Genomic DNA, 54,248 nt, shown 5'->3' on the forward strand with positions numbered 1-54,248 from the left:
TCATGGCAACGCGGCACCATGTGACGCCGCACAGCCATTTTGAGAAGACATGCAGGGAAAAGATGCTGGTGGATGCCGCGTGAACCGGTTATTAAAACATTTCAATCCCACCAATGTACACAGCCCTACAATACCTACAATATGTGAACTACATGGTAATAAATATAGTAATATAGCAACTATTACAAATTAAATAACACAAGCATAAGTGCTACAGGTCATTTCTAGCGTGAAAAAGAAATAAACTTTCTCCTTTCTCAAGGTAGAGATCAGGTTCAGTCTTCCTTTTGTAAATGTTAATTTGTATGTACCCCTATCCCCCCCCCCCCACCCAAGGGAGATTTGCAGGTACATAGGTGTTATTGGTGGGGTGGTGGGGTGGTACTCCGCAGATGTAGTAGGGAGTTTGGGGTACAGGACAGGTTTTAAGGATGGTGCAGCATCTGCACCTACAAAGGGCACCGACAGAGACAGAGGTTCAACCCTTCCAGGAACTTATAGATCAGTTACAGAATGCAGAGTACAGGAACTTATAGATCAGTTACAGAATGCAGAGTACAGGAACTTATAGATCAGTTACAGAATGCAGAGTACAGGAACTTATAGATCAGTTACAGAATGCAGAGTACAGGAACTTATAGATCAGTTACAGAATGCAGAGTACAGGAACTTATAGATCAGTTACAGAATGCAGAGTACAGGAACTTATAGATCAGTTACAGAATGCAGAGTACAGGAACTTATAGATCAGTTACAGAAGGCAGAGTACAGGAACTTATAGATCAGTTACAGAAGGCAGAGTACAGGAACTTATAGATCAGTTACAGAAGGCAGAGTACAGGAACTTATAGATCAGTTACAGAAGGCAGAGTACAGGAACTTATAGATCAGTTACAGAAGGCAGAGTACAGGAACTTATAGATCAGTTACAGAAGGCAGAGTACAGGAACTTATAGATCAGTTACAGAAGGCAGAGTACAGGAACTTATAGATCAGTTACAGAAGGCAGAGTACAGGAACTTATAGATCAGTTACAGAAGGCAGAGTACAGGAACTTATAGATCAGTTACAGAAGGCAGATTACAGGAACTTATAGATCAGTTACAGAAGGCAGAGTACAGGAACTTATAGATCAGTTACAGAAGGCAGATTACAGGAACTTATAGATCAGTTACAGAAGGCAGAGTACAGGAACTTATAGATCAGTTACAGAAGGCAGATTACAGGAACTTATAGATCAGTTACAGAATGCAGAGTACAGGAACTTATAGATCAGTTACAGAATGCAGAGTACAGGAACTTATAGATCAGTTACAGAATGCAGAGTACAGGAACTTATAGATCAGTTACAGAATGCAGAGTACAGGAACTTATAGATCAGTTACTGAATGCAGAGTACAGGAACTTATAGATCAGTTACAGAATGCAGAGTACAGGAACTTATAGATCAGTTACAGAATGCAGAGTACAGGAACTTATAGATCAGTTACAGAATGCAGAGTACAGGAACTTATAGATCAGTTACAGAAGGCAGAGAACAGGAACTTATAGATCAGTTACAGAAGGCAGAGTACAGGAACTTATAGATCAGTTACAGAATGCAGAGTACAGGAACTTATAGATCAGTTACAGAATGCAGAGTACAGGAACTTATAGATCAGTTACAGAATGCAGAGTACAGGAACTTATAGATCAGTTACAGAATGCAGAGTACAGGAACTTATAGATCAGTTACAGAATGCACAGAGTACAGGAACTTATAGATCAGTTACAGAATGCAGAGTACAGGAACTTATAGATCAGTTACAGAATGCAGAGTACAGGAACTTATAGATCAGTTACAGAATGCAGAGTACAGGAACTTTGCAACTGGGGTTTGTTGGGGCATTTGTAGAATCAACACACCAGCGTAGGACATACAGAAGGTGTCCCTTAGGCGGAGTTCAGGGTGGATACTCCGCGCCATGCGCGCACGATCGCCACAATGCAATGATTTTAAACAAACCATGTCACTTTGCAGCTTCTTGTGGCGCAAAGTACAGCGTTGACGCTGCTACATTTTGCTGCTACATTTTGCCGCTACAACCGAAATTGATTTTTCGGGTTCCAGTCGCGTCACGTGAGTTGGTTCAGCGAACCACCTCCGTGACATGTTCGCCACGCACCCAAACGCCGCAACCCAACTCCTGCAGGTAAGGCACAGAACACGCTGGTCTGCAGGAGCGCGCGGCGGAGGCGCGCATGGAAGGTCGCCGCCATAGTATCCACCCTTAACTGGGCCTTAGTCTCACCTCACCCACCCACTCGCGCAGATGCACAGTTCCTCAGAGCCAGGCCTGGGGTAATCAATCCTCACCCTCTTCCTAGGGCAAAGGGCATTGACAGGCACCAAATGCCCGAGGTGACTATTCACCACCCTCCTCTGAGTAGCAGCTGGATTAGGACCCACACTCAATCTGACATATCCCAGCCCATGTGCTTTATCCCTTCCTTGGGCAGGGCAGGACTCACCAGGAATCAGGGCACCTCAGGCCCTCTCCAAGGCTTCTCAGGAACTCCTAGCACCAATTGATAAAGGGGAGGGTCCCCAACATATATACCCAGGGGGTGTGAACCTTTCCACCCCCTGTCTCTGGGCAAAACTGGATGTTGCTAACCAGTCACCCCACTGCTCACATGTCTAACTAGAACTTTCCTAACTGTGACTCATGCCTCACCAAACTAACATGTGCCTGAATTTGCAACATTGTAATGGTTGCATGAGCCTACTCACATGCATGGCCTTGTGCAAAGGGTTTAACCCTAACACTGCCAGCATCTACCATAGCTGTACATGCAGAATAGGGGTTTAAACTTCTAGGACTTATGTGCCAGGCTATGGAAAATAGCAGGGAGCTACATATATAAATGGTCTGTGCTGCTTCTTAGGTTTATGGATCTCCTGCCTAGTGTTAGAAATCTATATCATAAAGATAAGAAAAGCGTATGTAACAGGTGTCCCCCCACCCTCTGGGATTTCACTGTTACCTGGTGTTGCTGTGCTTCTCACCTGCTAGGCTTACAGGATACTGAGTGTCCGCCGGTGTTAAATGGGGACTAAGGACAGGCTTTAGGGTTCTTCTCAGTTCTTTACTTGGTGCAGCGCCTCCATCTCCAGCAGGCCCCAACAGAGCTGGGTGCAGTTCCTGCAGAACAACTCCCCGGTGCTTCCCCTGATAAACTGCAGTCTCAGGCAGGAGTATAAGGCCGAGTTCAGGGTGGAGGCGACGCGATGTGTGCACACGTCCGTCGCAATTTCGGGTTGTTCGGTGGGAGTTTTCAAACTGAAAACTCCACCGGCGGCAAAGTACAGCGTTGACGCTGCTACTTTTTGCCGCTACAACCCAAAATGATTGACGTTCGCCACGCTCCCAAACGCCGCGACCCAACTCCTGCAGCCAAGGCACAGATCGCTGAGCTGCCGGAGCACACGGCGGAGGCGCGCACGGACGCTCACGGCCGCAGCATCCACCCTGAACTCGGCCTTAAACAAAGGATGGTTCTTTATTCCTTTTCAACAGGATACAGCACACAACAGGTACACTTCTTTAATAGGGTCCCTGGACTCAACCCAAGGAGCTTGAGGCCCCAAAGGTCTATCCTTAGCTCCCTTACCCCCTGGTGGAATAAGGGGTAGTTTCCCACTCCCCTGCGGGAGGGGAAGGAAGGTGGCCAGAGCCCTGGCTCCACACTTCCAGCACACAGAGAACCACTACATTTAGGGTCTGCAGCTCCTTTTGAACCCAGGGGAGGGTCCTAGGTCTGAGCCCCTGATAGGGCAGTACATAGGCCTTAGGTCCACCCCCGTCACTCAAGGGAGTTGTTTACTGCTGCAGCACCAAGGCATTGATTTAACCCTAACACTGCCTGCGCTGGTACCAGGGCTTATGTGTTAGGTAGGGCAGATTAGTAGGCAAGAGGATGCATGGCTACACGTAAAAGGCCATGGTGTGATAACTTTAAAAAAAAATTGCAGGTGTTAATATCCACAGGTAAGTAATGCCCTTACAGAAGAACTGGTGAAAAACAGCTCAACAAATGAAAATAGAGAGTTCACTCAGTTCATCTATCAGGTAAAGACCTAGACAGAGCGTCTCTGTGGCATCCCTGTGCCTCACGGCTGCAGCCAGCTCAATGATGTCACTTCTGTTCACTCGCTCCAGCGACCCCCCGACATCGCCAATTTCCAAACCCCTCTCCAACAGCAACAGTACAATTATGTCCTATGCGTTTCGTGGTGGTAACCACTTCGCCATGGGATGCATATATAAAAATATAGCCAATGTTACTGCAACCTGTGGCGTGCTCCAGCGGGTGAAATAGCACAATTGTCCCGTCCCCTTCTCGCACACGACTCATTCAAACCAATAGCCGCTTCTCCCGCTGGTGCATTTTATATAGTATGTTCAGCTGCAGTATGCTACGGGTTGCAATAGCGTTGGCTATCGCTGTAGAATTTTTCGCATTTTGCAAATTCTACCAATATGTATCCATATGCATTCCTGTTGGTGCAACCATACTTACAGTACCAACTGATGCTTCCTCTTTCTGCTGGCCAGCAATATTTGCATTGAAATCTCCCATAATGGTTTTAAGATGGCAATTTCCTTTATGTTAAGATGGTCGATATCATGGTAGAAGTCTTCAATTTCATTGTTTGTGTTTTGATGTTGGTGAATACACTTGTATAATTTGAAGCATGTATTTAATGATTCTGGCTGCACTTTCTGATGAGTTTTGATACTCCACTGTTATTTTTCTATTTAATGATGCAGCTTACTCCACTGATTCTTCCATTTTATCTACCCCTGTAATAAATTAGGTGCCCACTTTTGAGCTCAATGAGACCTTCATCTTTTCTTCTTCAAGGTCAACAATATGCCATTTAATATTTTCACGCAGGTCTTCCAGTTCTTGCATTGCTGCTTCACTGGAGAGAGTCTGACAGTTGTGGGCAGCAAGATTGAGGTTTGAATGACAGCTGCTGTTTGACCTCTGGGGATTCTTAGGCCGCGATTATAGTCAGTGCGACATGAACAACTGACAGCACCGCTATGAGGCCGCCCATAGTGTGCGAGACCGTGCGAGCGATGAAGAGCGATTTGCGGCAGAATTTTGAACCGTCAAATAATTTCGTTTTTACGCGTCACGGCCACATCACGTGGGCGGATCAGCCTCGTGATGTCATGGGCACACCTCCGCCAAGCCTCCCCATCGCCTCCATCTAGAGTACACAACTCGCTCAAGCAACAGGCGCGCGCCTCCACTATAATCAATGCTTTAGCCTCCTCTGCCTTCATGCCTTCTTTCTGTACACTGTCAAGTCTAGGGACAATCTGGCCTCTGGAGAATGAGTGACATTGCTTTTCCATAATCTTCCTATTTGCGGGCTGAGGCCTTAGGGCTGTAATATACAGCGTGCGGCAGCGCGTTCCTATGCGAACGCGCGTGCACGTGCCGCGTGCTTTTCGTGTATATAGTGCCGGGAGCTGCAGGTAAGGTATATGTGTGTGTATGTATGTGTATGTATGTGTGAGTATATGTGTGTGTATGTATGTGTATGTATGTGTGAGTATATGTGTGTGCATGGGTTGTGTGAGTGAAAGTAAGTCCTAGATAAGATTTTTTTAATGAAAAAAAACTTTAATAAATATTTTTTTTTTACTTCTGCAGTTATTTACGCACGCACACACACACACACACACACACACACACACACACACACACACACACACACACACACACACACACACACACACACACACACACACACACACACACACACACACACACACACACACACACACATCCATACAAACACACATCCACGAATACATGCATACATACATACACACACATACATACATTTGAGCGCAGGCACGAAAAGATGATTTTCCTCATCTTCGCCGCTGTCTGTCGGCTCCCCTCTCCAGCCAACTAAAAATCCGCGCGCACGGCGTAGCACACGCCCGGCACTATAGAACGTGCCTTACTTGCCATGCCTGCCTCAATGTTGGCTAGTACCTTTCCAACATTACCCAGGTATATTGTTTAAAAGTTCGTAGCACAGTTGAACCTACCAGCACAAGTGCCAGTTCTACAAGTGCCAGCTTCTAGAACACCCACGGTTACCTTCTCGACACTTTGAAGCAGTGAAATAAGGATTGGGTGGAAGGACACACATACATACATACATACAACAATGGCCGCATTCACTGGACAGGTGTAAGGATCTGGCTTAGGCCCCGCCTCCGTGACGTGTCTCGTGACGCCCCCAGTGACACACCTCGTGCTGACAGGATCATGTGCAGGCAAAGGACTCAACCACGAGTTGATACTGACAGCAGTATAACTACTTCATCTAATTCAACTGCGTTACTAACTCCGTCCCTTGACAATCAAGTGGTCTGATGGCAATCAGCATTTACAGCCGTGCAACTCACAGTGATTGGCTCTTCAGTCAGTGTGTGTGTGTGCGTCACTATGTGCGCGCGCGTCAGTGTGAGTGTGTGCAGGTCAGTCAGTGTGTGTTTTAGCTATTTGCACTTCTATATTTAAAGTAAGTGTGAATCCCTCGTGTGTGTGTGTGTGCGTCACTGTGTGTCTGCGCGTGCACACGCGTCAGTCAGTGTGTGTGTGTGCGCGCATCAGTCAGTGTGTGTGTGTGTGTGTATGCGCGCATCAGTCAGTGTGTGTGTGTGTGCGCCAGTCAGTATGTGTGTGTGTGTGCGCGCGCCAGTCAGTGTGTGTGCGCGCGTCAGTCAGTGTGTGTGCGCGCACGCGCCAGTCTGTGTGTGTGTGTGCCAATCAGTGTATGCGTGCGCAACAGTCAGTGTGTGTGTGCGCGCCAGTCAGCGTGTGTGCGCACGCGCCAGTCAGTGTGTGTGCGCGCGCGCCAGTAAGTGTGTGTGTGTGTGCGCGCCAGTCAGTGTGTGTGCATGTGTGTGCCAATCAGTGTGTGTGTGCGCATGCTTCAGCCACTGTTTGTGTGCGTGCGTCAGTCAGTGTGTACGTCTGTGTGTGTCACTGTGTGTATGTGTCAGTCAGTCAGTGTGTGTATCACTGTGTGTGTCAGTGTGGCGCTGGGGTGGAGAGTGCGCTCAGCATGTCCTGCAGTCTCTCCAAGCGCTCCCCTGCTCCCCCCCGCCCCCCGAGCTCTGTCAGACCTACGGAGTGCTCAGCGCTCTCCCCCCTCCCTACCTTAGAGCTATGGGGACTCGGAGTACTCGGCGTTCTCCCCCCTCCCTACGATCTACATGGACACGTGACATGGCGCACTCAGCACTGTACCCCCTCCCTCCATCCAAGCAACGGCATGCTCAGCGCTCTCCCCCCCCCCCTCCCTCTGGCGGTGCTGCGGGGACATGTTGCTGTGGGGGAGGCGCTCAACCCCCCCTCCTCCCTGTTACCGGACCAGAGCAGCCCGCTCCCTCTCTCCACCCCCCTGGCGGAGCTGCGGGGAAACAGCGCCCGGATCTCGGGGAGAGAGGTGTGTGTGTGCGTGTCTGCGTGTGTGTGTCCCCGTCCGTCTCCGTCCAGCGATGACTCCTCCTGGTGGAAGCTGACAACACTGATGGCCTCTTCTGCCAGGAGTGATGTCACTTCCGTCACCACTGACTTCCGTCTCCAATCAACTACATTCACGCCGCTAAAGAAGTTTCACTTCAAAAATGAGGTAATACTGGACATGTATGTGTTTGGTATTACTTCTCTGGACATGTGTGTGTCTGGTATTACCTCTCTGGACATGTATGTGTCTGGTATTACCTCTCTGGACATGTATGTGTCTGGTATTACCTCTCTGGACATAGTGACCTGACCGGCTTGGGGGGGCCGCGGGATTTCCCAGAGCAGGGAGAGAGCAGGGCTCTTGCTAGGGGGCTGGGCAGCTTTTTCCATCCTGATTGGCTGCTGCTGGGTAATGCAGCCAATCAGGAGAGGGTGTCAGGAGCCTGAGGGTGGGGCCTCCGAGTTATGTTCGTCTCTCTCTCGATGGTGTGCGTGTCTCGATTGTGTCAGTCTTGAGCGCGTCGCACCTTTCACCATTGTGTCCAGTATTTTTGGAGAAGCCACCTGGCAACCCTACTGTGTACTGTGAAGAAGACAGAACACATCAAAAAGGGTCATGTGAGGTTTCAAAAGCTCTATAAAGAACCACAACATTTCTTATTTTGCAAGCCTATTACTTTGTTCAAACTTGTTGCAGTGCGCTATATGCCCCAAATAGTTAATATTTCTTAAAATAAAAATACCACTTGTGAGCACATACACATGTCTCAGAAGGGTCTGCAACCCTTTGCCTTTCCCCATTATCTCCTGCATACAGTGCTTCCACTGTATATCTCCACTTGTAATATTTCTTAAAAAGTAGACAACTTTTTTTTCTAAAGCGCTTCCGTTACTTATTACAATCATGCTACCAATCTGGATTACATTCAAAGAAAGAACTACACAAAGACAGGTACTCAGCCTGCTGTGTTATTAATGAAATTTGCAGGCCTTGAGCACCCCTCGTGTTCGTCATGGAAACCACATTGGTCAACAGGCCCCTGTGAGATATACAAGAACAGCAATTGCAGGCCACACATTCCTCCCAGCCCCCAGACATCATACAGATTGATAAGGCTGTCAGACATTAGTGCTTAGATAAGACTTACATACACAGGGCGGTCAAGTGCATGAACTTTCCCGCTGCCTGACACGAAAAACAGTGTGAGTATTATCTGCTTTTTATTTTCAGCAAGATATTAGGGGAAAAGTTGCAATTGTCACCCGTTCTCGTTCTTTGCTGCTCTTCTATTTTCTTTGTTGGGGTTTTTTTTTTGTTTTCTCGTCAGAGGTCATATAACCGTGTAGGTTTCTAAATGACTGCCAGCCTTGTCCATGTCGGTGTAACTTCCGACTGGTTGCAAGCGGGTCTTGCAATGCATTGCGTGGCGAGCCCGTGTGGCGGTGATGGGGTTAACGCACTAAAAGGCTAACGCAGCTATGAAAGGGGAATGGGATAATGTGGGGAAACGTGTTGTTGTTTTTGAGCGTCGGTTCCGTCACGTGCAATATTTCTGCCAGATGAAAGTAAGAACTTAAAAGAAACAGTTTGTTATTGAAACGTGACTAGAATGTTACATTTAGAAGAAGATCCGAATGTGTTTCTGGCCAATTAGATTTAGATTATTGCGTTTCTTTGAGAAAAAGTGTGTCAACACTTCGATTGTAAGCTCTTTGGTGTAGGGTCTCCTTTAGTGTTATGTTTCCATTTACCTGTGGCACTTATTCACATTGTTTGTGTTGTTTGTACCTCCCATTGTAATGTTGTAAACCACTGTGGACATGATTTGATGGTAGACGTATAATCTTATACATACATAGGAAAATGACTTTAGAATGGTAGCGATCTTTTTAAAAGACACTTCCTACTCGGTAAGAAATATTATGCAGAAAGGCCAAAAGACTGGCAAACTGGTGCAATACACATGCAAGGGAACAATACCAGCTTTCAAAGATTATAAATCCTATTTAAAGCAATATGAGCATTTTTTTTTTTTTTTTAAATTCAGCCTTTTGTGCCTCAGAATTGAAACCAGGAGACTCTAACATACACGTGTATTTGATTAACCCGATCGAAGCATTGCATTACAGTAGTGAAAGTGTTAACAGGGGCTATTGTTTATACAGTATTTCCACAATCCATGTACACGCATTGCTTGTCAATGGCATTTCCAGAAACACCTGCGTTAACAATTTGAGTAGTGTGTTGAGTGTGCGGTTAATGCTGGGCAACAGTAAGAAGCGTAAAAAAATTATAATTCAACTTTCACTTGCTGTATGTGCTGCTACTCAGATACAGATCTTGTTTTAATAAACCTCATGATTTGTAGTCAGTAGAGTTAATTTATCGAGGGGATGTTGTTGCACAAACCGTTATCAAACATATTTACATCAGCGATTTGGTTGATTAAAAGCAGCAATAAAATTGATATTTTGTCAAAAATTCTTGGTCTGGATTGACCTTCTGCTTTCGAGATGTGGAAGGGCATACTGTACTGTACTGTGCATGATGACATGGCTTTGGGTATAATCTGATAAAACAGCGAAAACAAAGATGTGAGGAGGTCATCTGCAATCGTGTATAAAATAAGGTCATTTGTTTCAAATCGTATTAAAGTCCGAAGTTATAGTCGCTGATAATGTGCCACCTGAGTAACGAAATGGGGACACGAAAATCTCAGTAACATTTGGGGGGATTTTATTAATCCATGGAGAGCCAGAGTCTCCGTGTTATAGTGCCCCGAACGGAACTATTGCATTTTAGGAAAAAGGGATTTGTGCCAAAGTAATAAACATGGGCACATTTTATTGATATGACCACCTAAGAAATGTATTTTAAAATGGGGGAAATTAGAACAATGAAAAAATGGGGTTGGATGAACATTACAAACACATATATAAAATATCACGTGCCGTATTATCCCTGAGTTCACACAATATACAGCTCAACCCCGTTATAACGCGATCCGTTACAACGCGAATCCGCTTATAACGCGATGCAAGCGTGGCTCCCAATGTTCGGATTTATGAAAACTTTACAACACGATTAGTGGTGTCTTAAATGTTTTATTGTACAATGCATATAATTGTACAATATTTCTAACGCGATCCGCTTATAAAGCGATGTGATTCTTTGGACCCCATGTACAGCGTTATAAGGGGGTTGAGCTGTACATGTAATGTTCATCAAAGAAGCAATAGCAATAAAGTTTCCCCTCGTGCATGATTTTTGTGCTTCCCAGATCATTGAGAGAGCCATTCCCGGTGTATCCGTAATAGAAAAAAATTCTGTTAAATGTGAGTTTATTTCGTCAACCACCGTGAGTTCTCTCAGAAGAGAGTCGTTCAACTTCCACATATGTCTCACCCTAATAGGGTTGATATCTTTTTACGTGCACGTTACCAGTCCGTGATCAGACCAGGTGATTGGGTTGATTTTTGAATCTATTACTGCTGGGATTAGTGAGTGTTCTATAAAACTGTGTTCTATAAAAAAAAATCTATTCTAGAGAATACTAGATGCTGAGTGAAATGTATAGTCTCTGTCTTTAGGGTGTTGGACCCTCCAAATATCCCATAATGCTATATCTTGTATACATCTTGCTAAATCTGTATCGTTTGGGTCTTTCATGTTCAGAGTATCTTGGGGGGAGGGGGGGCGAATTTATTTTATCTAGCTTTATATCATATACCGCATTGAAATCTCCTGCCATAATTATTTTCCCTTCACCAAACTTTGATAATCTAGAGGAAACTCACACAAAAATATACCTGTTTCTCCTTGGGTACGTAGCTAGGGTGGCCATTGTGTTTCCACGTTTGCCATTGAGGTAGTTACCCTTCTCATGTGGAAAACAGTGGACAGACTAATAGTTTAGGTTAGCGGAAGCCTTGATATCAACCATCTTGTCCGTGGGGTGGATCATTTAGTTCTGCTTTTTGTTTTTTACTTCTTTCCCAAAACATCCTGAGATTCATTATACTTTTATTCCAGTGATAATAGAGAACATTAACAACTGGGCAAGTTCCAGCTGCCCCTCAGATTTAGGATGAGTTGGCAAATTCTTTTATGGAGACTTGCATCGAAAATTGTGGTGTTTTCCAAGACATGTATTGAGAGGATGGGTTTCCTTTAAAGGCAGAATTCAGAATAATGGAGTTGTCCACGTTCATGGTCAAAACAAGAAACTTCGCGATTTCAAAATGTGGTTTAGGTGGACAGTACAAAGTGATCACAGTATTCTATGTATCTCTCCTGTCTGTTCTTAAAATAAGAATAAGCAGCACGGCCCAATCTAAACCACACAACTGGAGCAGTCACTTTAAAAACAAATAGGAGACATTTTACATAATATTTATATGATTGTCAAGTGTATTACTGCTGTGAAGCGCTATGTACATTAATGGCGCTATATAAATAAAGAGATACATACATATTAATGCAGATTCCTAGCAACTATACTGTAGTATATACAATTAAATATATAACAATTATACTCTAAAGCCCGCAGATTGTAAGCTCATGAGCAGGGAGCTCAGTTCTTTTGTATCAGTTGGTGTTTGTTTTTTCTTGTTTATGTATGTTATTGTGTAACCACTGGTCCCCCATTTTACTGCTCTGCGGAACATAAATAAATAATAACAACCAGCCCATATTCTGTGAAGCCGTTTTCAAGATTTCAGCTCGGTACAAATGAATGGAGAGTTCAACACATTGAACAGGAGCAAACAGTTAAACAGCAGAAAGTATAACGTACTAAAACATTGTACATTCCCGCCCCATGTTATGACATTTCACTCACCATTTCAATAAACATTTGCTTCCTTTTTTTTTTTTTTTTTGTGTGTGTGCTTTACAAAAATCCCATCTCTTCTGGAATGTTCCTTTCCAGGGTGTACAGAGACATCCAGTACTTTGGCCAGTAGTTATGTGCTGTTACTGAATTGCAAAGATGGTTAAGCAACCGTATCAAATAAATCAAGTGGAAAGCATGACTTCAATGTTGTTTACAAGATGATGTGAAGTACAGAAGAGGATTACTGCCACTGCAAAGCCTGACTATCCCACTCCTGTATTTAGGGGGATGTGTTGTGGATAGGATTCAATGATGTGTATCTACAATGCTTGAAACATTGCTAACTTAGCCCTAGTATTTAGCAAGACCCCCAAAAGTGCTATCAATATTAGACCAGCCAAAGTACTATATACCGTATACACCCTTATTTGTTGGACAAATTATCAGTAAAAAGCCTCTAAGCACCACATTAGTGGTCAGGCCAAAGAGAAGTAACATCGTGGAATAACAGGGGAATCCAGCATTTTGTAGGCATTTATCTAGAAAACAGAGAGTCCCTGGAATGGTTTAACAGCATATGTAATACCTTCAAATATTCCTGTGCGGTATGTGTACTGAAAGCTTAGAAAAATGTATGTCAGACCAGCACTCATACAAATAAAAACTTGCTACCTCATTAGTCAACTAATGAGTGCTGGTCTGACATACATTTTTCTCTGTATGTGTGTTGTACTTGATGGTGAAGGAACTGGACCTTAGCACCAGTTATTATTATTAACACAGTCAGTGCAAGTTCTGTTTTTTTGTATTTGGTTTACTGAAAGCTGCCGAGATAATGGCTCAGAAAGCTTTAAACCATTTTGGTATCTGTAACGTACGGCACACCTGTGAGCACCTGACCTGCATACGGGACAAGGTTTAATACACAGCTCTCTAGCTGGCCCACTTTACACCTTCTGCAAAGGTCCCTCAAATGAACAATATCTCCCCCAAATTTGTCACAATATACCATCTGTCACAGACAGCACACAAGGGGGCACGTGACTTAGGCCGTGATTATACCCAAATTCGAACGGTGGCGCCATGCTGCGCACTGTCACGTGGCTCAAAAACAAATTGCTGCAATCCAATGAATGTTAACTTACCAAGTGTGACGCGTGCGCAGACTGGAACTGCAGTGCGGCAGACAGGAGAACCGACCTGGGATTTTGTTTTCTTCAGGCGACGGGCCAGTCAGACGAGCGGTTCAGCCAATGAAGGGTGAACCGCTCATGGCCACACCTCCCTGTCTCCTCCAGCTGCCTCCTGCCTGCAGTTCACATGTTGCTCTGCCGCGTCGCAACTATGACGTCACCCGATCGCTCGCCCAGCTATTTTTGATGTACCTGTGGCTCTGCATCCAGCGGGACCACTGTTGCTGTGCACCCGTGGCTATTTGTTACCTGGTATCGTGAGTGCACCTATTTTGGACTATGAAGACGATTGGTTACATTGTGTAATGAAGTTAGGGGGGCCAAAATGGGTCTCTCTAGAATGGGAACTCTTTACATTATACTTGGACTATTAATATATATCTGCCAGGGTCTAAGGTCCCTGATTATTAAATAAAACTATAAACTTAACACACAAACATCTGTTGTAGCAAAATGAGTCCAAAAAGTTACTTTACTCCCATACATAGCAAACAGTTCAGAGCCCAAAGCATCAATTATTAAAGTTCGGTTTTAATATTCAAAAAGACAGCGCTTAGATATATAAAAAGGATTATTACAAGAACATATACACTCGACTCCTCTCTCACATTCTCCCCTCACATTCAAAACGTATCTAAAACCTGCCATTTTTTCCTCCGCAATATTACAAAGATACTCCCTTTCCTCTGTTACTCGACTGCTAAAACTCTGACTCAGGCCCTCATTCTCTCCCGTCTCGATTACTGTAACCTCCTGCTGTCCGGCCTTCCTGCCTCTCACCTGTCTCCCCTACAATCTATCCTTTCCCTAGCTAATTCCAATCTGGCTTTTGCCCCAAACACTCTTCCGTAACTACCCTGCTAAAAGTTTGCAATGAAATCCAGTGTGGAATGGAACGCGGTCAACTCACTGGTGCAATATTCCTAGATTTTGCAAAGGCCTTTGATACTGTTGATCATGCTATCCTGCTTAACAAACTCCAGAGCTCTGGAATAGGGCAGCATGCTTTAAACTGGTTTCAGTCCTACCTATCAGGTAGATCCCAACATGTGTCTATCTCAGACTCTAACTCCAACCCCTTGGATATCACCTGCGGTGTCCCGCAAGGCTCTGTTCTGGGGCCCCTACTCTTCTCAGTGTTCATCAATGATCTTCCCACAGCTTGCAAGGAAGCTTCAAAACACATGTATGCAGATGACACAATCCTATATGCGCACAGCCATAGCCTCTCTGACCTTGAACACATACTTCAGTCTGACTTTTTGAGACTCGAAAACTGGATTTCAAAAAACAAACTGTTTTTAAACACTGACAAGACTGTAACAATGGTATTTGGGACCAAGACTACATTTTTAAAGCTTCCAGTGACTGAGCTCCAGATCAGAACCATCGCTAACACCACCCTAAATCCTGTTAGTAGTTTTAAATACCTGGGCATATGGTTTGACTCCCACTTAACATTCAGAATGCATATTCATACGCTGACATCCAAAAGCTATGCCAAACTAGGTGTACTTTACAGGAACAAATCCTCCCTAAGCCTGCTGGTCAGAAAGCGTATCACACAGCAGATGCTAATGCCAATTATCGACTATGGAGACATAGTATATGGCTCGGCACCCCAAATCCACCTTAGCAAACTTGACACCCTCTACAATTCAATTTGTCGTTTCGTTCTCTAATGCAACTACAACACACATCACTGCGAAATGCTCAAAGAACTAGATTGGTCATCACTTGAGTATAGGCGCAAAGTTCACCTTTCCTGTCTTGCCTTTAAATACTTTCTGGGCAAGCTACCCATCTATCTGAACAAGCTCCTCACCCCTACCACATGCAGCACTTAATATCTGAGATCTGACTCCAAAATACTGTTCATGGTCCCAAGGCTCAACAAAGTATCCGGCCGCTCCTCCTTCTCTTACCGTGCACCCCAAAACTGGAACAACTTACCGGAGACTCTCACATCCACCACCAGTTTAAGTTCTTTCAAAACTAAGGCTTTCTCACATTTTAATCTGGTCTGTAACTGTTACATACGCCTATAATATACATCTCCTCTAGCTGTGCATGCAATGTATTGTATATAATGTATACCCTGTTCATTGATGTAACTGTATTTGTAACCATGTATTATTTGTCTGTAGCAGGGTCCCCCCTGGCCCTCCTCACCTGCTCAGAGTAGCGGGTACCCCCGCACCGTCAGGCAGTTGCAGGGGCGATCGCGGCTCCCGACGGCATCAGTGACAGGGCGCCGCCATCTTGTGCGCGTTTGCGCATGCGCTGTGCGCGTTTGCAGTTGCGGCGGCCATTACACCTAGCGCAGGAAAGTGTAGGGAGGCAGGAAGGACCCCTAGAAGTCGCGCATGCGCAGTTAGGGCGATGCGGTGGCCATTACAGGTTTGAACAGGCTCCATGGAGAGTAGCGGCGGCCATTATAGTGCGCACACGCGGCCCCAATGTTAAAGAGGGCCATAAAGGACTACAATTCCCAGCAGCCTCTGGGGACTGCACCTTCACCTTGGTCACAGGCAGCCAGACAGCCAATAGAGCTTGCAACTTCTCCTGCTGGAGAAGGTTACATTGTTGTGTGCAGAGTCAGGAAGCAGACTGTGAAGCACATGAGTTAGTCAGGCTAAGTAGACAGTGGGGGAAGGAAGGGGGGCAGAGAGCTGCGAGCTTCTGCCCTAGGCCAGAAATCCCCAGGCTAGAGCTGAGGCCCTGACTCCCCACTAGTGAGGGTGGGTGTTCATAGGGACAGGCCCTTAGTTAAGGACCCTGTGCCCCTTCAGCTGTGTAGTTCCTTACAGCAGGGAGAAACCCTGTGCAGTTCCTTAGAGCAGGGAGAGACCCTGTGCAGTTCTTTAGAGCAGGGAGAGACCCTGTGCAGTTCCTTAAAGCAGGGAGAGACCCTGTGCAGTTCCTTAGAGCAGGGAGAGACCCTGTGCAGTTCTTTAGAGCAGGGAGAGACCCTGTGTAGTTCCTTAGAGCAGGGAGAGACCCTGTGCAGTTCCTTAAAGCAGGGAGAGACCCTGTGTAGTTCCTCAGTGCAGGGACCCAGTGATAGTCTGCTGCATGTTCCTGTAAGCTGTGTTGCTGATCCAGAGACTGTCCTTACGGTGGGACGTCCGGCGGGACCCCACCCCACGCGGAGGTACAGATCAGCGCTGGACCAAGCGGCGCCGGTAGACCCTTTGCGAAGACACCCAGGTGTAGAGACACCTGGGCAGGTATTTGCAACCTTCCACACGTGCACCAACTTTAAATTGCTCCTCACATGTGACAGGCCTGTTCACACACTTGGGTGGGCTTGGACTCTTTGGATACGGGGTTGGGAAGGGGGTGTAAAGGTATAGCCCAGTTAGGGGCAAGGTTATAGCTGCCATAACACGGCTGTGTTGCTATACAGTATGATGTGATGTGATGTTATTGTGTTATTTGCCCATATAGTAAACCTGTGTTATTTATACCTTGGTGTATGTGGTTCATATATGTGGGTCCTGTGTAGGGGACATTCTACACTCCTAGAATCCTGCACAGGTGGAGGCGCTGTAATTAGATGATCATTCCAGAGGATTCACCCCAGGCTCTCACTAGCGGAGGCTCAGACCTCCTGTGAGCCTGACAGGTATACTGCACCACACCTGGTAACATATAGGTTCCCCCTCACATACACTCTATATGCGATTGGGTGGGGGAATACCCGTTACATGTCATTAACTATGTCCAGGACACACTTGAAAACGAGAGGTAACTCTCAATGTATTACTTCCTGGTAAAACATTTTATAAATAAATAAATAAAAATAAATAAACGCTGCTGCCAGAATCACCCCGCTCTTTCCTAAATCTGTCTCAGCGTCTCGCCTGCTGAAATCCCTCTCCTGGCTTCCTATCAAATCCCGCATCTCACACTCAGTTCTCCTCCTCACTTGACCTGTCATAAACACAATTGCTTATATTTTTAACATAATTTCCAAACAATGTTAACCCCTCAAGTACCAGTTTGATTTAAATACTTAACACCCCCCGCCACGTTTATTACAGCATCTATCATGGAGTTTTAAAATGAAGCCGTAAATGTAATTTTGCTTTGTATTGGAGACCCGTGTGAAATTCCTTGTGAAAGCTTAACTTGCACAGTGACTGTAGCAATCTTACCTGTGCTGAGACACAACAATCTTTTCATACTATAGCATACTATAACATTTTATGGACCTGTTATAAAGCTGCTAACATGGCAGTGGACACATCGAGGACCAATATCACTGACCGTAACCCAGCTCAATTGAACAAAGAAATGGGATTGCATGGGGATGAAATTAAAAACGCAGCACCCCAAAATGGATGTTTAAAAGAGGGGGTGATGAGTGTGCAAACTTTTTAAAACATGTTCTCGCATCTCCTCGTCACATCCCCAAATCCCTCACCCAAAGCGCCATACATTTTTCTTACGCCGTGTTAGAGTCCTGTATAAAGTGGAAATCAAACCTTTCGTGTTAGGAGAGTGATTTGTTTTGCGATGGCCCTGTTTGATTTCAATATTCCCTCAAGTTCATGTTATCCCCCACATTGTGGTTCCTTCCTCACTCAGCTTGCATATTAAAATGATGGCATTTGTCTTCCAGAAACTGCTAAGAAAGTCTCTTCTTTAGGGTATTTGGGCATTTCTACCAGTGTTTGCTGCTTCTACCACCTACTGTATTACTGGCAATAGGGCATAAAATGGGTTGAATAGCACTGCAGGAAGTCGAAGAGTTAAAACAACTCAGAAGAGCCTGAGTTTAAAGTCCATTGATTAGCTTCTTTTTGTTGCTGAATTTTCCCACAGACAACCATTATAACAGAATGTCCATGGCAGACACCGTTGGACTGTTAGATGAAAATTGACTGCTAACCCTTCCATGGTAAAGGCCAGCAATGCATGACACAGTAGTACACACTTCAGCACCAAATGACTTACACGATAAAACAAATAACATACATTTTTAGTAATTACAAACAAAGACATAAAATGTAGAAGTCTCCCCAGCAAGGACTGCAGAATAAAGGAACAGTTTCAGTTCCTTGGTATTATATCAGGGTAAAGGGGTGTCGTTGCTGCTTCATTTGGAGGTGACTTCTCAACCTCCTAAATAATGAAAAGGGCAGTGGAGATAGAAGCATAAATAGAATAAGCACCTTCTAGTGAAGTACATATTAATGTATCACGAAAGTTAAAAAGTGCAAAGAATGGCACTCACAAACAGAGCTTATCTGATAGATGCCTCGTCTTCTCCCACTCTCGAAAGCTTGTCTTATAATATCTATTGTTAGTCCAAATAAAAAAGGTATTACCTAATACTGAAGTATTAATTTACTCTGCACTATTGCTAACGTGGCTATTTCTACTTAACCCACTGTCCTGGTATCCTCCACTCGGGGTGAGACTGGAGCAAGCACAGGAGGCTTCTACAATATAAACTTTAAACTGAATACCATACAGTGAGAGGTGTATAACCTTACTATAAACTTTCCCTACACAGCCTGCTGCTAATTCACGGCTCCACAAGTACCGTACGTATTTTTATATTAAAACGATTTTCCACTATATTGTGTTTTTTTCCCCCTATTTCTCCAATGGGGTGTTTTCCCTGAGACGGGAGTCATTTGTCCAGGTTAACATACAACTACTCAGAGGATCCTGTTGCTGCAATGTCATTGTGTGGAGATCCCCCTCCCTCTGGTATATACATCTTCCAGCTGTGTCCCAGGGGTGGACAAAAGGCTTATAAAGATTTAACTTACTGTAAGTGCATATCTCACCAATTCTGATATCTGTGGTTGGACATACTACCCTATGATATTTTTCTTTCCCTCCATTCTTTTTTCTCTCCACATATTTTACGCCTAGGTCATTCTTTGGACAATATATATATGTGTGTGAATGTGTGTGTGTATATATATATATATCAGAGATAGCCGTGTAAGTCCAGTTGCGATAGTGCGGAATAAATGCGTTCTTCCGTATTAGGTGATACATTTTTTATTTGGACTAACAATTTATGTCATAGGACAAGTTTTCGAGAGTTCTCCTCTCTTCCTCAGGTCTCAATAATGATTAACAAAGGAATCTATGGCTGAAGCAGAGGTAATGAAAGCAAAAAAAAACAAACAGATGTAGATAAGGTAGGGTGAGAAAGGGATGTTTGAAGACATTGGAAGGGTATTTAAAAAGTGACAAGGGACAGCATGGAGGGGAAAGGTGATGCGGTGTGTGTGTGGTGTGTGGGGGGTGGGGGGGGGAGATGTGGATAATTAGATAGACAGGCAGGATAATTACAAACAATTGTGATAGTGTGTGAGAAACCCCATATCTGCATTAAGTCCTCTTGTTTTGGTGTCAAAGAGTCTTATCATTCTGAGTTCAAATGTTTTCCGTTCTTGGGTGCGTTTAGACATCCCATTGAGGATTTTCATTTTTAAATCATTTATGGAATGATCTGGTAGTGAGAAATGATGTCCCACTAGTGAGCAGTGTCTTCCTTTGTGGTGGAGTATAGTGTCTGTGCAGTCATTTTGCCTTGAACTTTTCGGCTGGTTTCCCCAATGTAGCATCCTTGGTCACAATTGTTGCATTGAATCATATAGACCACATTCCTGGATGTGCAGCAGTATGATCCTTTAACATTTAGTGTTCCATGGTTGTGACCTGGCTGTGGGATCTTGGCATATATGTTTGCAGAGTTTGCAATGTGTGGTGTTGCACGGTTTTGTGCCATTATCAGTGTCTTTAAGTTCGTTATGTTTGAGGTTTGGTGGTTGCCGGAATGCCAGAATGGGAGGTTTGGGGTAGATTTCTTTTAATGTCCCATCCTCTGCCAGCATGGGTTGCAGATCTTTGATTATTTTTCCTATTCCCTCCAGGGTAGGGTTGTATGTGGCAACTAGTGGTATGCGTGTGGTAGGTTCTCTCTGTCTGTATTGTAGCAGGTGTTCTCGTGGGGCTTTTAGTGCAGATGTAATAGTTCTGGCAATAGTCTTTGGTTTGTATCCCTTCTGTCTGAACGATTCGGTCAGGGTCGTGAGATGTCTGTTTCTGTCTTCAGTGTCAGAGCATATGCGGTGGTATCTTATAGCCTGGCTGTGTATGATACATTGGTTTTTTTTTTATAACTCTCATTTTTATTTGGTATTACAGAGCATACATAATATCACCACCTATTGGCATACGTTACAGAATACACAATTTTGTCATCAAAACAGTGACACGTAGACAAGACATGAGACAGACGTAACGAACCACACGTAAACCACATCACTAAGACGGACAGGACAAACTAGACTGGGGTGAGACACATTAGGGTGGGTGGGGGTGGGGGGCACCTGTAGCGGCTGCATCGGAGCGGAGGATCTGCTTTTTGCTCTATGTGTACGCTAGGGTGTGTTGTGGATATCCCAGTGGTTCTACGTTCTCCGTCGCAATATACATACATACACACACACACACACACACACACACACACACACACACACACACATCAGTGGCGTAGCTAGACATACACAGGTTCACAGGGAAAAAATTTTTTTAGGGCCCCATTAATATTAATACTGACTGCAATTTTTTTCTTTCTCCCCCATCCTCTCTCTGATCCTCTCTCTCTCATGATCCCTCCTCATATCTCCACACCCCTCCTCATCATCTCTCCCCCTCCCCCTCCTCATTATCTATCCCTCATCATCTCTCCCCCCTCATCATCTCTCCCCCCTCATCTCTCTCCCTCCATCATAATCATCTCTCCTCCTGCTCCTCATCTCTCCCCCTCATCCTCATCATCTCTCCCCCTCGTCCTCCTCATCTCTCCCCCTCGTCCTCCTCATCTCTCTCCCTCATCCTCCTCATATCTCCCCCTCCTCATCATAATCTAATCTCTTCCCCTCATCCTCCTCATCATCTCCCCCCTTCATCCTCATCTCTCCCCCTCCTCATCATAATATAATCTCTCCCCATCACCATCATCTCTCCTCCCCATCATCATCATCATCATCATCATATCTCCCCCTCCTTATCATCTCTCCCCCTCCCCATCATCATCATCATCTCTCCCCCTCCTCCTCGTCTCTCCCCATCATCATTATCACCATCATCAGCTCTCCCCCTCATCATCACCATCACCAGCTCTCACCCTCATTATCATCCCTCCCCATCATCATCATCACCTCTCACTCACCCTCATCATAACCTCTCCCCCTCATCATAACCTCTTCCCATCATCATCATCATCATCTCTCTCCCTCCTCCTCCATGCCTACCTGTGGGTGGTAATAGAGACAGGCGGAGGGAGATGGTATGCGGCGGCTAAGGGCCCCTGGCGTTAAACAGAGGATAAGCCGGCAGAGGAATTAACAGTTTCTACAGAGGCAGAGCAGGACGGCCGGGGAGGAGCGCCCTCTAGCGGTCTGACCCGGAAGTCTTCCTTACTTCCGGTGTTTGCTGCTAGAGGGCGCTCCTCCCCTGCCGTCCTGCTCTGCCTCTGTAGAAACTGCTCATTCATCTGCCGGCTTATCCTCTAACGCCAGGTGCCCGCTGCCACATACCATCTCCCCTCGCCTATCTCTATCTGAAGAGAGAGATGGGCCGCCGATGTGTGTGTGTGTGTATATACATATATAAATACATACATATTTAAGGGTGGCCAACTCCAGTTCAAGAGAGCCACAGGTTTTAAGGATATCCCTGCTTCAGCACAGATGGCTCAATCAGTGTCTCAGTCGTTGACTTGATGACTGGAGTTGGCCACGCCTGATATATATTCACATCTATATTTACTAAATACTTTGAAGTATTGGCATTTAAGAGTACAAAAAAGGAATTCGATGGCAGGATGTGCTATATAACCAAGAAATGGTTGAACCCTGAAAGTTGCTTAGTTAAAGTTTCTTCTGTTTGTTTCTTACTTATGTATATTTCAGAAAGAATGTTGTGCTTTTCTTTACGTGGAATGTATATCGTGCAGCTCTAAGAATTTGTTTCTGGATATTTCGGTTGAAGAAATATGAAGACCTGGTTTTATCTGAGGGTTTTACAGGTGCAGAGACTCAAAAATGTTCTCTGCCTCCCTTTGCTTTTTATTGCTGCTGCTGTTGCATTCACTCGTGGAAGGGGGAAAAAAACGTAGATAAAATCATAAAATTGACATTAACTGCTGTATGGCTCACAGTAAGTTTGACCTCATAGCTTTATTTTCCTCCCAAGAAATTAATCATTTTTTATAGCTTGGTTTGTACTGTCAGAAGGCAAAGGAGTATTATTATCAGCAGAAAGGAGCAGCAAATCAGGTACAGAATTCCCACAGAGCATTATCTTAAGAAAATGTTTAATAAAAAAATACACACAAATGATACACATAGAGCAAGAATTAAAAAACAAAAAAAGGGAAGAACATTTCAGCCTGGTGAGTTCACCTTTAAGAGTTCTAAGGAGTGGGTTCCAGCATCCAGGGGGCATCCCAAACCACAAGTCCAGAAATAATTATACCACAAAGACTGTGGGAAGAAGTTGGTCATTTCCGTGCTCAATGCTGCAAAAAGCTCTACTGTTTAACTAGCTCCTTAGTAATAATTAAGCTCCCTGTGTAATTTATCAGAGGTAGGCATTTCTGGGATCGGCAAAACTTCCCAGCTCCTAAAGGGGAGGGTTTGACTGGAATGTGAAGAACAAATCAAAGATAAACATACGCATTTATCAAAGACAACATGTGAAGGTACGCCTGGATAATAATCGCCCTGACCCAATCTCAGCTCTTTACAAGTGTAACATGTACGGTGTACTAATAGCTTGCAATGTTTGAGATGAGAAACTGTTTCACAGGTTGGGAGACTCATTCAGACAAGTTCTTAAGACTGCGAGCCATCCTTCTGGAAAATATACAAGCAGACGACTGTCAGTGCTGGTTGGAGAGCATGGGCGAACCTGAACAAGGGTATGTTTCATGTTTATTGTAAGTCCCTCGTTTGATACATTGCAAGGAAGATAATGATATTAAAACAGAGCCTAACGGCATAAACCGTAAATATTTTAGTCAAACGAATCCATTTTTTACATTCTGACAAAAATTGTTTTAATAGTGTAAATAATGGATGAGCTCACATAGAAGTAAGGATGTACCAGGACTTTATCGGTTATTTTTTTTTGCATGTTGCTTAGAAGTGAGCTTGGTTTCCATTAACCTACAGGAATTGTGAAACACTCTAATGTTAAATGTTTCTTTTACCACAAAGCTTCTCGATAAGCAGAAAGATACTGTACACCTATAATAAATATTGTTTTTATTTAAAACGTGTTATTGATGTGTATAATAGCAATCACAGCGTAGAAAGAGCTGCACGGTACAAATAGTTTTATTATTTACAGGAGTATAAATCTGAAGATATATACACATTAAAGGACAAGGATTTTTATTTTCTTATTGATTTTTGTTCATTTATCATACAGATAAAATTCTCAGGGGTCCGCATTGTCAGAAGACTCAGGAGAGGCAGTGGTACTGAAAAGGTAGGCTCACTCCATGTATGTCCAGTGGTCCAAGTGTTTGGGGAGCGCAGATGTATATGAAATAGAAATATACAAAATATAGTGCAATATTTATAAACAGTAGTGTGATATTTCAATATGTATCCTATGAGATGTGTACTCACAAATTACTCATTCTTTATAAGCGTTTTCACAACATTGGTTGATAGACTATTTCATCATGTCTCAGGTATTCTTTTGAGCCCCTCTGGTCTGGTCACTTATGGTCTCGAAGACAAATTAGCATTTGGATAACATCTGGAGCACAGCCGATCGAGGTCTCTTGGCGTTCCCTCTGCCTCCCTCTGCTCTGCTCAGTCTCACGTCCCGCACTTCCGGTCTGAATCTCCCGGCTGGATCGGGGTCGGGCGATTGGGTAGGTAGCGCTGCATACTGTGTCCTCCGTTCAACTAGGATAGTGCCACTCTAAGCGTTTCCCCGGAACCTGAGGAAACCAGAGGGGCTCAAAAGAATACCTGAGACAGACTATTTCATCATATCACCACTGTTGTGAAAACGCTTATAAAGAACTAGCTGATATACCCGGCGTTGCCCGGGCGTGGAAGGGCAGGGGGCATGGAGTGGAAGGGCGGGGGGGGGAGGGGCGTGGAAGGGCAGGGAGGGGGCCAAGGGGCGGGGAGGGCAAAGGGCAGGGGGGCAAAGGGCAGGGAGGGGCAAAGGGCAGGGAGGGGCGGGGGGGCAAAGGGCATGGAGGGGCAAAGGGCAGGGAGGGGCGGGGGGGCAAAGGGCATGGAGGGGCAAAGGGCAGGGGGGGCAAAGGGCAGGAGGAGTCAGGGATGCGTTAAATAACCCATTCCCCTGCGTTTACTCACCTTGCACACGGCCGCGCTCCTGTTCATCCGGGTACCGGCCGCCCTCCTCCTCCACCTCGGGGTCCTCAGCGGAGAGGCTGAGACGCTCCGGTGAGGAGGTGGTGTGCCTTTCGCGGGGAGAAGCGGAGACAGCCGGAGGAGCGCCCTCGGGGACGGGGAGCGGCCTGTGTGAGGGGAGAGCCGCACAGTGCGTGCTCTGTGTGTGTGGGTGGGGGGGGGGGGTGAGCGGGTGGGGGGTGAGGGAGAGTGCCGGGTGAGGGAGTGGCCTATGAGTGGTGAGAGCCGTGGTGAGGTGAGAGTCCCCCGCTGTGTCCCGGGCGCTCGCTCCGCTCCCCCGCTGACTGTAGCGGTGCCGGGGGGAGGGAGGGGGAAAGCGCGGGAAACCGGGAGACCCGGGGAGAGGAGGAGGTGCGCGCGGGTCCTGATGAGCGCCGCGCACTGCGGCTGTGATGAGTTGGATTGCAGGCTGATGTTCGGGGAGGAAGCGGCGGAGCCTCCGGGACCGGCGGGTAAGAGTCCGGGAGATGTGCTGCTAACATTGTGAGCCCCACCCCCCGGGTTATACATGCTGCTAATGTATGTAACACCCCCCCCCCCCCTACCCCTAAGTAAGTGTGTGTGTGTGTTGGACCTTTGGCCCGTCACTCCGCCTCAGGCCAATGAGAGGTGTGCGGGGGCGGGCGGGCCAAGGGAGCAATCTCATTGGCCTGAGGGACACAGGCCAGGCAGACAGACATACAGTGCTTTCAGAAATATATAGTAAAGAGGAGTAAGTTGTGAGTACACATCTCATAGGATACAGAGACTGAAAGATCACACTACTGTTTATACAGTACATATTGCACTATATTTTGTATATTTCTATTTCATAAACATCTGCGTTCCCCAAACACTTGGACCACTGGTGATACGTGATTGAGAAAAAACAGTCAAGAAAGGGTTTGAGCTGCAAATCAATTTATTTTGTTTTATCGCAGATTTTGTGTAGTTAACAACACTATTTTGGTTAATTAACCACTTTTAATATATCACGATATATATACATACAGGCAGTCCTCGGTTATCCGACACAATGTGTTACTCAAAATGGCGTTGGATAGCGAAACGTCTTAAAGCAAAACACGTTTTCCCATAGGAACACTGTTTAAATGAAAGGTTCCGTTCCTGAAGGCATTTTTAACACTAAAATACACCAAATATTTTACGCTGGCAATAAGATACGCAGCACACACATAAATTATATAGTGTATATAATGTATTATATATATAATATAACATAAAATATAATGATATAATATATTGTATAGTATAACATAATATTATATTATATAATATCTATAATATCTATCTATATATTTGTCAAACCGTCGTATGTGTCTGTGTCTGTATGTGTCTGTATGTGTCTCCCTGTGTCCCTAGAGGAAATCGCATTGGACCTTTTGCCTGTCACTCCGCCTCAGGCCAATGAGATGGCTCCCTTGGCCCGCCCGCCCCCGCACACCTCTCATTGGCCTGAGGCGGAGTGACGGGCCAAAGGTCACACACACACACACACTCACACACTCACACACTCACACCCCCACCCCCCAAACTCACACCCCGGCACCGCTACAGTCAGAGGGGGAGCGGAGCGAGTGCCCGGGACACAGCGGGGGAGCGGCCACAACACGCTGCCTCCCGCCTCACATCCACGTGGGAGCGGCTGGATGGGTGAGGGAGCGGCCGGACGGGTGAGGCAGCGGCCGGACGGGTGAGTGATCGAGCAGGCGGACGGGTGAGTGAGCGAGCAGGCGGACGGGTGAGGGAGCGGCCGGACGGGTGAGTGAGCGAGCAGGCGGGTGAGTGAGCGGCCCACGACAGGCGGAACGTTTCGGGGGGGGACGACAGACGAAAGGTTTCGGGGGGGGGGGGGAGAGACGCAAGGTTTCGGGGGGGGGGGGGGACAGACGACCGGCAGACACTGGGGGAAGGGGGAGCAAGCGGCCACATGATACATTAATTGTCACTTACCTCCCCCCTCACCTCCCGCACCCCCCCAACCCCACTTCCCTTCCCCCCCACCCCACTTCCCTTCCCCCCCCTTCACCTCCCCCCTCCATTTCCCCTCCACTTCCCCTTCACCTCCCGTCACCCCCCTTCACCTCCCGTCACCCCCCCTTCACCTCCCGTCACCCCCCCTTCACCTCCCGTCACCCCCCCTCCACCTGCACATGAGGCAGCTACACTCACAACATTCATATGATAGGGGAGTCATCTTATTGTGGAGGGGATGATCGGCAGTCTCTCTTTGAGGGTAGGTCTCACTCCTTCTTCTATGGGGAAGCCTCTCTTGGGTGGGAGCAGCCTCTATCATTCCCCATCCATCTGCACCCTGTGCAGATTGGACCGCTGTACTTTCAGTGGCTTCAGCAGCAACAACTCCCCACAGGTGTACCGAGTCGGTGAGGTAGTGCAGATATTCCGCACCACTCGATGCCAAGTTTCTATCCTCCTCTACCTATATGTGTGTGTATCTTGTGTGCATATTTATTGTGCGTTTGTGTGTATAGAGCTTGCGTAGTATATGGTGTGTGTATGGTGTGTGTATGGTGCGTATATCTAGTGTGTGTCTGTGTATGGTGTGTGTGTATAGTGTGTGCATCTGGTGTGTCTGTGTATGGTGTGTGGGCCGCCTGATGCTTGGGCCAGTTGGTTGCCCCCGGGCTAAAAATTTGCCGATCGGTAGAATATCCAAATTCTCCAAACTGTTGAACTACCATAAATAAGTTATTACAGCACACAGGTTAATTAGAGGGAGAACCTTGCACACATCTTTAAGTCTTTATTTATTTTTCCTTGACCATGAACAAAAGCTATATTCCCCACCAATGTTCTCTTTTTCATTGCTTTTACTTTCAGAAAATATCAATATAACAGGTTTCTTCCTCATGTGTACTGAACATTTATAGAAGTGACTTGCGATGTTTAAAAAAAACTTCATACATATAATTTCAATTATGAAGAACTTTAATGTTTGTACCACAGAAGGTATCACAACCTAAAATGAAACGACATTTCCCAAGAACCAAAACAGCTACTAGAAGTTCTATGACACTCTTTTAAATTGGTTAGTTAATACATCAATTCATCTATTTTGTATGTAACAGGGTATGTCCCATAATACCTCTCTTTCCCACATAGTGTATCTGTTATGTAAGCCCCTAGTATGTTCAGGGCAGTAACAGGTTAATCTATGGGTCAGTGACCCCCCCTTTATGCTCCACTTGTAAGTGAAGGAAGTAAGGTGGTGACTCATGGCCTGTGTAAGCCTATCCGAGTTGGGTACAGTCCATGAGCCCGCCCCTTCCAGAGACTTCCAAGTGGGAGTACCACATTTAGTCAGTCTTGTGCTGTGAGGAGAAGAGAGCACAAGGGCTGTCAGTCTTCCCCATCGGGGGAAAGCATGCTCACGCCTGGGGACCATAAAGACTCATTGCCCCCTACTACTGGGGTATGCACCCTTCAGAAGTCTGGGACTTCGGAGATTCCATTCTGCTCCAATGAAGAGCTGCAGTGATGCACAATAAACCCTGTTCAATATACCTCTGCTTGGGTGTCAGTTCCTGGGCAGGAGGGGTAAGAGGTGTTGTGGTGGGAGCTGATGTCCTGAAACCTGGGAGCCCATCATAACTGGAGGCGCTGAAGTAACAACAAGAAACTCAGATATCACCATAAGCCTGTCCTGGTCTCACTACCATCATGCAGACGACTCAGTATTTCCTGGAGCCTAACAGGTACCACACCACACACATTAGTAACAGCAGTGGATGTCCCAGAGGGGGGGGGGGCAGTGTTACATATGGAGGCGCTGATGAGATAAACAGGACAGGCTTTTAGGCTTAGCAGAGCAGCTTTTCAGAGATTGAGGCTTAGAGTGTAACTGCACGCTGGGAGTCACAATAAATGTAAAGCAAAAAGTCCAAACCATAAAGTGTAAAGTCCAAATGGAGTCCTTAAATGAACTGGTGATGAAGGAAACTCACATCAGAGGGCAGTGCAATATGTGGAAAGAAGAAAAAAAAACAAATTATGGTGCAGTATGCCAATCACTCTCACAGGTGTCCCCACGTGACAAGGGTGACTTGCAAGTTCCTTATTCTGCTGGATATAGACCCACTGTGGTCTTTCTCCCTCCTAATAGAGAGCTGCATCTGGCCCGTGGAGGACATTGTATTACAGCTGGTAAAGCCGTGGTGAAGCCGTGGGAGAAGAGGAGTGAAGGAGGAACGTTATCTCTGGGAGTATCGTGAGGCGTGACGTCATATCCGCCCGGAAGTCCCGCAGTTCGTGTGACTCCCCGTCCACCCCTGTCACGTGGGGACACCTGTGAGAGTGCTCCGGTCGCCATCTTTGAAGATCATCTGCGCGATTCCAGTCTGTTTTGCCTAATATTGTCCAGTATCTTGTGAGTAGGGTTTCACTTTTACCCCTCCGGATGCTTGTGTTTTCAGTGATCCTCCAGGAATCCAGTATTAGTCTTAATAAATTAGCTTTGTTTTAATATTTTTAGCCTTGCTAGTGTGTTCACGTTTGTCTGTTATGTTTGTGTTGTGTTGTTAGTCTGATACGATTTTAGTCAACAGTGATTGGCATACTGCACCATAATTTGTTTTTTTCTTCTTTCCACATATTGCACTGCCCTCTGATGTGAGTTTCCTTCATCACCAGTTCATTTAAGGACTCCATTTGGACTTTACACTTTATGGTTTGGACTTTTTGCTTTAAATTTATTGTGGCGCCGGTATCCTCTTTTTTTCCATGCTTCCTGACAGTATTTACCTGGCTGCCAGTGTTTGTTTTCTATTAAGTACACTTTTTATATTGTTTGTAGCACTGTTTCACACCGTCTTTTTTGCTATTGCACGCTGGGATTGAGACTCAGTGTGTGGCAGCATGCTGCCAGTAAGGGTACCTGTGAGAGGGGGGCTAGTGATAGTTGCCTGGGGGCCCCGGCATACCATAACCAGGGCCCACTTTCGCAGCTATAGGAACTATAAGCTATGCTGACCGAGTAAAAAGGGCACTTGAGCTGGAGTGTGGCAGAACATAGTATGCTGGAAGGAAGCTTCATATAGCTGGAGGAGTAGTGTTTAACATAGCAGCCACAAAACCAGAAGAGAAAAGTAGCATCTCAGCTCTAGCTCTACAGAAAAAGAAAGAGAGGGTGACAGGGGTAGTCAAGGGGATTTTTAGCTGCCTGAAGCTGCAGCCTGCTCTGCCCAAAGGATGTCTGGGTTGTGATATAGCTATGGTCCTGTTCGAGTTAAGTCACCCTTAAATGGACTGATAGGTGTAGGATGCCTAGAAGGGGGTGTACCTGGGTGGTCCCCAGAAGCCGCTGAAGGAAGGGTCTACAGTATTAGTGCCTACGGGGTGGCATAAAGTCCGTGGGTATTGTCCGGAAAGGAGGTATCACAGTATCCTATGAGTAGTGAGTCTCAAGCACCAAGAATCACAGAGAGCTGGATTTATTAATAGCAAGATGAGATATACTTCAAAAGAGGTTTTGCCTGCCAAAGAATAGTCTCTGAGTATTAGCTGCAACATAAGGAACATTTTCATACAAGAACAGGGTTTCCAAGATGGCGTCCACCGCGTGGTGGTACGTGTGCATGAGTCCAAAATGGTGTTCCCGCCAAGAAAACGGGACTGCATGGGATGATGTGTAAGATTTGCAGAATTTGCAGAAAGAGTTGCAAGCTTTCGGCGCCAAACGAAGGGTGCCGCCCCTTATACTGATTGGCTCATGCTGAGTCAAGTCATACTGATGATATTAGCCCCACCTCTGAGATTCACCCAGGGGAGGAGCTGATCGAGTAACAGCCAATCGGAGCTGTTGTCCCAGATGGGAGGAGTCCTGAGAGCAGACCCCAGAGCTCATTCTACTGTGAGCTGTCAGAGAGAGAGGAGCTGCTATATTATTGTGAGGAACCACCGCAAATATGGCTGCCTCTAGCGAAGGAAACGATTTGGAAGTTTCCAATTATTCCCTCCCAGGTGGCTACCTGATGGTGAGGATTGGAGGTCAAATTCATCTGCGCTCTGTGCGCACACTGTCGCCTGCCTAGTGGCCCTGTTGGCCTAGATGCGCGGTGCCTGCACTGTGGCACCTACTACCTGCGGCCTGCCAGCCCAGTGCCTGCGGAGGTGTGTGTGCCTATCTCGAGAGCCGTTACCCTGACTGGTGCGGTCTCTTTCCTGTTTCCTACTGCCACGGATGCTGCGGGCCCGTGCGCCCTTATAAATGTGGCTGGAGGCTCCAGTGGTCCGGTGCCACCTACAACTATTACCTCAGCTGCTGGTGCGGACCCTGCTGTGAGACCGTGTGCCCTACAATGGCCGGTCCGGCATATGAGGAGGGTACCGACGGTACCAGGCTTCTGATGAGTACCTATCGATGCCGACGAGGGTGAGTGGACTGCCCCAGCGGTGTCGGGAGTGGGTCCCCAGGTGAACGCGGAGCAAGGTAGCTCCATAAGTATGGTCGCCCGGGTAACTAACTCGCCTCGGCATTGCGTCCTGGCGGAAGTGTCCCCCCCTAAGTGAAGAAGAGGATATCTACCAGGCGGGACCTGCAGAGAAGAAGTCCTTCTCTGAGACTGCTGAGGTTCCGGAGTGTCCGATGAGATCCGCCATCGCAGATGACGCCGAAGATGCCAGTATGCTGCCTGTCGTGGAACTGATGGATGTCCCCTACCTTGCTGTGGGTGAGCCGTCAAGTTCCTACTTCACAGCTGAGACTGTTGCGGCTTACTTGCCTGAGGCGCCGGGTGCAGCCTCGTCCGGTGCGCAGCTCGGTGACAAACTTCCAGTCTCACCGGAAGTGACGTCACTCAATGGCGCCGGGCGTGAGCTGCTCCGGTGGTCTCGCGAGGCTGGCCCTTACAGATGACGTCACCAAGATGGCATCCAAGAAGCTCGTTGCACCACCGGTAGCACCAAAAGCAGTGAGCAGTGAGTGTGAGCCTGCTACTTTTTGATGCCTTCTGCTTCATGCTACGCTGCTAGGGAAGGGACCATTGGTCCCAGGGGTCACTCAGTCACCTCCTTTCCACAGAAGGGGTAATCCCCTATTTTATGGACAGGCCCTGAACTTTGCTATGCCCCAGCCCTAGCACGCCATGTCCCTACCCATGACACCTCTGTACTGGACTTTGCTCTGACCCCTCTTGACTATTGTCAGGTAATTGTGCATCACCTTTGTTTGGCTGTGTTTAGAGAGAGAGTTCTGGTGGGGGTGTTCGCGGATGTTCTGCTGTAGATACATCAGGCTCTGCAAGGGAGTCAATGTGCAGGAAACTTGTCTCTGCAGTGGGGGGCCACCAAATCCGCAGAGGAAGCACCAGACTCTGAAGGGTAATTGTCACGGTAACTTTATGACAAGCTATAATATACACCAAAAATACATGGGTTGAACTGAACACGACTAGATATGATAAAATATAATTTATTCCTTGAAAAAGGTGAACACACGAGATATACAAATAACAGACAAAATATGCACTTACTTAGAATTCGAATGACGATATAATCAGAAATCTTGATTAGCAGTTCATACAGCAATCTCGCTCGTCTCAGATAGGAAGCTGACCCGCAGGGCTGAGGTAGGGGTATAAGATCAACGGCCAGAGCCAGGGGACAGAGTCTTGTTAGAATAGTCGTGATCCAAGCAGAGGTCAAGGCAGCTGGCAAAGGTGCAAGTCCGGATACAGGCTTGGGTCAAGGCAGGTGGTAATAGAGCAGTGGTCGGGGTCACAGGCTGAAGTTGGCAACAGGGAATCCAAAGAACAGGGAGTGCTCAGGAACAAGAACTCAAGGGGGCCAGGGACACATAGAAAAACATACTACTGCTATTTACGCCCTGAAACAGGTGCAGCCAATAACCAAGTTCAGGAAGAGGTTTGCCAGGAACCAATATGTCCACAACAGTCACGCAAGGGCAAGCTTCAGCAAAATCCTGGACTGGAACCCTTACAGAGAGGAGGTGATGTGGCAACATGAGCGTGTAAATTAGAATTTTAGTTGCATCGTGAGTGAGAAAAGGGCGTATTTTGGACATATTTCGGGGGTGAAGACAACAGGACTTCATGAGCAACTGAATGTGGGGAGGATAGGAGAGATCAGAGTCAAAGATGACCTCTAGATAGCAGGCTTTAGGTGTTGATAAGATTGTGGCGTTATTGACAGTGAGGGAGAGTTTGGGTGTAGGGGTGGCAGTGGAAGGGGGGAAGAGTATTAGTTCCGTATTAGGATTGTATCCTAATGAGTGGCTACTATTGGTAGTTAGACTAAAGAGAAATTCCCAGTTGATTCCAGATGCTAATCCATTAATTGAAACTTATAAAATGTGCATCTAATTTATTTGTTCGGTATTGCAAGAGTTTGTCCAATCGAGCTCATGATGGTTATTTTCCTTTTTTCATCAATCTGCAACATTACCCAAAACTGTTGTATTCACATTCAACAGTCATGTTCAGTTAACTGTAAACTCTACAGACGAAGTGTTGTATGGAAATTACTTGCTGAATTCCTGCTTACTCCACATCTTCCACTTGAGATGCCAAGTATAACAGCATTGTCTTCCTAAATCCTGTGATCTGTTTTGCTCCAAATATTAACCATAACAAGTGCCGATCATGATATCATTTAATATGCACTAATTCATGTCTGACTTTCCAGACCAACAGATAGGTAGAGAAGACTTTCTAAGTCAACGTGTTGGTTCCATGTATGAGGATAGACGAGGACCATGGAGCCCATGCTGGTGCAGACGTGCACTTCTAGTTATACATTTACAGTAGCCCCAGTGAGTCTGGGATTCAGGGGGTGTGATTTTGCTTCTTAAAACATTTCCCACATACTCGGCAGCTTAACTGCAAGTTGCAGAGCAAGTGGCACTGCTGCTTTAACTAACTAAATCTAGCTAGCCAAAAAACTTCTGAGCTTCATTTCCTGCTACTGGTGTTGCTGCGTGGCAGAGGAACCAAAGATAGATCAGGAAGAAAAAGAAAAAAAAACTACAGTATAGCAGAGGAAAAAAAATGAGAAAGTGTTCAAATGCACCGAGCGAGTTTAGCACACAGAGAGCATGTAACCACAGCGAAACCTGAACTGATGGAAAAATGGAGAAGGCTGGTAAGTAACTATTTAAGTGAGTTATTTCAAACAATACTCTGGCAAAATGCCCATGTAACCCCTTCTCTACCACCACATAAAGAAAACATTTCCTAGGCCCGCTTGTCAGTAAAACGATTTATAAATGCTCTCTACGCTGCACATTCTGAATTTAGGGAACTGTTAACTTTTGCTAGAGATAACTTACTTGTCGGTTACCTTTATGCTACAAATGCTTAAAAACGTCAACTCTTTAACAGTTGTTCTTTGAAGATGGAGAGATTTTTTTTAAATTGCGTAAAAAAAATGGGGTATTTAGAAGTGAATTTATTGTTCTGTTTAAAAAAACAAAAAACAAAACCATCCTATTATTTCCTTATTGCGCGCCGTGTAACACCGTTCCCACTTTGTTTTCAACTTTTTTATACAGTATGTTGCCAAATGTGTGGGACGCTAAATGAGCAGCTTGCCAAATGTGCCAATTCATCCCAAAAAGTGTGAAGCCAAACTGGCATATCAACAGATGAAGGAACTTAGAAATCATTCTTTAGCAGAGGTGAAATAGTGCACCAAATGTATTAAAGAAAAAATATATATTTATTTGAATTCGACTTTTCACTTTGACACATCTGATGCAGTTTTGCAGTACCATAATTGCAAGGTATAAAGCTATATATAGGTTATATATAGGTTATATAGACCCTAATATCTCATAGTTACCTAATTGCATTTGTAACATTTGTGAAAGTTTTTTCTGCTGCTGATTTGGTCTATAATTATAATTTCCAAACCAGTTGTGCTCATTTTAAAGTCAGGTTAATTTTTTTTTTTGCTGTGTCCAAAATATAACTGTTAGGAAGTGTACACTACCCAGAGCTCCTTTATTAACATACATCTGCAGCGGAGTAAACATTTCAGAAGCAGGAGGGAAAAAACTGCTTTGATTATCCTCTTTCCCACCATCGTCAACTTTTCCCATCTTTCGGATGGTTTTTATATGCAATCCTGTTGTTGGCCCCTCAGGCAGCAAAAGGGTTAACTTGTTAAATGTGTGATAATGTTACTATCAATTATTAATTACCCTCAACGATCAATGACCATATTGGTTAATAACTGATGTCAAATGTTCTCTGTAGGTGATGACCGGCTGCAGCCTCTAACAGATGGAAACAGGCTTTCTGCAAGTTGACAGATCAGTATTAGGATATCAATGCCCTTCTACACGTCTCATCTCCTTTTACTTGGCGTCCTGGGCTTCTGCACTATTAAAAACCTTGTAAACAGTCAAAACAGCACACTGATATTTGCCAAGGACAACAACATTCGCAACTGCAGCTGTTCCACTGATATCCGCAACTGCGACTACAGTCTGGCAAACCTGATGTGTAACTGCAAAACAGTCTTGTTCCACACAATAGATAGAACCGTGTCCAAGCTCAGCTATAGCGGTGACCTGACTGTGTGGTTCACAGACACAGCCACCCTCGGGCAGCTGCTGAATTTTACTTTTGTGCATGATCTGAAGCTTTCATTATGTGGAGCAGCTCCTCTGCCAACAGAATACCTGGCTATCCTGGGACTCAGGCACCTGCGTGTTCAGGCAGATGCTGCAGCCCACTTACCTGAGCAAAGCTTGACCATCTATAACAACAGTGACAAGAAGGCTACGGACACACCCAGCTTCCTACCCCGGGAAAAGAGATCGCTGTTTTACGTCTCTTATTTAGACACGTCTCTTTTTAATGGACTCTCCTTGTTAAAATCATACAGCGTTGAGAATGTTTCCAGCATTACGGAGCACTTCCCGAACCTTCCTTACTCGAGTATAATATCAGCCGCAAACAACAACAGCTACATTGTAACGCTCATTTACTGACAAAGGGGAAATGATGTATCAAAGTCGGGCCCCCCCCCCCCAAATAATGCACAGTTCTATTAAAGCAAAGAACTGTGCCATTAAAAGCAGGGGGTGGGGGGGTTCTGATGTGCTAAATCTGGTGCAGTTGTTCTTCCTCCACTTTTGCCCTGGTTTCGAAGCTGAGAGACACTGAACCCTGCAGGTCGTTACGTAAGTGAACCAGGTCTGTTAACCTTCTCGATGACAGTATCGATACCACGTAATGGCTCGAGGGTAGTAATCAGACTCCAGTGACATGGACAGAAGTGGAATTTCCGTTCACAGCGCTGTTGATCTCCACCCCAGAGAACAAGTGTAATCACATGATGCTCCCTGAATGTCTAAGGGCACTCTGGCGGCTGCAGAGGGAAGTGTATGGGACAGATATGCTGTTGCTGCTATGAATGCTGGTGCAAGTCATGTGTTACTGTTTATCTAGAAGACATAAACATCTTTTTGGGGGGGGGTGGGAACCAAGAGTCGCCCGATCCCCAACCCTCCCCGGTTTCCGAGAAACATACCAGTCAATGTAGCGTATTCTACTCCCCTTCAGGGGTATCAAAATGGCAGTTTAAATCTCCCGCATCGCGCGGGTCAATAGGAGGCCGCAACGTCGTCTGTTGCAGTTTGCTATTGTGGCGCAGAGGATTTAAATACCAGGAAGTACCGGCGCTACTATTGCTTTACACTCATTGCTTCAGCCTTCAAACACATTATGCCCACGGAGTTTAGTGGAACTTTTTCTTATTTCTATGTCACATTTTCCACTTAACATGTTCCACTGAATAGACGCAGGGGCGGCCAACTCCAGTCCAGCTACCGACAGGTCAGGTTTTCAGGATATCCCTGCTTCAGCACAGGTGGCTCAGTCAAAGACTTGAGTCACTGATTGAGCCACCTGTGCTGAAGCAGGGATATCCTGAAAACCTGACCTGTTGGTGGCCCTGGAGGACTAGAGTTGGCCGCCCCTGAAATAGAGGATACAATTAAACCGTTTAGAAATCAGTTCCCCCTTTCTTTTTCATGTCATAAGACTTTTCAAGTTAAGCAGAAATGTTATAAGAAAAATGTGTTCTTAATAACTACACCGCCCTTATTTATTAGCATTATGCATTCCTCCAGCACATTCACTTGTAGTTGCACTACCTTTTTAAAGGCCCTATGATCAATGGTAAAAATACATTCGTACGAAAAACCTCACACAGCAAACTGACAGCGGCATGAACCCCCGAAAACTGCTTCACGGTGAAGCCATGAAATTATATCGACGTACTGTTACATATTATTAAGCACAATTTATTTTTGTAAGATAAAGTGTGGAGGTTATTAGTTACACTGTGCTTGTGCCAATTTGGGCATGGTGGCACCGAAACGCCATTTGAACTTAATAGGAGTTTCCCTGCGACAGTGCCCTGATCGGCACTATCAACATTTGACGAATAACCCCCTGTACGTTTGCTTGGTCAGCAGACTCGTAAAGTTCGGAAAGCTTTTCTTATATGTTAGGTTGGCCCAGGGAGACACAATGCACTCGTACAGCTACCAGTTATTAAAAAGCAAATAATGATTTTATGATTCCCAGTAGTAAACCGTCACTGCAGTATTAACAGAAGAGGGAAACCGCCTCACACTGTGATTATATAAGGGTCGATCCCAACATGGCATAATGACATTGTGTCCATTTGTATCTATATAGGAATTCAAAGTTCTTGCATTAAGTTGGACTTTTCATGGAATCATTTGACATTGTACATTAATGTAAACTTTACACAACATTTGATTTCTTTAATTTTGATAAAAAACTAAATTAAAGACATTTCATAAATTTTTTTTTTTTTTTTTAACTCGCAAATAAAGGAGACTCGAGCACCTTGAAAGAAAGCAAAATCCGGAGACTTCAAAGTGCAGCCAAAGTGGGACCAAACTGAATGAATGGCAGTTGCCAAGATGTAACCAATGATATAATTCCCTCCCATTGACTCACTTTGACCACTGTGTGACTTTATAAATATCATGTTAATGCTGCGCTTGAAACGAGGAGTTTAACAACGTCTGTGCCGAAGGCGTTTAAAACCAAATAAAAGTGAGTGCAGTGGCACACCCAACATTCATGCTTTCTTTCAACACAACCTGACATATCTCTCTCATTTTGTTTACTTTGCTTTTCATAATTTCATTTAAATGAGCTTCAATACCTGTACTCGGAGACGAAAATTCATTTTTTTTATCATCAGCCTAAAGCTTTCCTTATGCAGGTTTATTCTTGTTCATATAAAGTACACCGCCACCCCCTATGTACCATGCCCTTTTCACTGCAGCATTAGAATACAGGAAGCTATAATACCACAAATGCTTCAAAGTGCTGTACCCATTAGAAAAAGGGAATCCTTGTCCTGAAGACTTTTATCTAAGATGTACTGTAGGTAGAGTCACTGTCACATACTGTATGGCACACCTGTGAGCAAGTGACTTGCATACGGGTAGGGTTGCCATGTGTCCGGTTTTTACCTGGACAGGCTGGTAATTCCGATGAAAGAAAAACACAGTACAAGTGTGCAACTATAATGAATAAACAGAGTGAATTAAAATAAAGTGCATTAACCACTTAATACCCAAGTGAGTATAAGTAACTAGGTTACCAATAAGGAGCGTCTGCTGCTGTGATAGGGTGGTCCAAGACCCTGAATCTAGACAAAACAAAACACAAAACAGCGCACAACGCTCATGGTGAAGAAAGAATGAACAATTTATATTACAAAGTAATTCAAGGTTCTGCGTACATCAGATAAAGGTAAAACAGGCACTTAACTGTAACTATGACAGTTGTTACCACTCAGGTTTCAGAACACAGGAGAAGGCTGCAGCGGATCACCCAATGTCAGGAATCTGCAGTCATATCAGGCTGTGCTTTCATCTGCTGGGCTCTTTTAGAAGCGGAGGGTTCCCTTTAGGCTTCCACGTAATCCAGGTAGATAAGTCCCAAGCTCCGTTTAGGAGTAGCTGGTAGAGGGACAGTCTCACCGATCAGGGTCAGCTCAACCAGCAAAGTGATAGAATACTAAGGGTACTAATAGATCAATAAAAGTATAATTCCAACTTGTTTCGTAGCAACTATAAAGGCCACTTCATCAGGGAATGGGAATTATACTTTTATTGATCTATTAGTACCCTTAGTATTCTATCACTTTGCTGGTTGAGCTGACCCTGATCGGTGAGACTGTCCCTCTACCAGCTACTCCTAAACTGAGCTTGGGACTTATCTACCCAACACGTATGTGTCCAGTATTACCATTGTAACTGGCGATGGAAGCGCGAGGGCGGCGGAAGGCGGGCAGCGGCGGAAGGCGGGCAGACTCAGTGGCATGCGCGAGGGCAGCTGGAACCTGGAAGGCAGCCTGTGCTGATGCTGGAACGGACGGTGGCCGGGCACAGTCAGGACTGGAGGACTCGTGAGTCATGTCCTGACTGGAGGAGAGTGTCACGGTAACTTATGACAAGATATAATAAACACCAAATATCTGGGTTGAACTGAACGAGGCTTAGATATAATAAAATATATTTATTCCTTAAATAGGTGAATACAGCAATATAGTACAATTAACAGGCAAGAAGGTAACACTTACTCAGGGTTGGGGGATGAAGAAGTATCAAATAGCAATTCTCCAGCAATCCGGTGACATTCAAGATGCAATCAGAAGAACCAGGACGGTAGGGTTGACAACAGTTTATATACCTTTGTAACCCTATCCTTAACATTGAACACAGACTATTGGGGAACAATTATCTGTATCCAATCCCTAACGTGGGAACATAGTTTAACCCATGCCCCCCAGCTAGTTAGCCCATGCGTACTGGGACTCTGAGGGTCTCATTTCTGTAACCCCACATCTAATCAGGGGCGCCGGCCAGTCTACCTGATGAAGTATCTGGCAGAATCTTCATTGTTTGTAAGTGTAAGATATAACACTTACAAACCACTCCAGTTTGATGCTTCTCCGCCCTCATGTAAACAGTTAGAGTGGCGGAGTCTTTTGATCAGTACTTGGTTCCTAGACTTTGGGTCGCCCCCCTGACCATTTGCATTCCTTTGTGTGAAGGAATCTTCGCGGGTTTTTATCCCCGCTTTGGAATACAGTATTAAAGTTAAAAAACACACATATTAAAATATCCGGTTCCGTTAGGTCCAGTGGGTGCAAACTTCCCAGACCTTACTGCCGGAACTGGGACACTATAGGGTCCAAGTTTCAGCCCGCTGCGACCTTCAGAACCCGGAGATACACAAATACCACTTAAACCGTTTCATACTTTAACACAAAATTCTCTGCTGTAAAATAAATCACAGTTTTTCACTAAATTCCCATTGAAAACAATGGGCTCCGCCGCCATAGACTTTCAACGGTAATCCGCCGCCACTGGCGGCTATGGGAGTCTGCCGCCATAGACTTTCAACGGGGCATCACCGCCGTTGAAGCCTATGGGGTTTCTCCGCAATAGCCGGTCAATGGGAACTGGCCGCCATTGAAGTCTATGGGAAAAACTCCCGAACCTTTCTGGTGGTCCATACTCCATCAGGTTGGTCAGAGAGGGTCAGGAATGGTTTTGCAGCCATGCCGGAGCAGTGACTACAGGCACCCCAAACCATGGCCCTCTGGACCCTCCAGAACCGGAGATATGGGCTATGATTTGTAGGGTTTCGGACTTAGCCGTTTTCTCGTGCTGCTTCTGCCGCCGCCATTGGAACCTATGGCGCGACCCGCTCTGCCAGCACGACCCTTTCCGGGGGTCCTGGATTCTGGGACCCGGTGGTGGTCGAGTGAGGGGAGGCCTAGGAACTAGGGGCAAAAAGAATTTTATTTCTGGGTGCCCTAGAACCTAAGATTCCCACGCCACTTGACGTTGACCTTGACTAATCAGTGATGAAAGCTCTCTTTCAAACAATGTATCCGCTTTGCGGTTTCGCGGTTTGGACGGCTGCCAACTCGTTCCTGGAAAGCGCCGTCGAGGAATCTCCATTGAAGTCAATGAGCCCATTGACTTACAATGGGAAACCGCCGCTCCTCGTCTCGGACGCCATCTGCTGGTCTTTGAGGGAAACAGGTCCAAAACAGCTAGATCCGCCATTGAAATGAATGGAGCTCCAATGGCGGCCCATGGGACCCTGCAAAATGGTGCCTGAAAAGGCGGGAAAATTAAACAAAGGGCTATAACCACAATACAGCTATTAACCCTTGCCCTCCCGGATGGATCCCAGTGTGTGGTGCAGACACTGACATTATAATGAAACATGGGAACAGGGGAACATACATTTTCATGACATGGCAAGGTGTAAACCACATTCCTGGACCGCAGTCCAGTTAACCCCTTGCCTCCCCTGGTGAGGTCAGGGGGTGGCCATATGGGGTGCAACCCCATTAATACCGGGCCAATCCCCCTCTCCCTCTACAGAGAGGACCACCAATCGGAGGACAGCGGGGGCGGACACCACACCCCGGCGGCCCAGAGACAGGTCTGCGTCCTGCAGGAAATATGGTAAGGACACAATATGGGGGGGGGGCCAGGGTGAGATGAGGGGGGGGGGGGAGCCAGGGTGAGATGATGGGGGGGGGGAGCCAGGGTGAGATGATGGGGGGGGGGGGTTCTCAGGGTGAGAAGGAATATAAAATATTACTTTTTCCCTTGATCATATTTTGTGATTATTTGAACTGTACAGGTTAGTTTACCTTAATGTTATTTAGACTAGGTCTATACATCTAGTAAATCATATGTGCTGTTTATCTAGAGATTTTGGTGTTGGAGGGGTGTTAATTAGGGAAGTACCACAGAACATTTCTTTCTGTGGGAACGGGCTTGAAGAAGGGGCGTCAGAGGCCCCGAAACGTTTGTTGCCCCCCTACTTGTTTCACCCTACTTTTTTTATGTTTATTATACATTTTTCCTGTTTTTGTTTCCTCCTTTTGTCGTCACATTGTTGTTATCCTCCATCCCCCTTTTTTCACCCCCAACCACTCCCTTCCCTCCACATTATTGTAGTTGTTGTTTCACGAGATGTGATCTCCAGACCCTGCATTATATTGTACAGCTGCTACTAATTTTGCCAAATATATCTTGATTGATTTATTCAAATTGACAATTGTCTATTGTATCTATTTGCGTGCTGGGGCCCCTTTGTATATGTATATCTGATTCTTTCGGGGGGTCAGAGGTCCCCCCTGCCTCTGTGCACCAATTTATCTACATCTTATATTTATACATTTAGTTATTTGTGGAATGCTACCTTACAAACATACTTTTTGTACATAGAGATAGAGATACACGGTATACATTATTATACTTTTATACTACTGTGTGTGGGTGTTTCACAGAAATAGAAACATTGTAACCGGGCTTAGTGCTTAGTAGAGCTTAGTACTTACAACCTAGCTACAGCAGTTATGAAGAGGCCTGCTGGAACCTACTCTCAACATGAGTATCTCACCTTTTGTTAAGCAACCTAAAAGCAGAAAAAAGGGGATTATAAAACTGTTATACTGTTTATCATAACTTTAAAGAATACATTCTAATAAATCTAACGCATTAAGGTTCCCCTGAGAATCTGTATCTAGTGCTAATAGCTTAGCTACAGTAGTTGTGAAGTGGCCTTCTGGAAGCTACACACAACATGATTATCTCTCCTTTTGTTAAGGAACCTGAAAACCGGGGAAAGGGGATAATTATACCGTTATACTATGTAGACAGAAAAATATATATTACATACAGTAAACAGTATATTTAAAACATTATTATACTTAACTACATTGCGTCTTATTTGACGGATGCTGGACTTCTGAAGCTGAGAGTTCATCATTTTTATGGCTGATCTAATTCAACAGTCGCATCACTTCCCGGTGAAAAGAAGAAAGATTAAAATAGTGCAGATGCATCGGCACACGTTGCAGCTGTGTGAAGAAACAAAACATTAGCAGCAGAAGTGTATATAGTACTATACTTACGTGGTTCCGACCGGGCGGACCGTTCTACAAACCTAAGTCTTCCCATGGGCAAGATACTAAACACAGTTTAGTGATACTTGGATGCCCGCTTCCTCTAGTCACTGTTGGATGTGCTTTCTTCTGTATCCCTTCTAGTACATACGCCTTATCGCCATACTATATTCCTTGGAAATATTTTTGGTCACGGCTGCTTTTCAGAAAGACTGAACCACTAATGAATGTGTATTCAAAGTGAAGTCAATGTCGGCAGGTACAGGTATACGCCTACTTTTGACACCTTACAAACGTAGCCGCCACATACACTGAATGCTGCCCCTGTGACGTTAGCGGTACTGTACATAAAAGCTCACAGAAATTGCATAGCCACACTCACTGATCTTATTCTCTTGAGCTTTCGATACTGTATCTTGTGCTTAAACAATGTATTGATCCAACTTCCACGGACGTAAAAACCTGCTTGCTGCTGCTGTCCCAGCCCAAATCCTGAGAAAGCGAAAGATGCCAGCTGACCCGAGACCCCCAGAAACAAAAAAGCTAAAGTGGGGAAAGATAACCAAGCTGCAACTAAAACTTCTAAGGTGAAGAATCCGGGACCGACGTAGAGTAAGAAGATGACAAAACCCAATTCCACTCGTTTTTGGGGGTTGGGTACCTGATGCTGCACCCGGCAGCCCCATCCTCATCGCTCGCAGCTCTGCACCTTGCTCACCTCTCCCTGGATTCAGCACAGCCCAACCCGGTTCCAGCTCACCTCGCACAGGATCCAGCTAGGTCTAATGGATGTTGGAACTGTTGGTGGATTTGGAACACCTGTCCTTACGCAGTCATACAGGGAAAGAGTGGAAGCAAATTTGGACCTGATTTGGGCGAGAGATGGAGAGGGACATTGCGGGTCTCTATTCAATGCTAGGCCCAGAGAAGCAGGCGAGAGCAAGACAGCTGGAGGCACCATCCCCACCCATGGAGGCACCCTCCCCACCCCCTGTGTCTCTATGCTACACCCTGTTGTTACAGAACATCACAGACGACGGGTACGTTTTGGCTACAAGCCCCACTAGCGGAGGGAGAGACCTGCAGGAAAACATAATTCCAGAGCAGTTAGTTGTGCCTGCTTTCCAAAGTACACCTGCAGCACCACAAAGGCAAAGACCATAAATGATCCATTGGAATGCAGTAGGTGACATCCCTTATTCTGTTATACCAACGGAAACTCTGTCAAGATATGCAACAAACTGCGCAGGAGAGCAGCATCAATTTTCCGCGCTAATTTTCGAAAACGGTGTCTGTTTTAAGCAGTATTCCCAGTGGTGCAAACAAGTAAACTTTGACGGCTTGAGGGGGAAGATGGCCATTCCCACCAATTTGAGGAGAGCCATTATAGACGAACTAAAGTAGCAGGTTAAAATGACCATTGCACAATTAAAGACAGCATCAATGCAATTTTGTGGCATCATAGTGCTCTGGGCTGGAGTGTTCCGAGCCAAAAAGTTGACTTTATGAACTAAATAAATAAAGTTTGCCATAAAATATTTTGAATCTAATAAATACAGTTTTACAGATTTTTTTTTTTTTTAATTAAGTACTTTATTGTAGTTCATGGAAACACGGGCAGGAAACACATTCATCGATACTGCCAGGTAATGTACTATATTGTAATTCATGCATCTACAGTATTTTCTTCTCTAAAAAACAAGCTCATAATTATTTAACATTTGAACAAGTACAACTTAGACAGCAATAAGATGTCAGTTGACGGTTGAAAAGATTGTATTATTGTAGTATTTCAAAAAAGCTAAAATTCCTATTGTACAGTAGTCCTTGTTTAATTCTTATTTTCATTCATGTTTTGCAGGTTAAGCAGGCCTATGTCAGACTGTGTTCGTGCCGGAAACACATCCAGCGACCCTGCCAGGTAATGTTATGTAATTCATGCATCTTATTTTTATTTTTGCCAATACTCCGAATACCCGTACTGCGCAGAAATTCAATGACGCATATATGTTTCAACCAGGTTCCATAGAAACACGCATGCGCAGAAATTCACTGACGCGCATATGCGATTCAACCAGGTTCCATAGAAACACGCGTACCACACAATGTACAGTACTGTAATTCATGCACTACTGTATTTCTTCTCGATTATTTATATACAACATATTATCTTTACAGCTGAAAATGGCCAAGAGTCAGCCTGAAGAAGATGCCGATTTGAAGAAGATTGTATATTTGGAAGAACAGCGAAGACATTTGTATTATTGTATTTTTCATTAAGTGATTTACTGTAATCTAATAAAAAATATTTAATATTTTAAAATACGTATTAGTCATCTGAAATGTTTAGGGGAATAAGTGGCGCGTTACATTTAAATACCATTACATATCATATTGTATCATACAAAATGAACGGGAATATGGGACAGGTTACATTGCATTTAGATTTTGAAGACAAACTATCACACTATCTTTTCTGTATTGCAACCATCACTAAAACTACCTTTTCCCATCAGTAACGTATTTGTGAGTCAGCTGGAGCAGCCGAAAAATGATCGGGGTGCATACTCTATCAGCAAGAAAAATGCGCTAGTAAACAGGGCCGCCAACAGAAATCATGGGGCCCAGGATAAATGAAAGGAGCAGGGCCCCCCACCCCCCCATAGCGCACCTAGCGCGGTTATTTTTTTTTTAGCGTGCAACTTTTACTTAACTTTTTTCTTGTTAATAAAAAACATTACAATGCAATCTGTTTATTTTAATATTTTCAACAAAAGACAAAGATACCCAATGCTACATCCTATGTGACAAAAGACCTGGGGGGGTGGGGATTCAGTATGGGACTGGGGTGTTCCCTACCTGTCTTCTGGGTTAGGGGGGATTCTGATATCTCCTGTGTGAAGCTTGAGTCAGATCTGGAAGAAAGCAGTATAGGTTGTTTCGGTGTGGGTATAGGGCACTTAAGATAAGACAGAGAGAGTGTGGGTGAAAGAGAGAGAGACAGAGAGAGAGTGGGGGTGGGGGGTGGGTGGGTGACTGACTTGTTTGGGTTGACTGGCTGACACTTGGGTGGGTGACTGACTGACACTTGGGTGGGTGACTGACTGACGAGTGTGGGTGACTATGACTGACTGTGGGTTGGTGTCTGTATTCATTCAGACTCACACACACACACAAACTCTCCCTCTCAGACGCTCTCCCTGACTCTATGACTCTCTGACTCTCTCCCTCTCTCTGACTCTCTCTCTCTCTGACTCTCTCTCTCTGACTCTCTCCCTCTCTCTGACTCTCTCCCTCTCTCTGACTCTCTCCCTCTCTGACTCTCTCTGACTCTCTCTCTCTCTCTGACTCTCTCTCTCTCTCTGACTCTCTCCCTCTCTCTGACTCTCTCCCTCTCTCTGACTCTCTCCCTCTCTCTGACTCTCTCTCTGACCCTTCATCTGACTCTCTCTCTCTGACTCTCTCTGACGCTCTCTGTCTCTCTGACGCTCTCTGTCTCTCTGACTCTCTCTCTCTGACTCTCTCCCTCTCTCTGACTCTCTCCCTCTCTCTGACTCTCTCCCTCTCTGACTCTCTCTGACTCTCTCTCTCTCTCTGACTCTCTCTCTCTCTCTGACTCTCTCCCTCTCTCTGACTCTCTCCCTCTCTCTGACTCTCTCCCTCTCTCTGACTCTCTCTCTGACCCTTCATCTGACTCTCTCTCTCTGACTCTCTCTGACGCTCTCTGTCTCTCTGACGCTCTCTGTCTCTCTGACTCTCTCTCTCTGACTCTCTCTCTCTGACTATCTCTCTCTCTCTGACTCTCTCTCTCTTTCTGACTCTCACTCTCTCTCTCTCTCTGACTCTCTCTCTCTCTCTGACTCTCTCTCTGAGACTCTCACACACTCTCTCTCTAAGACACTCTCTCTCACTCTCTCTCTCAGACACACACACACACACTCAAGACACACACACAGACACACACTCTCAATCAGACACACACACTCAGACACACACACACACACACACATTCGCGTTTCGGAAGACTGCGCTTCCTTCCTCAGGGGTAAAAAAGTAGTGCCTCAGTCATAGAATGTCCACATATAAGTAGTCCCGGTTTAAAGGTACAATACCTCAATGTGAGAATGGACATGCGCAGTGGCTGCAAAGTAACTGAAAGTCTCAGCAAACAACACTTAAAGACATACAACATTACAAAATCATATACATACTACAAATAAAACATTATTAATATTATTAAAGAAGGCTAATAGTAACCACCTATTATTATAAGTGATTAGGCCCAAGAAGAAAAAATTATATTAAAACTGAAAATAAAAATAAATAAATGCATAATGTGCAAATACATGTATAAGCATGAAATATTTAACATTTACCAATGAATAACATAGACTTATAAATAGTATTCCACCATAGAATATATTAGGTATATGATGATATTTAGCTCCAAAACAATCTATGGAAGAACATAGAAATGGACCACAGATATTGAACAGATACAAGATAGGCAGTATGCAAATGGAATAAAATAAAGCCTAAGGCCCCACAGAAATGGACCACAAACCATTCCAACAAATACGTCGAACACAACGTAATGTATAACCAAATGTGCAGTGTCCAGTACAAAAACAACCCATTAAGATGGGTAGAAAATGATATAATGAATAAACTATATTTATTAACTATAAAATGTGAAATTCCTCATATAATAAAGAGCTAAAATAAAGCTATGTGTAACATTTAAACCAAATCCAAAAAATCCACTTTCCAGTGACTTATGTGTAATATAGACATATTATTGATCAATTAAATTAGTCTATTTGACGCGAAACCCGAATAACCCCATATAAATATCAAATTTTTAGTGATATCATTTATTTTGTTCACTTAGTTATTGTATTAAATGCTTTTTATTTACATCAGTCATTTGTTTTGTCTCAGCAATCGTTTGTTTATTATTTGTGAGTAGTGTTGTATGTTTGTTAGTTACTGTATTACACTATGTTTGTTTTTATATCTTTTACATGATTTATCGTCTTCATGAGGAGAGTCCAAGTGGATACCACCTTCCATCTGGTTGTATAACATTTCTTTATACATTATATGGAGAAGGGTACAACACTAATGGGGATGTTGCCAGAGTAGAAAAAGGTAAGACAAATAGGGAAGAGAATGGGTGAGAAAGTTGTGACAGTCATAGTTGGGAGAACTATAATAGGGGTTGCAGGATACATTTCTGGTTGAGGGAGGCGTCACAAGTGAGGGGGGAGCTGCCAGAGAGAAATTGAGGAGGGGTTCTTTAATGGTGATAGATGTCTTGGGAAGAAATTATTCAGGATATTGTAACGAGTGCTCACCACAAACAAGACGGGACCGCGAGGCCGAGGTGGGGTTTGGTAAACACCGACCCGGAGCCAAGTGGCAACGTCTGGTGTGTAGGTTCGTAGTCATTGTAGCCGGGACAGGATAGGAGAAGTCGGATAGTAGGTATACTCGCCGTGGTCGGGAGTAGGAGGTGGGTGGTCGGGGGTAGGAGGTAGGTGTCACATAGCCGAGGTCGAGGACAGGAGATTGTAGAATAGTAGATGAATATCCATGGTCCAGGTGAGACTGCAACGCAGAACAGACAGGGCAAAGCTAGGTAGGCATTACACAGAACCCCAGGAAGCTTTTTTTGGGAAACCCTGAGCCCCCACAAAAAAAGATTTTTAATCCTAACAGAGGTATATTAGTATTTTATCTGGTAGTGTTAGGACCTGTGAACAGGGTCTGCCTTGTCGTGGCTCACAGGCTTACAATGCTTTGGTCAAAGGGTTAAACTAAATGACCCTTTTTCAAGAGAATATATAAGTATTTTACTGTGTATTTTTGTCATATTGGATGTAGCATTGGGCTTCTCTGTCGCTCAAAGCAAGGCAGGACAAGAAACAACAGAGTGCTTGGGACCAGCACAACGTCACAAGAAACAAAGTGTTGGGCATGTATTATACTAAGCGCATGCGCACTAGCGTATGCGCGCACGGCAATGAAAAATACCTGTCTTCCAACGTCAGTGTATCCACTGCCAATGCGCTCGAACGGCAGACAGCGTTGGCGTGGCAGCTTGGTGGAAATACAAAGAAATTTGTATGTTCGAGTGGCTTCTGTGCCACATGACACTGTGAGCCAATCTCAGTGAGGCATACCATTGTGATGTCATGGCCACACCTCCTAGCCGGGCACATCATTGTTGGCCCATAGGCACAAAACGCGTGTGCCACGTGCACACGCAACGTCGTGCGCACGCCCGCACACGCGCCAGTGCTTAGTATAATACATGCCTTATGCTCAGCCAAATTGCAGGCAAAGACTGAGCATATAGAGGGTGAATCAGCCAATCGGTAAACTGCTGGTCAGCAGAGGCTGAAAGTGAAACCAGAGTGCTGATTCGTTGCTGTGCAGAGTGCACCCAGCAGGAGCAGATGAGGAAAGCCTGCAGCAAGTCTGAATCAAACTCTGGTCTGGAGCTTGCGCCCGATCCTCACAAATATGTATTGAGATTACACAATCTGCTCAATAAACGCAGAGTAAATATGTGTGAAACTTGTGTCGTTGTTTGCAAACTCACAAACACAGGTTCTAGATAATAAATAGTTTATTGCACAGTAAAGCACAGAGTATGATCATACACACAAAAGTCAAATGAGACTCTGCCAAAAGAGTGTCCAAGCAGGCTTTTTATACATTTTGATTCCTTTGTTCAAAATAGGTTACCAGGCAGAATATACTAACCACTCCTTAATACTTAAACCAATCATCTTACAGATTATTAAAACCTGGTTAAAACAGCTCTCTATAGGAACCAGGTACTTCTTGACACCAGGAATGTGGGCGTAAACTACAGGCACAGTTGTAAATCTACTGTGAGCGAAACTCTCATTTACACCACAAACACACAAAATGGGCACGAACACAACATAATAGAACAGAGAAAATGGAAACAGAACATCGCCTTCAATCCTTCTCCAGAGACCCCCCCCCCCAATGCCATTTCAGTAATATCAACAGTATATTAATTTCAGCAATATTACTTCAACACTTGTGATATGAGTTTCTGTCACTAATCTCTTCAGCAGAGAGGTAACCTCAGACTTCAATGATTTAAATGATACAAAGAAAAATGAAAACTGCAACATTTACAAATGCAACCCTTAGACATCCCATTGTAATTCTGTGCCAGTTCTCCTCAGTTAATGGCCCAAACCACCACTCCCAAACAAATCTCTCACAGATGAAGGTGGAGAAAATGGCTGCAATCCAAAACTGACATGTATCCTCAATTTAAGGGCAGGCTACGGCCTAAAAATGTTAAGAGCAGTTGTTGTTTTTAAACAATAGTGAATATTATTCATTTAGCAAAGCATTTATGACACAGGAAATTCCAGGTAACATAATTGTAGATATTGTGTTCAATTTAGTCGCCCTGTGTGTTCAACTGCGTTACTTGCTGCTCCGGACACCCCCTATCGCTGGTAGAATGAACTCTGAAACAATATGGCCACTAGGGTCAAACTGGATTCTGGTGACCAATAGAAAGGTGTAACGTTATTGAGACGTAATGTTGCGACTTTCAATTGGTGACCCTGCTGCCATACTTGTAGTTATTTACCATAACCTGGCAAAAATGTAAACCTACGTTGACTACAAACCGGGTGGTCGCTGGATCTACTTAACTATCCAAAACCCACCAGCTGTCCCGGCCAAGCAGGACATATCATTTGACCGCACAGCCAACCTGGAAGGACACCCCCAGTGAGTCCGCCACAGTTTGGGAAAGCCTTTCCCACCACAGTTTCCAACTATTGAGAAAATCTATCCCTCTGGGGACGATCTGACAACTACCATCATCGCCAGCGGTGACAAATTAATGTTAGACGCAACAATAATCTGACAACTTTACATAGACCTTAAATATTCACACCTATCTTCCAAACTTTTCTTACCCATGCCACATTCTTTTGTTTTATTTAACCTTTTACTTTCCTTTTATATCGTTTTTTTTTAATCCTTTTTCATTTAAGAAAAGAAAAGGAACCATAACACAAAACCCTAAGCTCTTTCAATATCCTTGTATGTATCTCATCTGGCACCTTTCAATTTCAGTTTTGAAAGTTTCATTAGGACTTAATCTTCTGTAATTGGACCTTCCTGTTATATTCCTAGTCCCAAACTATGGTCCCTCCCTTCACCTTCGGCTGCGATGACCAGTGCCGGATTAAGGGGTGGCCGGACCGAGCACTTGACTGGGAGACAACTGAAAAGTTGACATCCATCCATGCAGGACCTGTCCCTCACCACTGCCCCGTCAATGACCCGCGTGGCCGAGCGCCATCGTCAATGTCCCTTCCTGCTACCACTGCCCCTGAGTCCCGCGCGTGCCCACAGCTCCGACTCGCCATCTTTGAATGTCCTTCGACATTGACGAGGCTGCGCTGGACTCAGACATTTAAAGATGGCGCTGAGGTCGGAGCACACACGGCAAAAAGTAAAGAATATTGCACTTAGATTTTTACCTCAGTGTCCCGTCATCACGTGGCGACGCGTTTTCCATGACAACGGGACGTCGTGTGATGTCACATTGTCATGGCAACGCATGACGCTGCGACGCTGCAGGAGGAGGGGTGACAAAAGTTCTGCCTGCCTAGGGCACGCTACTCTCGGTCCAGCACTGGTGATGGCTGAGGAAATACAATTATTACGGTCTGCCATACCTGTCTCGCCCTCCTCTTGTCTTTAGTCTTACTACTCCTCCTTTTACATATGTAGGGATGTGGTAGGACCCTCATATGTGTGTTCAGTTGGTGTTTGACTCTGTTCAGTGAGAAGCATGTGGAGTGTCTGCAACAGTGTTGCAGTGTGTCAGAGCAGAGTGAGACAGGCAGTGGCTGATGCAATAGCTGTGTGTCTGTGCAGATTAAGGCCTCGTTCAGGGTGTCAGCTGCAGGACTCGGAGGGAGGGCGTGAGGGAGGCAGTGCGGCAGTTTGCTGGGCGACATGTGTTTATCCCCCAGCAGACTTTTCAGCATTGGGGAGGGGGCGGGGTTACACACGGCAGGGTAAGTATCCAAGTTGCAGTCATGAAATCATTCTGAAGAATGATTTCATTGGCTTCCTTGGTCCCTGTGATGCTGCTGCAGTTCCAAAAAACGAAATTTTTGGTTTATTGAAACTGTAGTCAGCTTCAACTCCTGGCTTCGGAGACAGGGCGGTTGCTACCCTGAAAACCAGTATTCAAATTGAATACTTTGTTTCTCACGGCAGCACGCACGGCAGCACGCCCTCCCTCCGAAGCCAGCACCCTGAACGAGGCCTGAGGCAGAGAGGCTCCGTGGAGAAACTACAACTCCCATGAGCTCCTGGGCAGTCACCTGATGTAAAGAACCAATCAGAAGGCTAGGATGACAGGAGCAGGAAAGGGAAGCGTGGGGGAGAGACCACGCTAGTCAGAGGAGATCTGGAAGGAGCTGAAGGAGGTAGTGTGGGTGCAGGGGGTCCGTGACACGCCTGCATAGGACAGCTATCCCCTCTGGCCCATAGGAGCATCCCCTGAGTCACAGTAGGCTGCTGTACTGCAGGGACACCCTGTAGTGGAAGTATTGTCACCCTACTATACATTAGTTAGGGATAAAGCACAGAGTTGCGGCCGGTTGCAGTCATCTGGGACCAGACGGCTGGACACCGCGACATCTGGAGGTCAAGGGTCGGAGGCATCGGATCCTTTGTGAAGAGGTACCGGTCACCGCCGTGACCGGAAAGTATATTGTAACAACAAGTGCACCAACACCGGTCATCAGGCGCTGATCCCGCATTAGGCCTAACTCTTTAGGGACACTAGCGAGTGGCTAGAGAACTGAGCCTATACCATATAATACAATACAAGGACACGGTGTGTGGGGCACGCGGTGACGGGACAGGACAATACTCTATAGGAGCGTGGCTGAGCCACTATTGTACAGGACAATATTCCCTAGAGGTGTGGCCGAGCCACTATAGTATAAGGACCGTAGCAGTTATAAAGGTGTTAGGTATTGCTGCCAAGACAAGCATTATAGTATAAGAATATGTTATGTGTGATGTCATATAGAGTATAACGTATATTGCATAGTAAAACCTGGTTGCACGCATTGTGGTGGTATGTTTCTTGCCCAGGGGAATCTTGCATGACGGGGATCCTGGGTAAGTGGAGGCGCTGCGCTAGAATAGTTACCCCAGGCTCCCAGCTAGCGGAGGCTCAGATCTCCTGGAGACGCAGGTTGTGTACAGTGACCAGTAGTCCCTTTGGGAGGCGTCAGAAAAAGGGCTACATTTGGAGGCGCTGCTGAGATCTTAGACCTGGGGTGCCCCATATATTTTTCTCAATTGTGCAACAAGTTTTTTTTTCCCCATGTTTGTGCCCTCGCAGCCCGAGGTGCGCAAGTGGGCCCAGCGGCATGAAATTCCCCTGAAACGTGCTTTCGGCCTGGGACATGTTCCATGTTCCAGGGATGGCTTATGATCAATTTGGGGCACCCCATTATGAGGCTCAGCAGTGGGCTCGCCGCAGAGTACAGTTGGTAGTGGTAATGTTCACGGAAATGTGCAACTTAATATAGAGTGATAAGTAAGATGTACTGTGTTGCGGTATTTTTGGTTATATAACATTCTGTGTATAGTTATGTGAGTTGACTCAAGTGGGGACGTTGGATTCTGCAAGGCGGAGAATGTAGGGATGTGGTAGGAACCTCATATGTGTGTTCAGTTGGTGTTTGACTCTGTTCAGTGGGAAGCATGTGGGGTGTCTGCAACAGTGTTGCAGTGTGTCAGAGCAGAGTGAGACAGGCAGTGGCTGATGCAATAGCTGTGTGTCTGTGCAGATTAAGGCAGAGAGGCTCCGTGGAGAAACTACAACTCCCATGAGCTCCTGGGCAGTCACCTGATGTAAAGAACCAATCAGAAGGCTAGGATGACGGGAGCAGGAAAGGGAAGCGTGGGGGAGAGACCACGCTAGTCAGAGGAGATCTGGAAGGAGCTGAAGGAGTTAGTGTGAGTGCAGGGGGTCCGTGACCCGCCTGCATAGGACAGCTATCCCTCAGGCCCATAGGAGCATCCCCTGAGTCACAGTAGGCTGCTGTACTGCAGGGACACCCTGTAGTGGAAGTGATTGTCACCCTACTATACATTAGTTAGGGACAAAGCACAGAGTTGCGGCCGGATGCAGTCATCTGGGACCAGACGGCTGG

The 54,248-nt window shown here is 45.4% G+C and overlaps 1 protein-coding gene across 10 annotated transcripts; it reads left to right on the top strand.

Annotated features, from left to right (window-relative positions):
- The first annotated feature begins 8,620 nt into the window (after positions 1–8,620).
- EPCIP (exosomal polycystin 1 interacting protein) lies at positions 8,621–38,128 on the top strand. Of its 10 annotated transcripts, none has more exons than XM_075593868.1 (4): positions 8,654–8,751; positions 23,426–23,537; positions 24,050–24,109; positions 35,250–38,128. In XM_075593868.1, exon 4 carries the CDS (start codon positions 35,324–35,326, stop codon positions 35,987–35,989), a length of 666 nt encoding a protein of 221 aa, XP_075449983.1. In that variant the 5' UTR covers positions 8,654–8,751; positions 23,426–23,537; positions 24,050–24,109; positions 35,250–35,323; the 3' UTR covers positions 35,990–38,128. The 10 variants fall into 10 exon arrangements, 9 of the variants coding, with proteins under 9 accessions (XP_075449984.1, XP_075449983.1, XP_075449980.1 ...); XM_075593867.1 differs by lacking the exon at positions 8,654–8,751 and adding an exon at positions 23,119–23,318; XM_075593861.1 differs by lacking the exon at positions 8,654–8,751 and adding an exon at positions 34,544–34,669 and having other exon boundaries at positions 23,120–23,537.
- The last annotated feature ends 16,120 nt before the right edge of the window (positions 38,129–54,248 follow it).

The sequence above is a fragment of the Ascaphus truei genome, chromosome 3 (assembly GCF_040206685.1).
Source record: "Ascaphus truei isolate aAscTru1 chromosome 3, aAscTru1.hap1, whole genome shotgun sequence".
In the NCBI taxonomy this organism is placed as follows: domain Eukaryota; kingdom Metazoa; phylum Chordata; class Amphibia; order Anura; family Ascaphidae; genus Ascaphus; species Ascaphus truei.

Excerpts from the sequence above, each read along its gene's own strand:
- EPCIP (XM_075593869.1), top strand. The coding sequence starts at position 35,324 with ATGCCCTTCTACACGTCTCATCTCCTTTTACTTGGCGTCCTGGGCTTC.